The sequence below is a fragment of the Camelus dromedarius genome, chromosome 24, assembly GCF_036321535.1.
Source record: "Camelus dromedarius isolate mCamDro1 chromosome 24, mCamDro1.pat, whole genome shotgun sequence".
NCBI lineage: Eukaryota > Metazoa > Chordata > Mammalia > Artiodactyla > Camelidae > Camelus > Camelus dromedarius.
Window position 1 is genome coordinate 12,296,050 of NC_087459.1, and position 72,089 is coordinate 12,368,138.

General features: G+C 45.3%; 1 long non-coding RNA gene and 2 pseudogenes across 2 annotated transcripts; 2 read left to right on the top strand and 1 right to left on the bottom strand.

The window, feature by feature from the left end:
- The first annotated feature begins 11,025 nt into the window (after positions 1-11,025).
- On the top strand, positions 11,026-44,788 carry LOC135319205 (uncharacterized). 2 transcript variants are annotated; one of them, XR_010377662.1, is made up of 3 exons: positions 11,026-12,864; positions 15,250-15,395; positions 44,096-44,788. It is a non-coding gene; the product is annotated as an uncharacterized LOC135319205 (long non-coding RNA). The 2 variants fall into 2 exon arrangements; XR_010377661.1 differs by lacking the exon at positions 44,096-44,788 and adding an exon at positions 28,353-32,481.
- On the bottom strand, positions 13,810-14,662 carry LOC116158466 (protein phosphatase 1 regulatory subunit 3D-like; annotated as a pseudogene).
- A 12,738-nt stretch (positions 44,789-57,526) lies between the features above and the next one.
- Positions 57,527-59,040, top strand: LOC105091389 (dual specificity protein phosphatase 7-like; annotated as a pseudogene).
- The last annotated feature ends 13,049 nt before the right edge of the window (positions 59,041-72,089 follow it).

Below are 72,089 nucleotides of genomic sequence, written 5' to 3' on the forward strand. Positions count from 1 at the left end.
AACATTTCCATCACCCCCGCCCAGATTTCCTTGTTCCATTGTGTGGTCTGTCCCCTACTCCGTTCCACGTCCCGGTGACCACCAGTTCGCCTCCTGACATATGTATTAGTTTGCACTTCCCAGAATTTCACGTAAGTGGAATAATAATAAATGCCTTGCTTCTTTCACGCGGTATTCATTGTGACATTCATCCTGTTGCTGTGTGTATCAGTAGTTTGCCCTTGTTCATTATTCCTGAGTAGCGTTCCATTGTATGGGTCTGTCACAGCTGGTCCCTTCACCTGTTGATGAACAGGTGATAACGGATGGTTTCCAGTTTTGAGCTACTGTGGGCGAAGCTGCTGTGAACACGTGTGTACACGTCTGTGTGGGTTCCTGGGCTTTCACTGTTCCGCGTAAGGAGAATGGCTGCGGCATGGGATAGGCATATGCTTACCTCGTAAGACGCTGCCAAAGGGAGGATGTGGCTGTGCGTTCCCACTGGCAGTGAAGGAGATTTCTGGTTGCACCACATCTTCACCAACTTGAGTATTATCAGTTTTAAATTTGAGCTATTCTGAGGGGTACATCCTGGGGTCTCACTCTGATTTTAACTTGCATTTCCCTGGTGGCCAATAATGTTGAGCATCTTTCCATGTGTTTATTGGTCATTCATATATTTTGCTTTGAGAAGTGTCTGTTCAATCTTTTGCCTTTTTTTTTTTTTTGGTGGGGGGAGGTAATTAGGTTTATGTATTTATTTTAATGGAGGTACTGGGAATTGAACTCATGACCTCATGCATGCGCATGCTAGGTGTGCACTCTACCTCTGAGCTATATCCTCCCCACCTTTTTACCTGTTTTTAAGTAGGTGGTTTGTGTTCTTATTATTGAGTTACATGAGGACCATATACATTCTGGATACGAGTGATTTGTGAGATATGCAGACTGTGAATATTTTCTGTCATTCTGAGCCTTGCCTTTTTGTTTTTATAATGGTTTCTTTCAATGAGCAAAAGTTTTAAATTTTGATATAGGCCAATTTATCCATTTTTTCCTTTTGTTGTCCATGTGTTTTATGTCTTGTCTAGGAAATCAAAGTTGCAAAGGTTTTCTTCAGTATTTTCTTCTGGAAGCTTTTTTTAGTTTTAGCTTTTATATTTAGGTCTCATTTCAACATTTATATTTTGATGCATTTCAACATAATTTTATACATAGTATAAGGTCAGGGTAGATGTTCATTTTTTTCCCATGCATTTGTTTATTTATTGGAAAGACCATCTTACCCTCACTGAATTGTCTGAGTGCTTTTAACAGAAACCAACTGACTATGGATTTGGGGGTCTGTTTCTGGATTCTCTGTTTGTTCTACTGATCTATGTGTCTGTCTTTTTACCAATATCACACTGGCTTGATTGCCCCAGGTTTATGTAAGTCTTTAAATCAAGTTGGCTAAGTCCTCCAACTTTGTGGTTTTTTGTTGTTTTTATAAAATTGTTTTGGCTATTCTATGTCCTGTTCTAATCCCAACACATGTTCATTCATTTAATCCTTACAAACCTCTGAAGCAGATGTGAGTGTGCAACCCATTTTACAGATGAGGAAGCTGAGGTTCCAAGGGGAAGAGTGACTTTCCTAGGTAACTTAGAGGCAGAAGTGAGGTGTGAGCCTGGGGCGTCTGGCTGCAGTTTCCTGCCCTTAACCACTCGGCAGTACTGCCCTCTCTTTCGGGGTCTGCCCAGTCCCTGTGCAGACCTCCCCCCTGCACTTGTGAGGCTGCAAAGAGTTTATCAGTTTCCTTGTCCATCTTCCTCTAAGCCGTGGACTCCACTAAGACAGACTGTCTGGATACCCATCGCTGTGGCCCAGCCCCGGGGTCCTGGTGCAGAGACGACATCTGGTAAAAGTTGGGTGAGTGAATGGACGCGTGGGCAGATGAAGTCCATTCAGAAAGGGGTGCCAGTCAGCTCTGGCAGCTGGAGGGCCAGGCCCCCACCGGCCCAAAACCTCAGCTGGGAGCGCCTGTCCTCTTGAACAGGAGGAGGCAGAATCCTGCGGCCTGGGCTGGCAGAGGGGATGGAGAGGCTGCCGCTCTCCCAGGGACACAAGAATCGCCTGGTGGAGGGCTGAGCCCGCCTCCAGGCTGGCCCGCACCTGCTGTTGAGACAGAGATACTTAATATGCTTCTGCAGGGGAGAGGGGAGAGCAAAGGAGGGGATAGGAGCCAGGGCCTGCAGACGCCCCCTCCCGGCCAGCGCAAGACACGGGAGCAGGTGTCTCTCCAAGAGGGGCAGAATGAGGGCAGGGCGGCTGGAACTGGGTGCTGCTGTGCCCGTGATGCCCGATGCCCGTCTCCCCTGGCTCCTGTTCATCCTGCCTCTCTCCCTCCTCCGGCCCAAACCTAGGTCAGCGGATGGGGAGGAGGCCCACTGTCGCCTGGCCGTCCCTGAGGCCCCATTCCCTTACCCTGCACCCATGCCTCAGACTCATGTAGCACCGAGAACATCACCCAGGTTTTTTTCCCCAGGCAGTAAGTTGTGTTTTCTGAAGCCAGGCCCCCGCGTTCCCCGCTGGGGTGGTGGTGGCTCACAGCCGGGGACGAGCAGTGGGTCTGGTCCTGGTGTCTGCGAGGCTGGACCGGCCTGAGGTGGGGCTGCAAGGGAGGGTGAGGGTCCTGCTGATGAGTCTTGGGGTTCCCAGGGGCCACGCTGCCCTCGGCCGGCCAGCAGTCGGGTTGTGAGGAGAGTCTTACCCAGAGGCTGAAGGCTGGGACTTAGTCCTGATTCGGCGTTCCTGCCAGTGTGGACTTGGGGACTCCCCTTGCCCAGGGTGAGTTGGAGCTGTCTCATGTCAGGAATTGTGTGAGCTGGTTGATAAACCACGGGTGGCTTGAAGCCCCCAGACTCAGCGGATGCTACAACCGAGGGCATGTTCATCCCCACCCCACCTGGAAGAGCCAGGGCCCAGCCATTCACTAGCACACCACGACCCTCCCTCCTGAAGCCTCAGTTTCCTCATCTGGAAATGGGGGCAAAGAATGCAGCCCCTTAAGTCTGCCCCGGTCTGTAACTGAGGTCCTGGGTGTGTAGCACTGGAGGTGGGTGCAGCGTGATGCCACACGTAAGGGCGGTCACCTCTCTGACCGACACTTGTTATCTACTCAGCAGTTGCTGAATAACACGCTTGGGGTGAAAGTTTGTGTCTCCAGGAAAAACCTAGGAAAGGAGCCCGGAAGCCACAGCAGTCGGGGCAGAGGAGGCCTCCACACCTGCCTGGCCCCACAAGTCCCACCTGAGCGTGCCTCAGTTTGCTTATCTTTATAATGGCCACGAGGATCCTGGGGTGGGAAGGGGTGTTGGTGTGGTCGGGTGCAGGCAGGAGGCAGGAGGCTGCAGCACTGTCAGCATCCGTGGACGTGCATGGCCGTCCTGTGGGGGTGGGACCTGGGGCTGGACTGTCCCACTTCACCTTGTCAGGAGCACAGGCCTTGGGGTCCAGCCAGTGCAGAGAAGCTGCCAGCTCTGAGGCTGAGGACAAGTTCAACCCTTGGAGCCCCAGTTCCCCACGTGGAAATGGCAGAATGCCACAAACCCCTTGCACTGCTGCGGGCGGATACACACTGTGGGGGAGGCGCCTGGCTGGTGCCCAGCCCGTGGTGGGCTCCCAGCCAGTGTGACCCCCTCAGACCCCAGCATCCCCCACTGGGGACTCAGTGTGTCATCAGGATAGGAACATCTCCAAAGCCACACCTTGTCCGCTTCCTGGCATTCCGAGCAGAAGGGTCGTGCCGGTGGTCTTGAGGCTGGAAAGGGAAGTCTCGGGGGAACTGGGACTCAGTCCCACCAGGGAGCCAGGCAGCCATTCTGGTGGCCTGTGGAGCTCCCACCAGCAAATTGGGTCCCACAGAGACAGCAGCATCAAATCAAGCGGGCCTCTGTGCTGGGCCCCATGCTGAGCCTTTACCCACAGTGGCCTGTTTCACAGGCACCATCACGCCCATTTCACAGGTGAGGAAACTGAGCCTCCAAAGGTTGAATTGACAGTGGTTCACAGCCAGGGTGGAGGTGGAGTGAATCCCACCCGTCTGCCTGCCAAGCCCACCCCAGGGCGCCTCTGACATCGGAACTATACTGCTGTTCCAGCCCTTCTCGTGGGGGTGCCCTGGACACTGTCATCCCTTACCAGACTGTCACTCAGAGACTGAGACATGGGCCCTTGCAAGAGGAAGGCGGAGGGAGAGCAGGCTGGCTCTGTGTGCACAGCGAGCAGCGTTCGCTGTCCCCCAGGGGACACGGGACAGACCAGTGGGTGAAGGGGCTGCCAGGTGCCCATCTGGGCCCTTCTCAGTTCCTGTTGCCTGGCGTGGGGTCTCACACTTGGTCAGAGCTCAGTAAATACTTGTGGAGTAAATAACTGGCTCCACTGAGGTGCCTAAAGGGTGAGGGTCATGCTGGGAGTGGAGAGACAGGGCCGGCGAGGTCACTGGGAGCCACAGAAGGCTCTAGGGAGGGTTGCAGTGGATAAGCTTCCAGTTTCAACAGCGTCCCTCAGGCACAGGGGTGGCCCAGGCCAGGACAAAGACAGGTAACTCAAAGGGGAGGCAGCCACAGTCATCCAGGAGAGAAGGGAGGATGGCCTATGCTGGGGCAGAGGCAGGAGAGGCAGACAGAGGGCCCAGCCGGCTGTGCTAATCATGACCTCAGCACCCAGCTCAATGCCTGAGTCCCGTCCCCCGACCTGGAACAGAGACAGGCCTGCCTGGCGAGGGGTCACATGACACACTGATGGGATGGGGCCTGAAAGATGGGTTCTTGTCACAGGGCCATTTGGCCCCACTTGCCCCCTGCTGGTTGGGGCCTGAGGAACCAGTCCAGCCTGAGCGGACAGGACGGGGCCCGGGGCCCCAGATGCTGGGAGGCCAGAAGCCACCCCGGCCAGCTGGCCCGGCCCAGACACAAGTGGCCAGTCTGCATCAGCATGAGGCCTCCGCCCTCCTCGCGGCGGGTTCCTCTCCCCGACGCAGGACAGCTCATTACAGTTTGCAGAGCCCACCAGTGAGGGCAGCTCTTTCCATCGCCCTCGCACAGATGGGGAAACTGAGGGGGAAAATGGCAGCCCGAATGGTGGGATTCAAAGCCAGATCCGCTCCCCCGACACAAGGCTAACTCTCCAGATCTTAAACCACCCCTCCTCTCTCATTTATTAATGCTTCCTTTCCCCACTGTCTTTCAATATCCAGACAGTTCTCTGATTTGGATCATATGTGTAATAATAATATACTACTAATTACAGCTAACAATTTCTGAGCAGTTTCTTGTTGCCACATTAAATCCTCACAATCAACCCTGAGATGAGTTATTATATCCATTTTAGAAATCAGGAAACTGAGGCACAGAGAATGTCTGTAACTTGCTGAGAATCAAGCAGCCCCACTAAAGTGGGGCTGTCTCGCTCCCAAACCTCTTAGCACTCTACCAGGGGCTCTCAAACCCAGTGCATCCCTAAAGAACCCTCAAAATGCAGATTCCAGGTGCCAGGAATTCTGATCCGGTGGATCTGGGCAGAGCTGGCCCTGGGCATCTTCTTTAGGAGAGAATCCCAGGAAATTGTGTGGGGCTTTCAGGAGCTTGTGCCTCGAGCAAGCAGACAGAGTGAGCGGTGTTCTCTTGGTCTCCTTCACCTTGATCCTGTCCGGAGGCCGCCTGGCCGTTTGAGGGCCCACAGGGGTCTGATGAGGGCTGCTGCCTGAAGGGCTCTGCCACAGTCAGCCCTGGGGAGTCACCCCTGCTGTGGCCGAGCATGAGACCCAGCAGGCTGATCGGGTCCTGCTGACCGCAGACAACTCCACAGCTGCCCTGTCCCCCGCTCTCCAAGCCTATCTGCCTCTGCACCAGCCAGCTAGGCCGACAGCCACTCAGCAGGGGCCTGTCTGGGTCGGCAGGGAGGAGCTGACCACCACAGCCTGTGGCCCTGCTCACACCCGGACCCTCCCAGAGCGCCTGCTGTAGGGGCAGTGCTGTCCCACCCTCCCTCCAGCTCCTGCAGAAACCCCTCGGCAGAGCTGGGAGCAACCACGGGTCAGGGGACCAGGTACACAGGGCCATTCATAGGGGCTGCCCACTCCCCCACCACCCCACAAACCCTCTTCTGGGGCCTGGGTTTCTGCTTGAAGAGAATGAGACCTGTCTTTAAAACCATCATGACCACAGTGGAATATGATTCAGCCGGGAAAAGGACAGAAATCCTGATTCATGCTGCATGGACGGACCTTGAAAACATGATGCTGAGTGAAAGAAGCCAGACATGATTGGCCACACACTATACGATTCCATTTATGTGAAATGTCCAGAATTGGCAAATCTTTAGAGACAGAAGTCGTCCTCGTTGAACTGGGAGAACTGGGTGTATCTCCAGTGTAGGACCGCATGTGTGTGCTGTGCAGCAACGAGACGGTCAGGCCATTGTTCCAGATAATGACCTCTTCCCGCCACCCCCTCCTCCACAGGGGGACTTGGCTCCTGTGCTCTGGCAGGGCCCCCTGCTTCCTGTAACCTGCTCCTTTATCATTATTTATTTTAAGTATGTCTTTTCTCCTCTGTCTCACTCACTAAATCACACACTTCGTGAGTATAAAACCTATTTTTCTTTTTACCTCCAGAATGTGTCATGGTGCCTGGCTTATGTGGAGTCTCAAGAAATGTTTAAGTGGATGACTTAATTATCACATGCAGACATACTCCAAAGCATTAAGTGCTGAGGGTTGTGCTCTTGGTCACACCTCAAAGTGACACTTTGGTGAACTCAGCTGCTATCCCATAATCTAGGCTATGTCATTAGCGTGCTGAAAAATCTAATTTGGCTTTGGTCTCCTTTGCTTATTTTTGGTCCCAAAGCCACCTTTGCACCTGAGCTTTCACCACATCAGCTTCAGGGAAGTCCAGTCCAGAGCACACCTGCCAAGGAGACACTCGAGAAAAGCACCAGGGCAGACAGTCCCTGGACTTCTCATCCACGTTGACCAGGAAGACAAGGATGTGATGGTTCTTCTTTTCTAGTATTTCCTGCAGCTCTAGAGACTCAAGAGGAGTCTTGACACTTCCCAAGGGGTGGCTGACATCTGGAGACTGACTCAGGTTCCAGAAACCCTCTTGCAAATTGATACACTGGCTTTAATCAGAATACTCTTATTTTCAATTCAAACGTTTCAACTGTTTGTCATGTTGTCAGTCACTGCAAGCGACCAGGGCTGGGTGCAAAGCAGGTGTTTAATACTTACTCAATAACCCAGCAAGATGTGTGTCCATTCTTTCCCTTGTAGGTATGCACATTTAATTTACTAATAAACCCCACCTGGCATTTTATTTTCAGTTTCTCTTTATGTCTATTCACACATGAAAAATTCATTAAATTTACAATTTTTTCCGTCGGTATACTGGGTGATAGAGAATCTCACAATGACTGAGTGCCATCATAGCCCTCAAGGAGCAAATGGCTCTGGTGGGAAGGGCAGAAGGATGCACAGAATGAATATTGAAACAGGAAAAGTCAATGATGGGGCCACAGTTGTGGAACCACGGAGGGCTGAGCTAACCAGCCAACTTGGGTGGACAGCAGTGGTAGAGATATTAGGGAAGGCCTGCTGGAAAAGGAACTCTGACCTAAATCGTAACAGAGTGCACAGGAATTCGGAGGTAAGTATTTGGAAAGGGGGAGGGCATTTCAGGTAAACAGACGGGAGAAAATCTGCAGGAAAAGCACAATGTTGTGTTCAAAGGGCATGAGGAGCATCTGAGTGTTGCCAGAGCATCTTGTCCGGGTGGGGAATTGGAAGGGGTGAAGCTGGAGGAGCCGCGCAGTCAGATCACATGAAGAAATCATGCCTTTGCTCTCTCTTTGTTGAGGAGTTATTGAAGAGTCATTGAGTAGATTTGCAAAAATGGAGTACTGTACCTGAGAGGAAGGGGATGGATGTAAGGATGACAAATCCTCTGCATTTGCTTAGATGCAGAGATGAAGGGGAGAAATGATAAAGCCAGTCCCTGGGTGTACAACCTTGGTGATGGGGTAACCAGTGCGAGAATGAGGCAGCACAGTGGTTCAAAGCATTGCCTCTGGAGCCACAGGGCCTGAATTCAAATCTTCGCTTTGCCACTGCTAGCTGTGTGACCTTGAGGAGGTAACCTAATCTCTCTGTGCCTCAGGTTTCATCTGTAAAGTGGAGATGATATTGATAATATGTACTTCTAAAGATGCTGGTAAGGATTAAATGAGTAAATAGGTGTAATATTCTTAGAATCATGGCTGCCACAGGGAAAGTCCTGCAGAAGTAATTACCACCTTGATTATGGGAAAGGAACACGTTTTAAAGGGCAAAAGGCTAAGTTCAGTTTTAGACATTTTGGTATTGGGAGTCCATGTGAAGACAGTCAGAAGTTGGTTGGATGTGGTATGCTCATCTGGAGTTCCAGAGAATGGGCTTGGTGGGAGGTAAGCATATTTTAAATTTTTGGCATACAAATAAGTCCTGTTTAAACCATGAGGGTGAAGTCAGCAGAAGGAAGAGAATAATAAAGATTAGAGCAGTGATAAATGAAATAGAGAAAAAAAAATAGGAAAAAAATCAACAAAACCAAGAAAGGTTTCTGAGAAAGATCAACAAAACTGATAAATTCTTAGTTAAACTGAGAAAAAGGGAAGAGGGCTCAAAAACCTAAAATTAAGAATGAAAGAGGAGACATTATGACTGATGTCACAGAATAAAAAGGATTGTAAAAGATTGCTAAAAGCAATTATATGCCAGCAAATTGGATACACCAGAATACATGGATCATTTCCTAGAAATGTTCAATCTACCAAGACTGAGCCATGAAGAAATAAAAAAATCTGAACAGACCTGTAACTAATGAGGAGATTGAGCATAAAAACAACAACAACAACAAACCCCACGCCAAGCAAAAAACATCTTCCAACAAATAAAAGCTGAGGACCAGATGGCTTCCCTGGGGAATTCTACCAAAGATTTAAAGACAAATTAACACCAGTCCTTCTTAAGCTCTTCCAAAGAATCAAAGAGGAGGGAACACTCCCAAACTCCTCCTTTAAGGCCAGCATTGCCCTCACACCAAAACCAGATGAAGACAAGACAAGAAAACTACCAACCAACACTCCTGCTGAATATGCATGTGAAAATCTTAAACAAAATACTGGCAAATAAAATTCAATAGCACATCAAAAGGATCATACACCACGAGCAAGTGGGATTTCTACCTCGGATGCACGGATGGTTTAACGTGAAAACCAGGCAATGTAATACACCACGTTTACAAAATAAAGGAAGGGCAAAAACCGTATGACTGTCTCAATCAATGCAGAAAAAGTATTTGACAAAATGTAATACACTTTCATGATAAAAACAGCCAATAAAATAGGAATAGAAGGAAATTACCTCAACATAATGAAAGCCATGTATGAAAAGCCCACAAACATCACACCCAAAGGGGAATGACGGAAAGCCATGCCTGTGAGATCAGGAACAAGGTAAGCATGCCCCCGCTCACCGCTGCTGTTCAGCACAGTACTAGGAGTTCTAGACAGGAAAAAGCAATACAAGACATAAACATTGGGAAACAAGTAAAATTATCTCTGTTCACAGATGACATTATCTTGTAGGTAGAAAACCCTAAAGATTCCACCAAAATGCTGTTAGAAAAGAAAACCAAGAGCACAGTCAACAAAATAGTAAATGAATCCCACAAACTTGCAGTCTAAAAAAAATACTCAAAATAAATTGTTTCCATACACTAACAATAACCAATCTGAAGAGGACAATCCAATTGACTATAGCATCTGAAAGGATAAAATACTTAGGAATACACTTAACCAAGCAGGTGAAAGACTTGTGCCCTAAAAACTATAAAACATTCCCAGCTAAAAGAAATGAGACAAATAAATAGAAATATATTTTATTGTGGCTTGGAAGACTTAACATTGTTGAAATATTCATACTACTAAAAATGATCCAATATTTAATGCAATCCATATCAAAATCCTAATGGCATTATTTGCATAAATAGAAAAAATATCCAAGAAACGGAAATCAAAACCAAAACGAAGTGATGTGAGGTTCAGTCTTACATATAGCAGTGGTTCATTTATAACTTTATCCAACCTATTGCTGTTGTAAATTTATAGTTTCCAGTTTGGAAATATAACAAATAATGACAGTTTTAAAAGTGTTTAAAAAAAAAAAATCCCTCTCACTTCCCCCCAGCCAAGGCGGGAGTCGGGAAGGCGCGGGAGGAGCGCCTGCGGGGAAGGCGGCGAGCCCCGCAAGAGCGGAGAACGAAGGACGCTGCGGGCAGCAGGCGCGGGGCGCACAGACCGCGGGCGGCGCGCTGCCCGCGACGAGCCCGGGGTGGGCTGGGAGACAAGGCCCGGCCAAGGGGCGAGGGGCCGTCCCGGCCGCACGCCCCGCCCGCCGGATGCGGGCTGCCCCTCCCCAGCAGAAGGGCAGCGGCGGGAAGGCTCTGGGAGCGGTGGCCCGAAAGCCCGGGACTCCCGCCCACCTCCAGGTGCACCTAACCCGACGAGTCCCGGGGGCGCAGGTCCTACTCTTTCTCCAGGGTGCGGCGGCAGCCCGGGCCCGTGCCGGTGCAGTTGTCACCCTCCGTCTTGAGGTTGCTCAGGGTGCCGGGGCTGGGGTGGGCTGGGGGTGGCGAGGGGTAGGGAACGCGGAGGGCGAGCGCGGCGGCCGGCCCGGCGAGGAGGTGGGAAGGGGCGCGGGGCGGGGCCAGTGGGGGAGGGGAGAGGCGCGCGGGGCGGCGAGAGAGGCAGCCGCTGTGTCGGGCTGGGGTCACATCACGTTCGGCCGGTGCGGGAGGCGTGGAGGGGGTGCGGCAGGACGGGCGATGGGAACCGGAGCGGAGCCAGAGCGGCCGCCGCCTCCACGTTTTCACTGCGACCCGCGAGGGCGCCTGCGGCGGCGGCGGCGGCGGCGGCACCAGGCCGGCCCCCTCCCGACCCCCGCGGTCTCCGGGGGAAGGTGCAGCCAATCCCCGCAGCCCAGTGCGGGCTCGCCCGGCCGGCCGTGACGCGCCAGCCTCCGGCGCGGCTTTTCCCTTGTCTCCCTCCTTTCTCCCCCATCTTCTTTCCGTTTTCCCTTCTCCACCTGTTTTTAAACTTTGATGAACTCGCCCGGCGAACTTTCTTAAAGGGACCGCGAGCACTGCGCTGTCCCAGCCCGCAGGAGGTGGAACCAGGTGCCGGGCTCCCCGCGCCCCCTCGTCCCTCCTGGTTTCCCACCTGGTTTCCACCACTTTGTGCTGGCCCTGGTATGAGGGACACTGCCTCCTGCAGGAATCAGACGTTGCCGTAAGTGACTGTGCTTCACTTTCCCCAGGGGTTTCTAGGTACCTCCAGCCTCTGGCACCTCCAGATGGAGCCAGCTTTGTGAACCCCCAGATGTCCTGACCATCCTTTGCAGGCCTCAGTCCAGTCTGGCTCTTTCCCCCACCCGCACTCCTTTCCCTAGAATAGATCCTCCATTGGGCCCTGTCTCCAACACGTGGCCCAGCAATGTTCTGCCAGCTTTGCCTCCCCTCCCTTCCTCCCTGCCGCATCAATCCAGAGCCTCGCCCCCTTCAAGATTCTGTTTCAGCCCGACTGGTTCCAGGAGGAGGAACCTGGTCAATTTTCAAAATCCAGGTGTCCTCCAGAAGTTAGCCTGAATTTTTCAGAGAGGAAGGGATTCTCATTTTGTCCTTCAGGTCCACATTTTATAAATGAGGAAGCTGAGGCCGAAAGAGATGACCGGTAATGCGGGGTACACAACTGACTCCCACCATTGTTTCTTTCTGTGACATGAAGCTAATGATTATTTTTAAAGGAATATTTACTGCCACTCTGATGATTAGCGTTGAATAGTTGGAAGCTCGTAAAATAGTTTAGGAAAAAATCTGCCACAGAAAGAGTGAGATTATTAACATTTCCTTCTAGTCTTTTTGTCTGTGCATATTGTAAAACACAAAATTGCTAGGCATTTTATTATTTTTTCAGGGTGGGAGGAGATAACTAGGTTTGTTGGTTGGTTGGTTGGTTGGTTTTTAGATGAGGTACTGGAGAATGAACCCAGGACCTCGCGTGTGCTAAACATGCGCCGTAACCCCACTGGACACTTGAAATACTCCTTTTCCCCCAATATCATGAGCATTTCTTTTAAAGTTCTTGAGCCACAGATTTTAATGATGGCTTAACCCCATTCAATGTGCCATAATTTAACTTATTTCTTGTTGGACATTTGCATTATTTCCATTTTTTTCCTCTTTTGCCTTCATAAGAAAGCACTTTGAAGGCAGCAGCCGTCTCATTCCTCCCTGTACCCTTCACAGCCCCAGGGACAGGAGAGTCTCTGACCCCAAAGGGATGTGGAGATCATATAAATGTAGAGCTCTCACCCAGGCCGGCGTGAGTGCCCATCGTGCTGACTCGGGGTTGACGCAGATGAGGCTGGAGAGACAAGAGTTCCGGGTGTACAACTCTGGCAAGCTGCCTGGAGGGTAGAAAATTGCATCTGTCTCTCCCACTTGTGACCCAGTAGCCGAGCCTCTAGCAGCCTTTTTAAGTGTTCCCCACCCCCACACCAATTGCCAAGATCCATGTCACCTCTGAGCTGCTCACATTTCTGTTCCCTTTGCCTGGAACTGCCCTCTTCCCAGGCTGCCACTCCCCTTCCCGAATGCTCTCAGAATGCCTCCTCTGTTCTCTGGAGCCTGGGAGTAACTTGTCTTGCTGTCTCACCTGCCAGATGGGGTAACTGCTGACAAGCTGTTAGTGAAGGGAGCCTCAGCCCTGTCTCTGCAGCCTCCCCAGCCTCCAGCAAAGAGCTCGGTGAGTGGTGGGCATTTGTGTTTGTGCAGTGAGCCATTCCTGGGGCCTCTGGGTTATCTGGTGCCTGTGGCCCTTTCTCTTTGATTTTCTGTCCATACATTGTCCTTTGACCTTTCATTCTTAGGGTAAGGAAAAAAGCCAAGATGGCCTCACTCCCGAGGGGTGCTGCCCTGGGACCCGGCCTCCTGAGGGTGTGCCTGGCTGCTTTGGGGCAGCCCCCTCCATTCTAACCCCAGCTCCCCCACCATCAGGAAAGTCTGGGCAACAGGAAGGCAGGTAGGGAGGGTGACCCTGAGGCCCAAGGCTGGGGTGGATCTGAGGTGTACTTTCTTGGCTTCCTTAGGTTTAAAGCCTACAGACATTGGCAAGCAAATGTAATCTCGGGTCTTCCTTGACCTGGGGCAGGAACGCCTGGGGGGACCACGATGCAGGTCACACTCTATACTCTGTCTACAATAGGCAGACACAGCAAGACTGACTTTCTCTAGCTTATTAAAGCCAGAATGTCCCGAGAAGGCACCCACTGAGGGCAAAAGGTCCCACAATGATAATAAATAACAGCTCATTCATAGAGACCCAATCAGGATGTATGCAAAAGCCACAGGTGGGAGGATGCAGGCCTATCCAAAAACACCTGCCTGTGCCCTCTTCCGAGGGCCGGCGCCCATGTATCCACCCACCCAGCCCCCCACCCCAGCACCCGCCACAGCTCTGCCTCCTGGCACCTGAGGCCACGTTTTAGACCAAGTGACACAGATGATTCCAGTAGAAGACAGGATGGGTCACTGCCAGCACACCTTGCAGCGGGATGTGAGGTCAGACAATCTCGGTTTGCGGATGGGCTGTGAGGAAGGGCCAGTCCAATGTGAGAGCTGGACAGGGAAGCGAGGGCAGGTGCGGCTCGCGTGTGGAGGCGCAGGTCCCAGGCCTGGGGTATCAGATGAAGTGGATCCAGCTCTGTTCTCACTCCTCCCGCCTCACGTGAGGCTGCAATCACCGCCGAGGTGGTTGTCCCAGTACTCGGCGCTGGCCACCCTGCAGCGCAGTGCAAAGTGCAGGTGGAAGCTGAACTGCAGCAGGAAGGGCAGCACAGGGAAGCCGAAGGCGAAGACATCCTAGGTGTCCTCGGCGCCAGGGGCTGTGCCACCTTGCCATCGCCTCGTCCAGGCTGCACCAGTCCAAGAAGGTGTAGTGCACGGCCACCTGCTTCTCCAAGGCCATGTTGCACACGCGCACCGCCCCGCTGACGCCCAGGTCTGAGCAAATGACGCGCTCCGGGCACACAAGCTGGCGACTCAGGCGCTGGGGTCGCAGGAGGTCGGGCACCAGGCACTGCAGGATGAATGCCAGGTCCTGGCTGCTGCAGCACAGGTCAGAGTTGATGGCAAGCTGCGACAGTACGTGCAGCAGCAGGGACGGGTGGTCGCTGGCCTTGAATACGTCGACCTGCGCCAGCGCCTGGGGAGGCGCACGCGGTGCTGCCCGCTGCAGCCCGGCCGGCCCGCGGCTCCGCGGGCGCCCGCGCCCTTCCGGCGGCGCTCGGCGGAGTGGGGCAGCGAGTGCACCTGCCCCGGGATGACGGGCCACAAGACAGGGGGTGGTGTCGTAGCCGGCGGCGCGCGGCCGGGGGTCCCGGGGGGCCTGCAGGGCCGCGCAGGGCCGAGAGGCAGCGGAGGCTCCGCGGAGCGGGCTTCGGGGACCCCAGCCGGCGGGGACAGCCACTGACCCTGGGTCTCTGGACGTGGCCCGGCGGCCGTGGGCGATGGCGAGGCGGAACCCAGGGCAGCCCCCGGATCCCGCGCCCGCTCCCCCCGTGTCCCCGGCCCTGCTCAGCAGCCCCCGGGGGGTGTCCGCCGGAGCCGCAGCCCGCAGGGAAGCCTGTGGGCCGTCGCGCCGGGCCCTCGGCCGCCTCCTCGCCCCTCCAGCTCTCGTCCAGCTCTTCCGCTTCCAGCAGCGAAAAAACAGCTGGTTTGAAGAGGTGAGTGCTTTCTCCTGTGGACACGTTTCAGGGCCACCCCCGGAGCGCAGGGTGGCACCGGCTCTTCGCCTCCTCGGAGGGCCTGGGGTGGGGGGGGAGGCGGCCTCGGCCCAGCGCCCCTCCCGCCCCCGGGGCCGCCCGCGTTACTTACAGGCCTGCAACTTGTTGGGAGCAACTTCCCCACTTTTGTTATTTTTAAGAAAACTTTATGGCAAATTTAATCTGGTATTCCCCAGTCGAAGGAAAAAATGGCTTTTAAATTCTAAATTGAGATTTTAAAAATTAATATATAATGCATGTATATAGGGAACACGTAAAGAAACTAAAGGTATATACAATAATTTTAGAGTCCAAATGGAATGAGTATTTAAGGGAAATATTTTCTTCAACCTTTTCTCACACACCAGCTATAGACTCTCCTTAAGCTATTACCTGAAGAAGATGACTGACTCGGGTCAGTTCCTCAAGGGCCACCCAACTAGTATCAAGTTAGCGGACACTGAAGGCCAAACTGCTGCAAGAAGAATCAAGCAATTTTTAGGAAACAGTAAAAGTAAGTACAACCTGCAGCCAAATGAACAGAAAAATAGCAGAGGCGGATGGAGTAGCTATTTATAATGTAGCTGTAAGTTGTGATCAAATCAAAATACTCAGAGATATGAAATATTGTACAAAATTTACCAAAACCATCCATGAATAGTCTAAATTTCCATGTCATCTCCCCCTCACATTTTTATTCTGGTATTAATGCAATTACATGTACCATTAAAAACGCATTTGCAGAGTACACAGTGAACAATTGATTACCATTCTATTTGTGAAAAAGTCACTTAATTTTTACACTGATTTATTATATGTTTCAGAATAACATCGGACAAATTCATAACACAGAAAGGACAAAAGATTACTTAAACCACATACATTTTCTATATTTAGAGATACTATATAAGTGGTAAAACAAAAGTGATTTTTAAAAATTATGCTATTCTCTTAATACACTAGAAATGTTTCTATCTTACATACATTTTATTGAACATGTTTGACATAAAAGATTTTGTAAATTTAAGGTGTACAACATGTTACTTTGATACATATATATATTGTAATATTGTTTCTATTGTAGTGCTATTTATCCTGTTGCATAAATATAGTAAATACTGTTGTCAGCATTCACTATACTGTTCATTAGATCACATGGCTTATTTACTACTTGTTGCATGTTTCTACCCTAAAACAACATCAATTTTACCCCCATCCTGTGGTAGCCACCATTTTACTCTATTTTTTATGAGTTTGATTTTTTTATTTTCCACCTATAAGTGATATCAGTACTTGTCTTTCTCTGTCTGACTTACCTCACTTAGCATAATGTGCTCGAGGGTCATCCATGTCATTGCGAATGGCAGGATGTCCTCCTTTCTCATGGCTAAGTAACCATCCACTGTGTATACACGCCACATCTCTTTATCCACTCACCCACTGACGGGCATTTAGGCTGTTTGCATGTCTTGGCTATTGTGAGTTAATACTGCAATAGACAGGGAGTGCAAGTATCTCTTCAAAACACTGTTTTCATCTCCTTTCGGTATATATCCACAAGGGGGATCGCTTGCTTCTACGGCAGATCTATTTTTAATGTTTTGAGGAACTTCATGTTGTTCTTCATAGTGGTTGGACCAATTTACATTCCCACCAACAGTGTCTGAGTTTCCCTTTTCACCCCATCCTCACCAGCGCCTGTTGTCTCTTGTCTTCTTGATGACAGTCATTCTACAGGTGTGAGGTGACAGCTCATTGTGGTTTTGATTTGCATTTCCCTGCAGATGGATGGTGTAGAACATCTTTCTTTGTGGCTGCTGGCCACTCTGACGTCCTCATTGGAAAAAGGTCTACTTAGTTCTTCTGCCTTACGTTTCTAATTGCAAATGCCTCTGTGTATGTGTGTATATGTGTATTTAATCTCAAGCTCGTTTTTTGAGCTTAACACAAAAATTGGCACATAGTAAATAAGCATAGATTGAAAATAATTAATTTTGCTTCATTAATAGTGGCATTAATATTATGCCATGCAAGCTATTAATTTTGGTAATTTCTCAAAATTACTTCACCTCTAGAGTCAGTACGCATTACTCACAATGAGACCATGACTTGTTCAGTGTCACCCAGTGCAGCTGTGGAGCAGCAGGACAGCTAGAGGGGTGATGGGAAGAACATTGTGCCTGACGTCGGGGGGCTGAGGTCCTGGACTCGGCTATTTCACCTATGAGTCATGTGGCCTTGTTTAAGTTACAACTACTTTGAATCTTAGTGTCTTCATTCTCAAAATTGGAGTCATAATGGTGCCGGTAGTGTTTTCACGGCATATGATGTACCAGGAACTGTGCTGTAGCTTCACAGAAATCCTTTTTACGGCCTGCAGAGTTGTTGTCAAGATCAAACGCTGTGATGCCGAACGGAACACGTGCCAATCAGAAAACATCCTTTTCTAAAACTTCGTGGCAGAGTTCCCACCTGGAGGCTATTTGTATATAACAAGCCTATCAGGACTATTAGAACATTTTCCCGGCCACAGATCTGTCTTCTCTTTGCAGCCTGTCACGGTAATGCTGATGGCTCCTTCCCTGAGACTTGCCTGCTCCGACAGGGTGGTGTGAGTGCAGACCTAGCGTGCAGGGACGTGGTGTGATGAATGTCAGGTCAGAAGCAGGAGCTGGCCAATGGATGGCTTCTTCCTTCAAATGTTTTACTGGCTTTCAATGACACAAACCTGAGTATATTGAACGATGGGTTCAGGATTATCTGATTCTACATATAAAACCACTGTGATCATTGAAATGTTTTCTTCAAAATAGAACAAAATTTGCCATACACTAGCATGTGACCTTCAACCTGTATTTTCTTGGTAGTGAATTTGTGTAATATTTACTGTAATTCAGATATTTCTGAAATAACACACACATTTAATCCAGGCCTGTGGAGAGTCAGGTACTCTTTGCTTTTGTTTTTGGCAGAATAAAATATCTCACCCTTTGCTTTTATCACACACTTTGTTCTAGTTCCGTCGTTTAAAATTTCCAGTGAACCTTCTATTCAACAAAAGCTTTCAGTAGAGAAGCAAATCATAGTATTTTTTAGATATCATTTTTCTACAATGAAACAAAAATCAAAATATTTCACTCTGTTTCTGAACGCATTGCCCTGCCTTCAGGATGCTGAGCGCCTAGAGATTGTCCCATGAGACTGTGCAGACTTGCACACTCTCTCTCACATAAATATGTCATCTGGGTGACACACCCTGGTAAGCAGAAGCAAGCATTTGTCAGATGGCAAACTGGCCTTTCTGTAGGAAACTTGAAAATAGCATTTGCTTCTATTTCTTGAATAACATGACATGACTTTGTTTTTGTTTTTCTGTTGGCTTTACAGCCCACTATGTGGTGGGATCCCAAGAAGAGATTCTGTGTGTTACGAGGCTGCGGTCCCGTTGGCTCTGTGACACCACAGTGTGACATTACAGGAAGACGCGTCTGTAAATCAGGCTTCATAGGGAGATGATGCACCCTCGGCAGGCAGGAGCCCCGACATGGGGAGCAGCCTGAGAGCACAGCGGGGGGGCTGGGGGTCCCCTAGAGGCGGGCTTTCAGCAGCTCCAGTGGATGCCCTCGGGGAGCCTGGCAGCTTGTGGCGCCCGTGACCTCAGCGGCGCTGCAGGGCTCCTGCCTCAGCATGTTGTGGTCTGTGTGCTGCTGCTGGCCTGCCCTGACGGCGCTTCACCAAACGACGGCTGCCACGTGTGCAAATTGCAAATGTGCAAACTGGGCAATTCCTGACTGAGGTCTTGCCTTTTAAAGACAGCTGTCAACGTGGTTTTAAAAGGTTCAGAAAAGTTTTAATTGATCACAGATTCATAGAAAACAAAGAGAAATTTGTTTGTAGGAACCTGTAATCTGAGAAGTGGAAGGAACCACAGGCATTATTTGGAGCAAATGTAGGGAACAAATGAAGGGAAATCTAGCAAAGAAAGTGACTTGCCCAAGAAAGTCCAGCCCATCGATCTGACATTTGGCTGATATTTCATCATAATTATGATTTTGTTACATTTTTGCACCAAAATTTTCCTCATGTATACAACACACTGTAAATTTTCAACACTCTATAAATGCACAACATACACAAAGTAAGGCAGCATGTTTTCTACTACAAACCTTTGGTGCTCCTCCTCACAGGGCAGAACAAAACAAATGCTGGGAGGAAGGAAGTCAGGAAGAGGAAGGGAGGGAAAGGGAGGGAAAGGGAGGGAGGAGGGAGGAGGGAATAGACCCAAGGCCAAGTTGCAGAGCGCGCAGGACACAGGACTTGCTAGTGTAGACTCAGCTTGTGGGAGAAGTAAGAGTAGGGGATATATGGTAAGTCTACCCCTAGTCTTTTGAGGAATCTCCATACTGTTTTCCACAGTGGCTGCACCAACCTGCATTCCCACCAGCAGTGTAGGAGGGTTCCCTTTTCTCCACAGCCTCTCCAGCATTTGTCATTTGTGGACTTTTGAGTGATGGCCATTCTGACTGGTGTGAGGTGATACCTCATTGCAGTTTTGATTTGCGTTTCTCTGATAATTAGTGATATTGAGCATTTTTTCCATGTGCCTATTGATCATTTGTATGTCTTCCTTGGAGAATTGCTGTTCAGGTCTTCTGCCCATTTTTGGATTGGTTTGTTTGGTTTTTTTTCTTATTATGTCAGATGAGCTGCTTATATATTCTGGAGATCAAGCCTTTGTCAGTTTCATTGTTTGCAAAAATCTCCCATTCCGTAGGTTGTCATTTTGTTTTACTTATGGTTTCCTTTGCTCTGCAGAAGCTTGTAAGTTTAATTAGGTCCCATTTGTTTATTCTTGCTTTTATTTCTATTGCTTGGGTAGACTGGCCTAGGAGAATATTTTTGAGATGTATGTGAGATAATGTTTTTGGTTATGTTTTCTTCTAGGAGGTTTATTGTATCTTGTCTTATGTTTAAGTCTTTGATCCATTTTGAATTTTTTTTTGTATATGGTGTAAGGGAGTGTTCTAGACTTACCATATGACCCAGTAATCCCATTCCTGTACATATATCCAGAAGGAACCCTACTTCAGAAAGACATCTGCACCCCAATGTTCATAGCAGTACTATTTACAATAGCCAAGACATGGAAACAGCATAAATGTCCATCAACAGATGACTGGATAAAGAAGAGGTGGTATATTTGTACAGTGGAATACTATTCAGCCATAAAAACAACAATGTAATGCCATTTGCAGCAACATGGATGTCTCTGGACAATGTCATTCTAAGTGAAGTAAGCCAGAAAGAGAAAAATACCATATGAGATCGCTCATATGTGGAATCTAAAAAAAAAAAAGAACATAAATACAAAACAGAAACAGACTCATAGACATAGAATACAAACTTGTGGTTGCGAAGGGGGCAGGAGGTGGGAAGGGACTGACTGGGATTTCAAAATTTGTAGAATAGATAAACAAGATTCTACTGTATAGCACGGGGAAATATATACAAGATCTTGTGGTAGCTCACAGCGAAAATAAATGTGACAATGAATATACGCATTTTCATGTATAACTGAAAAATTGTACTCTCCACTGGAATTTGACACAACATTGTAAAATGACTATAACTCAATTAAAAAAATGTAAACAACAACAACAACCCCCCCCAAACAAACAAACAAAAAGAGTAGGGGATAAAAGAATGAGATGGAGGAGGAGAGTAAGAGGGAGAAGAAAAAGGAGGAGAAAGGCGGAAGAGGGAGGAGGAGGGGTGGAGAAAGGGGAGTAGGGGGGAGGAGGGGGAGGGGAGGAAGAGGGGAGGAGGAAAGGCAGCAGAAAACAGTGATGATTCTATCTCTCAGCTCTTTTGTTACATTTTGATGTCAATAAGAAAACTACTTTTGATATCAAATTGCCTCAGGTCAAACCCCAGCCCCACCGCTTCCTGTAAACTGTGAAATGGTTTCTTAAATCTTCCCGTAACTCAGCTGCTTTCTCTGTGATAGGACCTACTTCATAGGGTTTATGTTTTCTTGGATCCTCCAAGGAGCAAATGCCAAGAACCTTCCGAGGGGAAACACCAGTGAAGGGTGGTTGGGGAGAGAGCATAATGCGGGGCGCCGTCTGCTAAAACGCAGGTCTGAGCACATGAAAGGAGAGAGTGAAGGAAATGTTGGGGAGAAAAGCCTCATTGGGTGCCTTCTGCCCAAATCCGAAATTCGTGGCCAGGTCAGCAGGGAATGCCCAAGTGAAGTCTGCCCATTCCTGAACTGGGCAGGAAGACCCTAGGACTTCAGTGCAGCAGGCGTGGACTAGGAACAGCGTGACCTGGTGTGAGCTCCCCCAGTGGACCCGAAAGAGTGGAAGGAAGCCGGGCTTATCAGTCAGTGACACCCCCAGTGCAGGGAGCAGACCAGGCCCCTCCATGGCTGTTTCTGAGTTGTCATGGGAACAGTGCAGAAGACATCCGTCTGCAGAGCTCTTAGTAAATGTTATCACTGTTACTATTACTACTGCTATTAAATGAAGACATCTTTAAAAGAGATTACATTTTTCAGAAATAAATGCATACAAAGTAAAAGAAAGGGATGGTAACTGATCAATGTGTCTCCAAAATACAAACTTGGGACAATTTTAACCCTGATTCATGTCCTTTTCTTACATGCCCTAGCACTGAGACCAGTTCTCCTCTGAGGCAGTATGTGTGAGAGTCAAGAGCGCAGGCTCTGAAGGCAGCCTGGCTGGTCTGGAACCCTGACTCCACAATTGCCACAGCTGGTGACCAAAATACTTGACCTATCTGTGCCTCAGTTTGACCACTCTGTAAAAAGTTGATGGTAATAACTACCTTCCAGGATTGTCTTGAGAATTTAAATGAATTCATATTTGTAAAAGGCTTTAGAACAGTGCTGGGCACACGGCAAGCGCAACATGTACGTGCTAGTTTTTATTATTATCCCGAGTGAGGGTAACTTATGGGAGCTCATCAGACTTCCCAGAGACGAGACAGGCACTCCCTTCCGTGTTATGTTTTACCTCATTCATCTCAATTACTCAGAACATTTGTTCCTTAAATTTCTTTTCTACAGAATTTTGTCTGATCCATCAAATAAATTTTTGAATACTAATTTATTAACATTTTACCACTGGAATCTTGTAGAATTTGTTTTGGTATAACTTAGGCTAAAAAACTGCATTAAATATTTGAAAATTGTGGTAAAGACTACTTCTTACATATTTCTTTACATAATCAACTTTGGAATTTTTTAAATAACTAATGATTTGGAAGTTGATTTAATGTTTTATTGATTTCTCCATTAGAGAGGCATATAGGCATACAGATATGCTAAGTGAAGCAAGCTTAGGAGGAAATAAAGGTGAATGGAAAGTACTGTCTCTATGATTCAGATTCCAAGTCAAGAGAATTCAGGAAATAAGGACAAATGCAAAGTACTACTTTAAAAAAATGCTGTAGTGTATAGTGTCCTGGTCTTCTTCCTGTGTGTGCGTGTTTCTATTTGTGCGTGTCTGACAGGTGTGTGCATGTCTCTTTATGGGTATGTAATTAGAATTATAGTGTAAATATAATTTCATATTCTGCTTATTGAAATTTTACTTAATGCTATATGCTAAGCATATTCAAATCATGAAAACTGCTTCAAAACCGGATTTTAATGATTGCGTATCATTTCATAACATGAAAATATCATAATTTAATTTATTCAACTTTTTCTCTAACACATTTCTAGACTGTATTCTGTTTCACTAATTTATGCCTCTACAGTTACTCACTATAATAAATAATGTTTTAATGGTCACGCTTCTACTTTAACCATTTTCCCAATTTCTGATTAATTTTCTAGGCCAGGTATTTAGAATTGTATATTGAATTGCTTTTTAGGAATAAAAATATTAAGTTCTAATTTTTTCTTATAACTGAATTTAATTTCAAAATCAAGTGTTAGGTCATTTATTAGAAGTGATGCACACTTTTTTCTTTAATCATATAATGAAATCTGAATTAGAACTAGAAATTAAAATAAAGTCAGCAGTAAATATAAAGATTAAAATGATTATCAAACTTTATCAACCCATTTTGCATTTGAAAAACAAAGCTATTCTTAGCTACAGTCATTTTAAGACTAATTTTCAATGTGATTTTGTTTTCCAGGACTTATTTTTGACACTGTTAAGAATAATGGCAAAAACACATAATGAGGCTTATTCACTTCTCTTAGGGTGGCTCACATTAAATAGCAAGATTTATTTTTAATAAGAAGTAATTATTGAGTCTAATTTTCCAAAATAGGAATTAGTTTTGCAAAGAAGTAATTACTGGAACTAATTTTCCAAACTAAAATATCCTGTAATGTGACAAACTTCTATGTGAAAGAACCCTGACATACTTTAAGTAGAATATGTGTTTTTCACTTTCTAGCAGGAGTGATTTTTAATCCCTCAGCATTTTCTAACAACCACTCTGGGTCTGATAACATGTATTTCTGGCAAGTCCGCCAGAGCAGGCGATGCATGACCAGGGAAGGCCAGTTTTTACAAATAGGTAAGAGACATGGACGTGAATAACTCGTCAGAGAACAAAAGTTCCCCTCCATCTACCAAATCTGGGACTTGAGATGTGTTCTCACAAATCAGTTTCGGTTGTTAGGATGAACCCCAAGAAACTAAACGTTAGTCAAACCAATTACTTTGTTAGCATAATGTGAGCCCCCTAGTGATGATTAGAGGTGGTTACGGACGTGTGACAAAAAACAGATCAAATATTCGAGGGAAAATGATCTATTTTAACTTTAGGCTGCTGGCCATTAATACTGAAAACATTTTTACCAAGTAAAAGAACATAATGAGATCTGCAAATAATCGATTTGGATTATTAAGAATGAAGCAAGGAAAATTTTTAATTAAATAGAAAAGCCATCCTAGCTTATTTCCGCATTGCCACTTGCACAGTCGCATACACAGCTGCCATTTCTGCAGTCCACATGCACATTTCCTCCCAGTGCAGGCTTTTTACTTCCACACTGTCTTGATCTAATCGTATAAAGGCTAGTTTACTATCTTTTTCTTCCATGGGTCATGCTTTTTATGAAGACAGTCATACTCCATGCTGTTTTTCGGAGGGCTTTTTATTTGCTCAGGGGGATTACTTTCAGTCTGGCTTCCTCTACTTAGTATCGCCCACTTGTAATTCTTCCACACTGCTGCCTACATCAGGAGTTTGTTCCTTTTAAGTGTTTGATGCTTTTCCATTGTATGATATGCTATGACTTGCTTATTCATTTACCATTCGATGGGCATTTGGGTCACTTCCACTTTGGACCTATTATGAATACTTCTGCCATGATCATTAGCGTATAAGTAAGCTAAAAGCATATGTGTAGACAAGTTTTCGTTTGTCTTCACAAGAACACTCTGCATCCTTGCCAATACTCAGGATTCTAAGTCTTTGTAATTTTAAGCATTCAGTTGGGTGTGTGTTCATTTCCTTACTGTCCCGTGACATTGGGAACAATTTTGTTTATTTGTCATTTAGATACCTTTTTGGATGAAGTGTCTATTCAAATCCTTTGCCCGTTTTTATTTTGGGTTGTTTGTTCTTAGCACTAAGTTGTAAGAATTCTTTATACATTCTGGATACCAGTCCTTTAGTATATCTAGTCCTGCAATTGTTTCCTGCCAGTGTGAGGCTTACTTTTTACTTCCCCTACAATACCTTTACCTAATTTTTATAGATTAGTTTATTATCTTTTTCTTCCATGGTTCATGCTGTTTATGTTCTAAGAACTGTATGTGTACTTAAGTCTACAGATATCTCCCCTGTGTTTTCTTCAAGAAGTCTCATGGTTTTATGTCTAAACTTTAGGTCAATGTTCAACTTTCAATATTAATTTTTATATGTGGTGTGAAGTAATGGTCAAAATTCACTTTTTTCTGGATGTCCAATTTGTCCAACACCAATTGTTGAAAGGGTCATCTCCCCCTCACGGCCACTGAAATACTTTGATCCCTTTGTCAAGATAAACTGACCACGTATGTGTTCACACATTTCTAGACTGTATTCTGTTTCACTAATCTATGCACATCCTTATGCTAACACCACACTGTCTTGATCCCTGTAGTTTTCTAGCAAACTGTGAAATTAGGTGCCATAAGCTTTCCAACCTTGCTCTTCATTTCCAATACCATTTGGCTACATTTAATTTGTTGTATTTTAAACTGCAAATTTAAATCATTATATAAGTGGACTACTGAGCTTGACAATTTATCAAAAAGCCTGCTAAGAGCCCGGATGTAGTTGGTGGAGCGGTGGTGGTGGCACCAGGGGTGGGGGCGGCAGGAGGAGGAGGAGGAGGAGAAGGACCCTGAGCGGTGGTGGCGGTGGCGGGAGGAGGAGGGGAAGAGGCAGCCCAGGGAGGAGGAAGAGACCCAGGAGGCAGCTGCTGGCCTGGGAGGCAGTCGCTCTCCACCGGGCTGAGCCGAGCCGGCCCGTGTTGTCTTGCACCCGCCCCCCCCCCCCCCCCCCCCCGTTCGCTGCTGCCCGGGCTCCAGAGTGAGCGTAGTGTTGGGGGAGGGAGATGGCCCAGGGGCCCGGCGCCAGTAATGAGGAGGTGCTGATGCTCCCCCACCACCCACCTGCTCTGGGGGCCCCCTCCCCGCTCCCCGCCACACGCTCACAGGAGGGCATTGAGGCCATCACAGCCCAAGGCAGCACTTACTCATTGAAGAGTCACCCCAGAAGCGGTGACCATAGACGTGAAAAAATGCGAGACACCACAGATCCTTCACAACCAGATAAAATATTGCAGAGATCTGATAGTCCTGAAAACAAATACAGTGACAGCACAGGTCAGAGTAAGGCCAAAAATGTGCATATTCAAAGTTAGAGAGAGGGATGGTGGGACCAGTTTATTCTCTAGAAGAAAATTCATGACCACGGTGCTCTTCATAGTTCAAATCCACATTCTTCTAATCCAAGCAATGATCCAAGCAAAGCTTCCAATGCACCGTATGGTTCTGCAGGTGACTGGTCTGAGCATATTAGCTCTTCTGGGAAAAAAATACTACTACACTTGTCAAACAGAAGTTTCACAACGGGAAAAACCAAAAGAGTGGCTTGAAAGAGAACAGAGACAAGAAGAAGCAAACAAGATGGCAGTTAATAGCTTCCCAAAAGACGGGGATGACAGAAGAGCGGTGATGCCAGCAGCAGCCACCGGTGGGGTTGCCCATGGGAAATCTACATCAGGAGACAAACCTGTAGAAGATGGGTATCCTACTTGATGCTTAGAAGAACATATTAAGCTTCCCCCATTTGGTTTTAAATAGAAAGGAGGATTAAACATAAGGAAGCTGTCAGTCACTGATTAAACCCTGACCATTAGAGACTCTTACTGCAGAATTTGCGGTCTGTCTTTCCAGGTTGGTTGCTGCAGGTTGTTGGTCAGGGTAGAAGAGGTTCCTACCCTGCATGCTAAAACCTTCCTTCATCATCTGCAATCACATACACTTAAGTTGATAGAGAAATTGTGCACAGGGGTCACCCTGACACCTGACCTCATCCCAGCCCAAATCCTATTGTGTATCTCGTATCTCAGCCCCAGGGTGTCTACTTCAGAGCTCTGGGTTGGCACGGTGTGACCGAGGCAGAAGGGGAACTGGAGAGGTTTTCAAGAGGCCTGCTGCCCCGCTATGGATGGTAACAGGGAAGGTCTGACTCCCCACGGGATTCCCAGGCCAGTGCTGGCTGGTTCCCAGTCCTGAAAATGATGTGAAATTTCCCAGGGACACCAGCAGTTCAGAGCACCTGGCCTGGGTTTCCCAGAGTGGCAGGAGATGCTGTGGGGCACCCAGGTGGACTTGACTATTCTGCGTGGGCTTTGGCTGCATGGACTGTAAAAGTGAAACTGAAAGTACTGGAAGGAAACATGGATGTACAATTTCTAGTCTATAATTTCAGAGTGGAGATCTTTCTGAAGCATTTTTAAAGAGCCCAGAAGTGCTAGAGGAAATGATTGATAAACTTGACTACATACACTTGAAGCAAACTTGATCTTTACATATACCACAAGCAAAGACAAATGACAGCAAATGGGTGTGGGGAAAATTTGTGCAAATATATGTGTAATAAGAATATTGATATCAGTATTACTTACTATACTAACAGAACATTTTGAAAGTATAGCCATTAAGAGAAACCAAATAAGTAAATTCCAGTACGTCCACACAGTGTAATAGTATCAGTTTGTGTTTTGATTAATTTGTATATTTCAAATGAGGTACTGACATGGAAATGCTGATGATGAACTATTAAATGAAAACAGAAAATTATAGAACTTCCAGTGGTATTTTTAAAGAAAACATTTATTTAACTTTAAAGAAACTTACACGGAAAGACAAAGGAATTAGAATAGTCATGGCATTGTGGAAAACAAGACTACAGGCTTCTCTACATGCTTGTGTCAGGAGCCAGAAGAGACAGTGTCTTCAGAAACAAAGGGGGGCCACACCTCCCGCTCTTCTGCCCCCTCCGACTGCAGTCCCCAGGCAGGCAGTTGGCGTCTCAGCCCCTTAACCTCTCTGCTCCACCAGAGACAACTGGGGGCAAGCTGGACCTCAATTCTGCAGGCCTGGGTTCTCTACATCCTCAACCTCTTCCCTCATCCTGGGAGCCCCTGCCGATTCACTCAGCTGCCCCCAGTGCCCAAGCCGGGGGCTGGTGGCCGCAGCCTACACAAGTGCAGCCCTTCTCTCCATGCCCCTGAGGTGCTTTCCCCAGGAAGGACATTCCCCCCACACAGCAGGTACAAGCCAAGAGAGCAGCCATATCCGTGCACCTGGACCCATTGTACAAACCTTATGTGCACTCAACTCCCAAAGTCACAAGGCCAACAGAGGCCGCAGGCCCCTTGGCAGCCTCATGGCCACTGTTCTCATGAAGCGCGGAGACCCCCTCAGCAAGCCCCGGGGTGGCAGGAAGAAGGGAGAAATCACACACACACATACCTCTGCCCAGGGCTCACTGGTACTCCTGCCAGAGCAGCAGGGGTGGGAGCAGAAAAGAGACAATTGTTGCCATTTTTGGATCCTCTGGGCTGGTGGCCCCAGCTGGCTCAGACAGGTGCTGGTGGTTCTGTTGATGTTACTGGGCGGGGTGGGAGCTTGGAGCGTCCCAGTCTGTCACGTTGCTGAGCAGGACCCTACCTTTTATTGTCCACTACTACCCACAGTCAAAATTCAGAAAATAATCATCTGCAGACATTGCATCCAATTTTCAAATGTGAACAAAGATTAAGAACACAGAGGGAAACAGAGTTACTGTGAACAAGTCTGGGAATGGAATATTATTTATCTTTCATTGAAGCTATCAAAATGTTCAAGTAGAGTCTATAAAAACATTAATAAGTTTAAAATCAGGAAGAATAACTGAGTCCTCATTTCTCTCCCTTCCCTAGCCCCCACCCTACCCCACACCTGTGACTGGGCTCACCAGACGAAGCGCTTGCCTCTCCACTGGTCCAGAAACTTGTCTCACTCATCTCTGCTGTGTCACCACGTGCCCAAGGCCACTGCGGTCACTCACATGATGAACGGGGAGACTAGCTCTCCAGTGAGCCCAGGGAGTGGATTTAAAAACAGAAAGAAAAGCTGTCCCACCGCCTTGTGGGGGCCGGAACAACTGCGTATAAACGTCAGCGGGGGCACTATTTTCACATCGGCTCCTGAGCTGCCGCGGGACTGACAGGGTGGTGGCTGTAACTGGCACTCATACGTCCTGGGTGCCGTCAGAAGATTCAGGCCAAAAGGAAAATCTGACCATTTGGCAAAAGATGGACTAATTCCGGAGTAAGACAAGTCCCCTCTCACCTGTAGTGTCATCGCCAGGCACTCAGCACCAGGGGGCCTCCTCTGTATTCTCACGCAGGGGCGCTCTGAAAACAGAGCAGATGCAGCTGAGGAAAGAGAAAGAAGCCATGAGAATCTAGTCTTTTACAATATTGCTAGTTACACCAGGCGTGAGTCCCCAGCCATTCACCTGCAACCCCCTCCCACCCAACCCACAGTCGCGCACAGACAGAAGAGCCCGCTTCTCTCCAGGGCGACAGGACAGCAGTGGTGGCCACACTGCACATGAGCAATACAGTGGCGCCCCCACTTTAGAGAGAAAACTAATCAAGAAATACTCTCCGCAACACAGCTTCTCCTCGTGAGGGTAACTATTTAGAGACAGGTGCAGTTCCTTTAGCTGATGACTCCTTTCATCCTGCTACTGTCCTAAATGCCTCCCAAAGTAACCCTGATGCCTTTGGCCGGAGGCTTCACTGTTTACAGGACTGTCACCAGGTCTGCAGAGAATTTGCAGCAAGAGGATCCATATTTTAAATGGATTTTAGCTGCAGTCTCTCAGACTGTGGGCTTCAGAGCAACTCTGTGTAAGGAATGGTGTTTATGCTGATGCCTGATGTTCAAGGAAGATTTGAGGGGTCTAACGTGTTCATATTCTAACACCAAGTTAAAGAATACTTAGCTTGTATTCACTTCTATGAAGTTCCCAAGAATGCAGGAAAGAAAAGGATACAATTGGAGAAATAAGAATGCGCCAGGATAGATACGATTCTTCAATTTTCCTGTCAGATCAGGAGTAAATAGTGCAGGGTTTGAGGGAAAAAATATTTTCAGATCTTCTAACAGTGAGCTGAAGAATTTCCTCAACTTATCTGATTAACCTGTGTGTCAGGTGACTTCTCTTGTGAAAAGTGAGGGAAATACAGATTACTTAAAAATCAAAGGATATGGAGACGATCTGAAATACTTACGAGGTGTAGACTAATGACACAATTATAAGAGGGAGTGCGGAGCCAGAGACGTGTGCAAGCCATCAGGATGTCTGCCACCCTGACGGGGGTAAGGACCTGGCTACATTCAGCTATGGGATAAGCAGGTATTTGGGATAAGCAGGTATTTGGGGTAACCGGGGATTGGAGTCTTGATCAGCAGAGGCAATAAGAGGTCAGAAGGACGTGAAAAGCATTGGTCTTCATAACTATATGTTGAAATCACTTAGTTTGATTAAAGTTGGCGTAAAAATGAAGATAGGCTGGCACAGATGTTTAGGAAGGGGGTCAAAACACTGGAGGTTCTCCTAGCATTTGGCATCAGGGAAGAAACTGAGTGACTTTGAATGTCAAGGATTAATTACTTTTTAAAAATTCTATGATATTCATTTCCTTATAAGTAAACTTGTGATAATATTTCCCTCATGAGAATCAGTAGCCAAAGCTGTCTTAGTTTTGACTCTGGGGAAAAAGCATTCTCTCTTCTTATCTTAGACCACTGCGCATTTACAGGTGGGTGGCTGGTCAGCCCCAGGTTGACGTGTGGGGCTGCACGGCTGACAGGTCTGAGAATCGCGGGGAAGATTCAGGTCTCGTGGCTTTCTTCTCTGTCCTCAGATCTGCCTGCTTAGAGTGCAGACCATCTCTGTGAGAGAAAACAGAGGAGAACAGGGGGCCGCTGAGATGCTGACAGTGCCTCCCCGAGTGACCAGGGGTTTGCTCTTTCTCTTGAACTGCTAAGTGCCTGTGGTGGCCAGAAAGCTGTCTCCACCTGGGTGAGCCTTCTACGTGTACCCAGGAGGCATCCCAGGCTCGGAGCTCCAGTCCTGTCATCTCGTGTCTCTAGAGGACTGTCGATGGGTCAGGGACTGGTGCAGAAATCATATCCTTGCCCACACTTACACTAATGTGTTCCAGAAACCACGCGGACTGTGCTTGAAAAGAGGGAATACGGGAGGCTGTATTTCCCTCCCCTTGCCCACGGTCCTGATGGGAAAGCAAGTCACTTACTAATCACTCGTCTGTGATGCAGGGAGCTTGGTCATGTAATGGACATAGGTGTGAGGGATGAGTAACAGCAGAAGTTCAAGGTCTAGTAGGGGAGGCAGGTGTGCCAGCGGTGAGTGCGGTCAGTCCAGGGTTACAGGTGCTGGCGTGAGTGCCGTGCAGAACTGAGGGACCAGAAGGAAGAGGAGAAGCACTTCTATATGGCTGGGCAGGAAGGGGCAGGGAAGAGTCAGTTTGCTTTTATTTTTTTTTTCTAATTTTTTTCTTAGCTATATGATAGATACAGATATGTGTTACAGGCTGTATGTAAGAAATTTTTCAGTGAAGGAAAATCATACCCAGTGGTTGCTCTATGGAGTGAACTGTTTGACAGAGCAGTAACAATAGTGTTCCTAAGATTACCCAGAAGCTGTGCTAAGCCCAGTGTTCTGACAGTACATGGGTGTGAAACCATCTCTGTCTGCAAGTAAAATTCCAACAAATCAGACCCAGTTAAACTTAAAAGCTTTTGCACAGCAAAGGAAACCATAAACAAAAAGAAAAGACAACCTGGGAACTGGGAGAAAATTTTTGCAGACTATGCGATTGGTAAGGGATTATACAAATATACAAGCACCGCGTGCAGCTCAATATCAAAAACACAAACAACCCAATCAAAACTTGGGCAGGAGATCTAAATAGACATTTCTCCAAAGAAGACATACAGATGGCCAACAGGCATATGAAAAGATGCTCAACATCACTAATTATTCAAGAAATGCAAATCAAAACTATAATGAGGTATCACTTCACACCACATCATTAAAAAGTCTACAAATAATAAATGCTAGAGAGAGTGTGGAGAAAAAGAAATCTTCCTACTCTGTTGTTGGGAATGGAAATTGGTGCAGCCACTATGGATAATAGTATGAGGGTTCCTTAAAAAACTAAAAAGATTTACCATATGATCCAGCAATCCTACTCTTGGGCATATATCCAGAGGAAACTCTAATTCAAAGAGATACATGCACCCCGATGTTCATAGCAGCACTGTTTACGACAGCCAAGACATGGAAGCAGCCTAAATGTCCATCAACAGATGAATGGATAAAGAAAATGTGGTGTGTGTATACACACACACACACACACACACACACACACACACACACACACACAATGGAATATTACTTAGGCATAAAAAGGAATGAAATAATGCCATTTACAGCAACACAGGTGGATCTGGAGATTATCATACTAAGTAAAGTAAATCAGACAGAGAAAGACAAATATGATATCACTTATATGTGGAATCTAAAAGAATAACACAAATGAACTTATTTACAAAGCAAAAAGACTCATAGATGTAGAAAAGAAACATGGTTAAAGGGGGGAGAAGGGGGAGGGAGGGATAAATTGGGAGTTTGGGGTTGGCAGATACAAACCATTATGTACAGAATAGATAAAAAATAAGGTCCTGCTGTATACCACAGGGAATTATATTCAGTGATTTGTAGTAACCTGCAATGAAAAAGAATATATATGTCTAACTGAATCACTATGCTGTACATCAGAACTAATACAACACTGTACATCAGCTATACTTCAATAAAATGTTTTAAAACTCTTTTCTGATATTTGATATATATGCAGATGACTTCAAAAGCTGTATCAGGGGAGGGCATAGCTCAAGCGGTAGAGCGCATGCTTAGCATGCATGAGGTCCTGGATTCAACCCCCAGTACCTCCTCTAAAAATAAATCAATTGAATTACTCCCCCTGCCCCCAACAAAATAAAATAATTAAATAATACAATAACACGTAAATAAAATATTTTGTAAAAAGCTATGTTAAAGTGTCCTGGCACAGTGTTCTTTCAGTGAAAGAATTTTTATACACGGTGAGTGATGCATGTGGTGACTTGATCAGGAGCCCTGTGACACAGGTCTTTCTAAGGCTAGGTAGAAGCTTCACTAAGCTGGTGTTTCTAGCACTGAAATGGATGTGAAAGCCTTTCCATCTGCATATAAACTCTTGGTCCCATATTAGATATATATACGTAGATATTTTTTACAAGCTATTTTAAAGCCATTTTCAGCAAGGTGTTCTTTCAGAGCAAGGCATTAGACAAAGGTAGTGATGCGTGTCATCAGTCCACTAACAGGTGTGTAACACTAGTTTTCCAAAGGCCACTTATCTGCTGTGCTAAGGAAAGTTATCTAATAGCAAATGGGTGTGAAAAGATTTCAATCTGCCTGCAACATCTTTATGAGGTTCCTGTATTAAATATATAGTTGTTCATTACAAGATATATGTAAGAAAACGCTGGCTCAGTGTTCTTTCAACGAAAGGAGGGTACATCCAATAAACGAGCAACACCGTGAGCTGTTTACCAGGCCTGTAGAGCTGGTGTCTCTGCGCGACTGAGAAGCTGTGTCAGGCCCGGTGTTCTAACACTGAATGGTTGCTAAAGCATTTTATCTGCAATTAAAGTCCTGTTCCCATATTAAATCTACATATGGATGTTTTAAACAAACAATTTGTTAAAAAAAATTGGTACAGTGTCCTTTCAGAGAGAAAAATTATTAACCCAGTGTGTGATGAATGTAGTAAAAAAATTGTAAAAGCCTATTATTTTATAATCTAAGGATAGAGAGGAGCCCTGTTAAGCCCTGTGTCCTTACAGCCAATGAGTTTCAAAGCCCTTCCATTGCACGTGAAGACTTGTAAATAAAGTGGTTACATAGAGATGTCTGATATGAGCAACGTGAAAGCAATCTTTGGCACAGCGTCCATTCAGTGAAAGGGAGCTCTGTAGTGAGTGACGCATGCAGGGAACAGCTCAACAGACCAGTAACACTAGTGTTCAGGGAACAGCTCAACAGACAGACCAGTAACACTAGTGTTCTGCAGTTACATTAAAAGCTGCAAGAATCCCACGTTCCAAGAGCAAATATATGAAAGCCTTTTCATCTGCATATAAAGTCTTATTCACATATTAAATACCTAGAGAGGTTGTTACTATATATATGGAAGAAATTATTTGCACGTTGTTAATTTAGTGAAAAGAAATAAAAAGTGAGTCACGCATGCAGTGAATTGTTTAACAGAACAGTGAAACTGGAGATTTTAAGGCTATTAATAAGCTTAAATAAGCCCAGTGCTCCAACAGCAAATGAACTGGAAAGTCTTTCTTTCTGCATAAAACCTTATCCCCCTGTTCTAAGTATTATTTACACAATTGCCACAAACTATATTACACAAATTTTTGGCCCAGTTTCTTTCAGTAAAAAGGAAGTTATACACAGTGAGCGATACACGCTGTGAATATTTAACAGATCTATAACAAAGCGGGGTTTCACAAACTGCTTAGAAGCTACACAGTATTGTTTCTAGGGGAAAAAATGCATGTGAAAGACCTAGGTCTCCATGTTAAAAACTAGTTCCCATTCTAGAGATATACAAATTTGTTACAAGCTATATGAAAGAAGTATTTGGCACGGTGTTTTGCAGCGAAAGCAAATTATACAAATTAAGTGATGCATATAGTAAGCTAATGAAAGGAACCGTGAAACTCATGTTCTCAGGCTGCTCAGAAGCTTCTCTATACCCAGTGCTTTAATAGTTAGTGGATGTGGAAGTAACCCCACCTGCAAGTCAGTCCTGTCCATATATATTATACATACAGTTGTCACTAGCTACGTGAAAGAAATCCTAGACAGAGCTCGTTCAGTGAGGGGAACCTGGTGAGTGAGGCCCACAGTGACTAGTCTAACAGACCTGTGCAGTGCTCCTCAGACTGCCTGAAAGCTGAGTGCCGCCTAGTGCTGTAACAGTGAGTGGACGCAGAAGCCTTTCCCAGGGCACGTGAAGATTCGTTCCCATATTGCTTGTTCACAGATGATGTCACAGGTGCCAGGCGGGCATCATGCACACAGTGTTCTTTCAGATAAATGTTACACACACGGAGTCGTGAATGCAGAGAATAGTTTAAAAAGACTCACAGCAGGTATGATTCTCAGGCTTCTTCAAACACAGCTGTGCAAAGTGTTGTAATAGGCTCTAGACGAGAAGGTCTCTCACCCTGCATTTGAAGTCTAGACTCCACGGCAGACACACACAACTGTTGTCACCAGCTGGATGAAGGAAATTCAGAGCGCAGCGCTCCTTCAGTGCGAGGCAGCTGCGCCCGCTGAGCGCCGCGCGCAGACGGCCATGCGAGGACCCGGAGGGCTGGTGCTTCCCAGGTGGCTTAGGGAGCTGGCAGTGCTGATGCTCCAACGGCCAAAAGATGAGAAAGCCTTTGTGCCTGCAAGTCAAATCTCGTTCCCATGTTAGACACATTGCACTTGTTACTAGCTGTATGCATGCAAGATGTATCCGACACGGTGTTGTTTCAGGAAAAGGAAGTTATAAACAGCGAGCGGCACTAGTGGTGACTAGCTCACCAGGCCTGCGGGACTCGTGCTTGTCGGGCGGCTGGCAGCTGAGTCCTACCTAGTGTTTTAACGGTGAACGGATGTGAAAGCCTTTCCAGCTGACTGTAAAGATACAAGGTGGAAACTTCAGCCATGTGTTCTTTGACAGGAATGCTGTTACACGTAGTGAGTTACATGGGTGCTGAATCGTTTAACAGGACTACGGAAGGTTTCTTCCCAGGCTTCTTATAGCTTCGCTATACACAGCGCTGTAACAGGCAATGAGTGTGTTAATCTTTCCCTATGAACGTCAGTCTTGCTCCTAGGTTACGTGTAGACAGCAGTTGTTGCTAGCTATGGAAAACCAATTTTAGATAAGAGTGTTTTTATAGTGAAAGGAAGTTATGACCTTCAGTGAAGCATGTAGCCAAACGTGTAATTAACCTGTTGCAGTGGCATTTCTCAGGCTCCTTAGAAAATCTGCTGTAATTGATGTTCCAACAGCCAACAGATGAGTAAGCCTTTAAGTCTGAAGGCTAAATCTTGTTTCCATATTACATATATATATACATAGTTATATATGGAAGAAATTTAGGCAGAGTTCTTTCAGAGAAAGGAAGTTACAAGCAGTGAGTGAAATCAGTGGTGAACAGTTTAATAAACATGTAGAATTTGTGCTTCTCAGGCTGCTTAGACGCTTCCATGTTCTAATAGCCCACAGGGGAGAAAGTCTTTCCATCTACATGTAACAGCTTGTTTCCATAGTAGATAATTATAGCTGCTATTTTTAGCTCTATGAAAGAAATGTTAGCACAGCGAAAGGAAATCACAATGAGGAACCTCTGTAGTGAATAACGTAACATCCTTGTGAAACTAGTGTTTCTCCAGCTCCTTGCATCAGAGTCATAAGCAGCATTTTAGAAGGGGGTGATGCACAAGCCTTTCCAAGTGCACGTAAAGGCTTGTTCCCACATTACTTCAACATAGGTGCTGTCAGCATCGGTAGGGTAGGTGTCAGCCGTGGTGTTCCTTCAAAGAAATATTAGGGCATGAAGTTCATGTCTGACCAACACAAACAACCAAAGGGCAGGTCATTTATTAGAGAGAAAACCAGAGGAGGGGAAATGTCACGACACCGAGGATGAAGACGTCTTCCCTATGTAACAATATGAAACAGAAGGGCCCTTGCTACACCACAGAGGCTTTCGGGCATCTAAAATCTGTGACCATTTCTGATGGACTGAATTATTTAAATTCAGTAAAGTGTGAAAAATAAAACCTCATCTTTTCCTTCTCTAACTGTCCCTCTTTTTTAATTCTTTGAAGTTCCAGTATGCCTGCTTATGATTCACTCGGAACAGATAATGATCATCAAACCATCAAACCAACAAACACTTACACGACACTTACCATGAACTTGGCCACAGGATGGATCCTATGAGAGATAAAAAGATAAGCAAGGTAGAGTCCCTGGCCTTGGAGAGCTTAAGCTTACGTTCTAGTAAAGAGTTTGCCTAGAAAACAGAAATAATGATGGTGTAAGTTAGCACGTGGTCAGTGCCCAAGGAGAGAAGAGAAGTGTCATAAGAACACTCCGAATGAAAAGTTTCATTTAGGTTTTCCAGAGTCTTAGGAAATGGGTAAGAGTTCATTCAGCAGGTATAGGGGAAAAAAAAAATTCCAAATGTACATTTGTTCAAAAGCACGAAGGTCATAAATGGTGGAGCTTGGTCACATGACCGCTGGCTGCAGGATGGCTGAGAAAGGACAGGAGGAATAGTTTTGAGGACAGATTGTAAATAACAGAGAGGTCGCCCATGGGGATGGAATTTTCCTTTACGCTTTGATTTTGCTTTTGTTGTTGTTGCTGCTTAGCTGTTACCTGTTTCCCGTATCCATTTGCCTTATTCTGACAACAGCATCTGATTTTTCCTTTAGGAACCTCTCCTCCCCGCCAACAGTCAGTCACTGCTCCAGTGAGGCTAAGAGAGCAGAAAGTGGCAAAGGAGAGGTCAGGAGCGAGCCTCACTGTCCTCCAGCATCTAAGAGCTACTTGCAAGGAGGTGACCCATAAAGGGGACGGAGCAGATGTGGCGCAAGATGGGGGAGCAGTATCAGCAGAGTCTGTACCCTGGTGGCCAAAGCTGGGCAGCATTTCTAGAAGTGAATGGTCAACAGTCCCCGTGGGTGAGAGGCCAAGTTCGCAGTGACTGAAAAATGCTCATTGGATGTGCGGACAGGATAGTCACTGATGATGTAAGAGAAGAGAGCGAGGTGTTTCTACAGAGGATCGAAGTGGGCTGGCAAGTGAGCAGGAGGCGAGGACAGGGGGACTGCCAGGGTGGACAGTTCTCTGTAATCTTCCAGGTCATTTAGCTGTGAAAGAAAGAGAACCCATCAGGCAGGGACTCAGAGCGATGGGGGCGCTTGTTTGTTTTTCATTGGATGTACTCAGGAATGACTGAAGTCAGACAGGGAGAATCTGACCGAGGGAAAGGGTGAAGACACTTGACAAAGAAGGAATAATCGATGGTGTGAGGTTCCTGAAGGTGGGAGAGGGTGTGACCTTGAGCAGAGGTCAGCAAGCCCTCCAGCAGGAGGGGGACGACAAAGAGATGCAGGTGAAGACAGAGCAGCATATTGCGTACCAAGAAAAGGCGGGCATTCTCAGACAATGGCGTAGACTTGCTCTCTACAGCTGGAGGTGCGAGAGGGATGTGGGGTCGGGGGCCACGGTGCACTCACGGTAAAAGCGGGAAGTAAGGTTGGAGGAGAAGGATGAGCTGCTACAGTGCCTCCAAAGGCTGATTTTTTAAAATACAAGTTTTGATGTGCACATTGATGTGGCACACCCACCAAAGCAGGTAAAGGGAAGAAACATACCTGAAGACGCTTAAAAGAGTTTCTCCCACTCTTGAAGAGTATACATGCTGCCTGGGCCAGCACAACTCCCCTCTGGAACGCCCATTAAGTAAATTGCAAGTGAAATCACACTCTTAACCCTCCAGCTTTAGACGATGTTCAGAGATCTGGGTAAACACACGTTTTCAATGACAAACCTGAGAGTGAGTTTTGAAACCAACAACTAAAGTCAGTGTTGCCCATTGACTAATAGCCTCATCGAGTGAGAAACGTTACATAAACTGCAGCTTCCGATCACCGCACCAGACGTTCCAATTTAATCGGCAGAAGGATAGGTGGATTGCTTGAATAAAGAAAGAAATAAAATAATGGCTTTGTCTTTGGTGCTTGGTTATAAAAGCCTTACTCAATCTCAGACATTTTAAAGGTATCGTGAACAACAATCCGCTAACATAAATCAGAGCATATACCTCACAAAGCAGTCTCACGATGTCTATTATCTGGCTGTGACTGATTTATCAGCTTGCCCCAAATACATCAAAGTGCCAACCCAGATTGTACACTGAAAGCAGGCTGGGTTCTAAAAATGGGGGAAAAAAATTTTTTTTAAGCCAATGCATTCGTGTTTCAGAATTTTAAATTACTCATCGTAACCATATTTACCATCTGGAATAAAAGTGATCATTAGGTAACAGTATCGTAGTAGCCAGAGTCACAGGTGAGATGGCCAAGTTGTCTGCAGGAGTCCTGAGAAGGAAGCTCCTGGGATACGATTTTCAAGGCTGCTTTGTTCATCTGATGCTCAGTAAAGGCCAAGTAAGAGATCTATTGCGAGTGCCAAGCTCCTATTTATCTTGCCGCACGTCAGCTTCTCACCAAGTCAATCATTTTATCTCTGTTTAAAAAAAAAAAAACCTGTCAATGATTATGTGCTAGTTTTAAATGTGCTGACTTTTCTCTTTTTTTGAGATTCTTTAATCCATTTTCTCATTCATAATATCTCATCATCTGTCAAAACCCAGTTTAAAATGCCACCTCCTCAGTGAAGCCTTCTCTAATTCCAGTTAGTAAGTTAACCCATCCATGCCATTAGGTATAGTTAGGTACCTCCCTCTGCTTTAGACCTCCTTATGCACTGAAATTGGCATCTCAATAAACGGAGGATATCAAGTCACAAGAATACACGTAGGCACTAAGATGACTATAACGTGACATCACGAGCAGTTCTTTAACACTGTCCGTGTTACCATCATGTCCTTGTCAGACACACAAACTGCAAGCCGCTACACGCCACCCACCTTGTTGTGGACTCATCCTCACACAATTCTGTTTGTACAACCCCGTACTCTCATATCTGCACCCATGTTTGTCTCTGTCCCCAGAATTTACATCTCTGCATCAGAAGGGGAGAAGTCAGTATTCTCATAGGTGCTTCTTGCTACTCTCAGACTAGTCTCTTGCAGTTTTATCCACAAAATCCTCTTCCTCTGAAGTTCATGCTTCTCCCTGTGGTTGTCCATTCCAATTACCTGTTTCAAGACATGACCCCAAAGTCACCCAATTTACCCTCTTCCTTTCATCTCTTACATGATTGCAGGCAACTTCAACAATGGTGTGGAAGCACTAAGTAACAGTGACAATCCTAGCTAGTATTCCTGAGCCCCTTCTAGGTGCTGAGCACTGTGTGCATGTGTCCATGAGGGCCTGTTAACCCCTCACGGGAGGTATGTGCTACCAGGTGGCCACATTACTGGTGAGAGAATGGAGGCTTCCACCCCCGTCGGGTGCTTGGCCGAGATCACACAGCTGGTACGTAGCAGAGCTGCGAGCGATGCTCGGGAGCCTGACCACCAAACCACACTTTAAACCAGCCCCTACTCTGTCTCAGCCTGGCCCCACAGCTCCTTGGCCTCCCCCCATGGCAGCCTCCACCTGCAAGACCGCAAGGTCCCACTGCAAACCCAGGAGTCTGTGGACACCGGGAACAGCTCCACATCAGAACCCTTCATGTTCCAAACTGCAGGATAAGTGATCCTTCCCCACCTCCCACCATCACTTCCTCTACCCTCCGCCCCGGGAGCTCTAGTCCTTCTAACCACTCCCTACTTATCTCCCTTACTTACACCTTCTGGACCATTAATAACCATCTAGCCAGCGCCTTTAATTAGCTAACTCCCTGTCCACCAGCCTTCCTGCTCCCCAAACTTCTAATGTCATTCTAACCACTTGCCTTTCCCGTCATCCTGTATCTAGTCCTCAGACCACCTCACCTCTCAGCAGCATCTGATTGGGATGCTGTCCTGTTTCCTTACGTGTTTGGGATTGGGTTCCCCTCAGTTTTCTATATTTCCCCTTCTCTCTTTCTAAGAGTCCTTATTCAGCTCTGCCGCCTGATCCTTTTTGCTTTTTTTTTTTTTTTTGGTATATTTATTTATTTTATTGCAGTATCGTCAGTTTACACTGCTGTGTCAATTTTTCATTCCAAGTGAAGTAAGACAGAAAGAGAGAAAATACCACGTATCACTTATATGTGGAATCTTAAAAGAAAGACCAATGAGCTTATTTATAAAGAAACAGATTCACAGACATAGAAAACAAACTTCTGGTTACCATGGCGGGGAAGGGAGTGGGAAGGGATAAATTGGGAGTCTGAGATTTACAGATACTAATATATATGAAATAGATAAATAACAAGTTCATGCTGTACAGCACAGAGAACTATGTTCAATACCTTGTAGTCACCTATGGTGAAAAAGAATATGAAAATGAATATATGTATTTCATGTATGACTGAAGCGTTATGCAACACACCAGACATTGATACAACATTGTAAACTGACCATACTTCAATAAAAAAAATTTATATACCATGTCAAGTAAGCCAGAAAGAGAAAAGAAAAATACCATATGATATCACTTATACGTGGCATCTTAAAAAAAAATGAACTTATTTACCAAACAGAAACAGACTCAAGACATAGGAAATAAACCTGTGGTTACTGGGGGCGGGAGGCAGTCAGCAGGGATAAACTGGGAGCTCAAGGTTTGCTTCTCCTCCCTGTTATGACTGCTGCTACTCTGAGTCTTTTGCCCATCTCTTCGTCCACACACACAAGGGTTAGCTACTCTGCGATGGAGACTGAGGAGACCTGCCAGGCCGTGTGCTCTGCACACGTTCCGTTTTGCTAGGTCACAGCGAAGAGTGAAGCTCGGATGATGTGCACCTTCCCGGCTGCAACACTGTTGTGAGGGGGCAAGAGTGGAGCAGAGGTCAAGACTGTGGACTCTGTAACCAGTGCACCTTCAAACCCTGGCTCTGCGCCTTCTCTGCTGGGTCACCTTGCAAAACTTAACCACTCTGTGGCACCGTTTCCTCATCTGTTAAATGGAGATCATTAGAGAACATACCTTATAGGGCTGTTGAAAGAATTAAATACACTACTGCTTACAAAGCGTGTAAAACATGGCCTTCCTACCCAAATGTTAGATGGTTTTTATCACTTTAATTTAGTGGGAATAAAGGAGTATCTTCCTTGTGGTTTTCATTTCTCAAAATGACTCCTCACATCTTTTGCCACTTTTCTACTCCAATCGTTCATCTTTCTCCTACTGATTCACTGAAATTCTCCATGTAGCTTTCTGGACTCATCAGTTATACATGTGGCAAGTATCTTTTCCCAGTTTATGGCTTGTCTTGTTCACTCTCTTTATGACATATACCATACAGATGTTTTCTCGGGGAGACGTGAATTTTCAAAAAAGATCCCCCCAACACGGAAAAGTCAAGGCCCAACCTCCAGGGAACAATTGGCAAGCCCTCCCGTTGGCTTTTTACTAAATCAAGCTGGCCTAAATATCCCATGACGTTCTTAAGTCAAAGTAAATCTATAACTGATACTCATCCATAATAAGACGCTCAGGGATGCATGGAAAAATCAAGCACAATTCCTGCCTTCATCAGGCTTCATGACCCAGCTGTGATGAAATCGTAAACACATGGGAAGACACCTAAAATCACAAGGGAGTAATATCCTTTCAGATAGGATGCACCACTGAACATTTCATCATAATTCATTCCTAGATTCAGGGAACCCATTTCATAAGTCACGTCTACAAAGAAAGCAAAAGGGTGAAAACTTATTTCCTGCCCTGGAATGGCTCAGGCTAGCGTCCAAACAATGAAAGAACAGACTTCTGCGGTTGAATTAGTGGTCCACGGACGGGAACGCTGTCGTCGGGTCAGTGTCTGCGAGGATGCTCAGGCTGTAGCCAGACCCCTGTGCCCCTCCAGTCTTGACCATTCATCTATGGTTTCAAACACATCCTGCATGTTGGGCAACTCCTGGCCTTTAAAAAAATCCCATTAACTCAGTTCTTGTGAATATTATGGTTTCTTCATGAGAGTTACTTGAGTTGTTCAAGGACTTTCCCATATATATCGTCAGTGATCGATGCCAGTTGGTTTTCATTATTTTTATTCTTAATCATTCTATGGTCCAAATATGGCCTCTATGGGCCTGAAATATTTAAAGTCTATGGTGTCTGCTTCAATCCACCCAACTTCGGTCCTTAGTTCAATGTCACTTTTCAGAGAACAAGATATATTTTAAAACAGTTTTTCTCTGGACGTGAAAAACATCACAATTTGAATAAGCAAAACTTGTTCAGGAGGTCTTACCATGACTGTTAGAAGCCAAAAGACCAGTTGGCAGAGCAAGTATTTAAATTCTTTTTTTAAATTTAATTTTATATTTTTAAGCTTTTTTTGGGGGGGGGGTAGTAATTAGGTTTATTTCTTTACTTATTCATTTTGATGGGGATTGAACCCAGGACCTCACGCATGCTATGTATGCACTCTACCACTGAGCTATTTCCGTCCCTCTAAATTCTGATTTACTATTTCAATTCAATAAATGTTCTCATTCATAATAATAACAGGTAACACTAAATCAGTGTCTTTGTGTGGGGCGCTGAGAAAACCACTTCATACGAATTATTTTACTTTAGCAGTAGCCCTGCCTGGTAGGGATTGTTAGCACTCCCACAGCTCAGAATCTCTCTGAACTAGGGCTTATCTATTCAAGTCAATAAACATTTCTCGTGCACCTGTTACGTGTGAAGTAGGTCAAGGCATTTGGGAGGCTCTAAAGATGACAACACAAGAGATTATGCTACGAGATAGTAGAGGACCTGAGGAATCGGAGGAGAAACACAATTGCTTTGGGAGCTCATGGACAGGAGGGACCATATCTCAGAAGGGATCTGGAAAGACTTCACTGAGCAGATGTTAGCACATTATGGCTTCCAAACCAGGGAAACCCCACATTATAGCTATACATATATATATGTATTTATATATATACATAAATATATATAAATTATATATGTGTATTTCAGATATATTCAATTATAGAGAATTGAAGTATAGTCGGTTCACAATGCTGTGCCACATTATGGCTTTAAAAGCAAGGAGCCCCTCTCCCTCCTTCCCTCCCCACAGGCAGGCGACACAGCAGGGACCACAGCACTCCATCCGGGTTCCTGCACGGGACTTCTAATCTCTATCACTCAGCCTCGATGCTCTTGTGGACTCTGATCTTGAGTCTCAATCCTGCTTGGTGGTGGTGTCACCCGCTCATGAATTGGTTCCTGGTCCTGACCCATTCTGACCTCAGCCTGCCCCACATACCCCAGAAAGATCTGTTAGGACCCAGCAGATCACATCTGTGTAACTCTTTATATAAGGAAATACATGGAGATTTAAAGGTGTATCATTATATCCCTGAAAGTAGGTAGGAAAAAATATAGATAGAAAAATACATTGGATTGTAGTGGGAACATGCAAGGCATTTGGGGGCAGTAGCTTGGGCACTGAATGACACCCTTGACTCCAACCCACTCATATTTTTTCCATTTTGATTTTGTAGATATTCTGTAATAACATGCCATCAAAAAAAAAAAACCCCAAAACTTCCACAGGAATCAGCAGAATTTTCCAAGGTCTCATCCAAATCACTCTGTACACATTCATAATCTGAGTAACAGAATTCCTTTTCTTCTCTCAATCACCATGCTTTGTTTTCTTTTTGTGGCCAGCAGAAGCTACCAGTGAGAGGACCCAGAAAACATCATGCACAGAGAGCTAACTGGAATGGACTTTGCTACTCCTTGGCTTGTTTCAAGCAGCCTGCCTCCGGCAAGACATTTCAGAGGTTGGGCAATGACTCAACCAGCCGTCTGTATGTCCTACGTAATTCCTTCAGCCCCCTTCACAGCTCGCCTCCTCTGGGCGTGATCTGCCCACAGGGAAGTGAAACCACCGCAGACCCTTCATGGCGGTCTTAAGGGTCTGTACTGAAAACATTCTGTCCTTGTCATCACTTAGGGAGACATGTGGGCCAACGCAGACATGGGTGAACTCAAAGCAGAAAGGGCTTGAGATCTAGTCTGCCGATAAATTGTCAGTCCTCGCCTAAGTCAATCCTTTGGTTTCTTCTACAGCAAGGGCATGGGGAGTGCACTAAATAATCTCTGAAATGCCCCACAGTCTCAACATTTTCTGACCAGACTACTTTCCATTCCTGACATGGTGCTCTTCATCAGAGGGCGGCAGCCTCAGAAGTGGCAGGAGTTAGATTTCAGGTCCAAATCATCATTAAGAATTAGAGTTTCTTTCTGTGAATCAAGATAAAGCCCACACCACCTCTCAACCTATCAGGGACAAATTGACTCTCTCTATGACTCCAACCCACTCATATTTTTGGCATGTTATTACAGATTATGAGTCAAACTCATAAAAATTTTATATGTATATGTGTGTGTGTGTGTGTATGTATGTATGTATTTTGTGTGTGTGTGTGTGCATACTTTTTTAATGGAAGTACTGGGGATTGAACCCAGGACCTTGTACATGCTAACTAAGCACATACTCTACTACTGAGCTACACCCAACTCCTCCCCAAACACATAAAATTTTTAAAGTTACATTTAAAAGCTTCTTATACTTAAAACCCTGTCACTGCATCATTTAGCCATTCAAATACTTAGGAAGAAAACGTGCTTACAAGGGACCAGATAAAGACGCCTGCAACAAGCCAGCCTCCACCCCTCCTTCCCGTGGACCTCAGGTGGGGCCTTCCCTGGCCCCCTCCCTGGGGCCCCAGCCTCACTCTGACTGTGTTTTCTGCTGTAGTCCTTACCAACATCTAACATAGGATATATTTTAATCATTTAACGTATTCTCTGTCTCCTCTCTATGAAAGCAGAGTTTTGCCTGTTTTATTCACTGCTGAGTTTGTAGCACACAGAAAAATACCTGGCATGTATGTTGAGTGTACAAATGAATATTATTTACCATTGTGATCTAATAATTGCCCTTTTTAAATTGAAGTATAGTCTACTTACAATGTTGTGTTAGCTTCTGGTGTACAGCATAGTGATTCAGTTATACATATATATATTCTTTTTCAGATTCTTTTTCATTATAGGTTATTACAAGATATTGAATGTAGTTCCCTGTGCTGTACAGTAGGACCATGTTATGTATCTATTTTATATGTAGCAGTATCTAACAATTGCCACTTTTAAAGGAGGGGCATATAGTAGGCCAAAAAAAAAAAGTGGCCCCTTTCTTCCAGATGTTTCCAGCTCCAGATTATAAGAATGGCCCCATTCACCCCCTCTCCCCCCAAAAAACTAGAGAAATGAACACTGATCATGGGCGATTATGACACAGTCTGAAGTCTCTGACATAAATCAGGGGATATGGCCTCAAGATGATAAGAGAATCAGATAAACACATCATTCCAGAGTGTGTTCAGTCGGGGCTTAAGTGACACACAGAGTGAGCACAGGTATCTTAAAGGCTTTTCTGCTGGAGAAGCATCAGTCTGCATGCAGCTTCAGCTTTGTTTCTTAAACCCAAATTATAATGAATAATTATAATTATTATCCACAACAAAATATTACTCTGGTTCTGACCTACATTCTGGAGGAGAAGAAAACCAGAATCTCTTCTCCTAAGTGATCCCCCAACTCCAGCGCCTTATACAACCTGCAGGGGGGTGGGCAGTGAGACCCTCACTCCAGAACAGGGTGGCCGTTCTCACATCATGTCCACCAGTCTCACGCTCAGCCCTGGAGCCTCCCGCCAGCTCAAGGGCACTGTGGTGAGACACGCTCTGTAGTCCAGACTTCGCGCATCAAAGTCACTGCCCTATTTTCCCTCCCAAAGATCAGAACTATCTTTTCAACTACTGATACAGAGTTTTGTTTTGTTTTGTTTTTCCCTCTCCCCTTGCTCAGAAAACTTTGGTTGTTTCTAGGGAGCTCAGACCTGGAAACTCAAAGAAACCCTTGACCATCCAGCAACCCACCTCCTCTCCCCACCGCCTCCCTCTATCCCACCCCACCCACACTCATTTATTTAACAATGTCTCCTTTATCCTTCTTTGCAAAACCCCAGTACCTTTTGCTTCCTTGGCAATAGCAGGAGGTTGGTTCTCAAGCAGCCCCACTTTCCTGTTTACTCTCTGGAAGTCATGCTTTTTCTTTTTTTTTTTTTCCAGCTGTATCTACCTCCCCCAAAAGTCCTGCTTTCTTGTCTCACTGTGAGTTTACCACCTCCAGGCTCTGTGGGCAGAATTCAGTGGCTTGCAGTTATGGGACTGGGGACCCTGTTTCCATGCTGGGCACCAGCCAGGGGCCACTCTCAGCAGCTGGAGGCTGCCCATGTGCCTGCAGTGTGGCCCTCTCCACCCCCAGGTCAATGAGAGACAATTCTGTCCTTCTCGGGTTTCCTAGATTTGGTAAATGGCAACCCACTACAGTTGCTGGAGCCAAAAACTTGGCCATCTTTCTGTCTTTTTTTTTGTTTGTGGGGGGAGGTAACTAGGTTTACTTTTCTTTTAATGGAGGTGCTGGGGATTTACCCCAGGACCTTATGCATGCTAAGCACGTGCTCTACCACTGAGCTACACTCTATCTCAGCCCTTTTATTTTTTTGGTCATCTTTCTTAACTCCTCCTTCCCCTCACTCCCCAGGTCTGTTCACTTCCATCTCCATATGTGTATCAAATGTATCCACCTAGAGCCCCCCATCCCAACTGCCACTATTCTAGTCCTGACTGCCATTATCTGTCATTTGATATTCTGCAACAGCTTCTTAGCTGCTCCCCTCACCTCCCTGCATTCCCCAAACCCCGTCTCCTTAGCGTGTCCAGAAGGCTTCTTTCTACCACAGATCTGATCTGACTTTTTAAATTGCTTTCCTAATTCCCTGTTTCCTCAGGGTAAGGATCAAATTCCTTAACCTCGTTTACAAGCGATGCTCCCACTCTAAGCCCTGTTTCTCTCCCTGATTTCATCTCTTGCTCCTCCTCCCACTCCTTACCCCCACCCTACACTCAACGCAGAGTAGAAAAAAATCCAGAGTCTCCCTCCTAAGGCATCTTCCAATTTTTCACAAGCTTTCTCCCTGCCTCTCTGCTCCAGCCATTCACAACGACTTTTTTCTCGCGGATATAGAAAACAAACTATGGTTACCAAAGGGGAAAGTGGATGGAGGGATAAATTAGGAATTTGGGATTCACAGATACATACTACTACAAATAAAACAAACAACAAGGACCTACTGTGTAGTACAGGGAACTATATTCAATTTCTTTTAATAACACAGAAAGGAAAAGAACCTGAAAATGTATGTGTATATATGTATGTATGTATATGTCTAACTGAATTGCTTTGCGGTACACCTGAAACTGACACTGTAAATCAACTACATGCCAATAAAAAAGAAAACTAAAAAATAAACTAAAAAAAATTTTAATTAAAAAAAAACAACTATCTTTTGTTCACCCAACATGTGGTATATGCTGCCACCACCACCAAGCCTTTGGACCTCCAGTTTCATTTTCCTAGAACATTCTGTCCTGCCCATCAACTTTCTTAAATGCCAACTTAGAAATCACATCTTTAAGAAACCTTCCCCTACTTCCCCAAACCTTCAGTCCTGCCAGGATGCTGTACTTGCTTCTCACATTACCCAGCATGCCCTGTTATCATTGCCTGTCTGTCTGTCCCCCTCATCAGATGATAATAAGCCATTTCAGGTGGGAACCATATTTTGTCCTTTACTGTATCTCTTGTAATTAGAAGGTGACTAGCAAATACAGACCACTAATTTTTTTTTAAGTTAATGCATAATAAAAAGTTAGGCGCACAAGAGCTGTGCTGGGGAGTAACATCTATGCAGCAGAGGAGGAGAAGCCAGGTGGGCAGAGGGAGATACCAGGCTGAGAGGTACACCTGGCTGTGTCTGCTTCCTCAGCAAGGCGTGTGGAGCACAGACTGACCATCAAAGGGGATTCAACATTGGGCAGAGCGACTGGACTTCATACACCTCCCTTAGACATGGGGGGTGCACTCAAGAAGAGGATGGCCTCAGCTTGAAAGCTGAGGCCAACTCTGACAAGCCAACAAGTAGAGCTGTCAACTAACCACAGCGCTGGCAGCTAGGTAACAAGCAAGTCCTTTCCTGAAATCAGATCCCGGCTACCACACCAATGGAAGTATCCAAAGGTTGTGCCTTAGGTTTTGAAAACAATATCAAAAGATGGGTTCCAAAGATAGCTTGGAAATTGATGACATCATTGTACTAAGTATATTTCTCCCAACATAACTCTTTTTTAGTGGAGGTACTGGAGATTGAACTGCGGACCTCGTGCATGCTAAGCATGCACTCTCCCACTAAGCTGTATCTACCCCACCCCCAACATAACTATTTTTGAAGAAAGAGCATCCATTATTTGAACAAGCCAGTCCCTGCATATTTGGTTTTCAAAAATGTAGTCCTATTGCTTTAGCCTCGTTACTCCTACACATGCAGGATGTTGGTTTCTTTTTTCATTTTATTAACAAATTGTTAGAATTTTTTGAATGGAACTTTCTGACCCAATATTTGTTTCTTTTTTTTTTTTTTTAAACAACTTGTATAGGATGGTAAAAGGGAAATTACTGTCAGAGTGTCACAGCATATTCTCATGCTAATGTCATCTAATTTGAATTCATGCAGTCCAGACCCTGCAAAACATTGATAATTTAATGGTAGTTTGATAAGCTGAGTAGAATGTAAATCCCACTAGATAGAATGAGAAGAAAATGGTTTTTGCTTTTAGCATGTCACGGGTATAGCTAACTCTAAGTTTTAAAATAAGGTTGAATAGTTTCTAAAAATCAAGTTTGGCTAAGTTTTCAGAAACCACAGGTAATAGAAGCAACTACAGAGTTTTCAGGAAAATATGCTACAGGAGGCAAGCTGTTTCCTGAGACCTAGATGAGAACATGCCATTTTACATAGCTTCTGTCAAAATACTATGACCACACACGTGTGGTTTCACTAAACTTAATAATACATGGAGCAAAATAGTTCAGAGTCCCAGAACTTTTTTCCCCAAACATTAAACATTTTGTGTTCCCCTTCCTAAATTATCCTTGTAATTGGATCAACCTTTTCTTGAAATTTTAAATTCTTGGCTTTTCTCCATACTGTGTACACGCAAACCTTCCTTCTAAAAGGATCAAGTCCACATCTTCCCTCATAAGGAAAGGGTTCTGTGGGCCACCTGTAATGTCTGGAAGACAAAAATGATCCATGGGGGATGGGAAGAATTGATTCTATCCCACGAGCATGGAGCGAATGGTGAGTGACACCAGGATGTAAAACTAGAATCCGGACTCCAGTTTCTGCAATGTAGTGAAGAAGAGACACTTCACTAGTAAAGGGTGAGAATGTTGCGCCCACGAGCCTACCAGAAACAAGAAGAGGAGATGTTCATGAAATGGCGAGGTGTGTGCTGAGGACATTTAACATGAGATCGATCCTGTTCGTAGATGTTTAAGTGTCCAGTACAGCATGTTGTCTACAAGCACAGAACCATTGTGGCCTTAAAACACAAAGGATGTAAAAAAAAAAAAAAAAATCTGCCTTTTGAACCTGTGGTTGAAAACTGGGTCTTCTTATTATCATCAAAAAATGTTTCCCCCAAAAAAGTCTGCTGTGTTGCTCCCAGCCCATGGTGATCCGGTGAGGCTCTCTGCACTGTTCACACCTTTAGAAGTCAGAGCACATCCCCCAGACCGCTCAGCTCTCACTCTAGATTAGCACGCCACAGGTAGTTCTTTGCTTAGCGGTTAACTGCCTCCCGGAGCAGTGGTTCCTGGGTCAAGAGGGTGTTATTCACCCAGTTACCCTTTATTGACAGCCTACTAGGTGTCAAGCTCTCAAGAAAAAAATTACAGCCCTCCACCCCCCGCCGCCTTAGGAGTTTGCGATTAACATAGACACACTACTATGTATAAAACAGACAAATAGCAAGGCCCTACTGTAGAGCACAGGGAACCATATTCAGTAGCTTGTAATAACCTGTAACAGAAAAGAATCTGAAACAGAAAATATGTATGTATAACTAAATCACTATGCTGTACACCAGAAACTAACACAACATTGTAAATCCACTATACTTCAATTAAAAAAAATCGTATCAACTCTCTAGGAGTTAACTTATTTCCTCCAGGTGGCAGTTAAATATGTTTCTGTGTGATTGCTTGTCTGAAGTCTGGCTCCCACCTTATAGGGTAACTTTTTTGAGGCAACGTGATCCAGCGGCTAACTCACAGGACTATGGAATCCTGCCTGCATCCAAATCCGGGCTCTGCTGCTTACTTGCTGTGTGATCTTGAGCAAGTCACTCAACCTCTCTGAACCCCAGTTTCATCATCTGAAACATACTCTAAATTGCTGTGTAAATGAAACAAAATAAGATCTATAAGCCCTGAGTATTTCTCTGTTTCTGCCCCACAGAAATGCTCAATAAATGGGAGATATTTAGGGGGCATATCTCCTTTGCTTACCAGCTTTCCCTTGTGCCTGACACCCGTAGGTGCTCAACGAGACACATGAGTTAATTTTGGTCACACAACTGGACATACAGCAGGTATTGAAAGCATAGTTGAATTCCTTAATTCACTGAAAGAAAATTTGAACTATTTATTCTGTTCCAGGCATGGGAAGTACAGAAATCAAGAAAACAGGCAGAAATTCCTGTTCTTGTGGAGCTTAGAACAGAACGGAAGAAAGACAAAGCCAAAACACAATGCACATGGAAATGCAACACTATGTTTAAAGGTGACAAGTGCTGAAGGACAGCACAGGAGAGGCTAAGAGGGACTTGGGAGTGCAGAGAAGGGGTCAGCAAGTCTAAACTCTCCTTGAAAAGGTTCCATCTGAGCAGACTTAAAAGAGGTGAAAGAGTGAGCCATACAATTATTAGGTGGGTGGGGCAAAGCCCATTCAAAGGGCCTGGGGCAGCAGCACACCCAGCCAAGGAACAGCAGAGGACCTGTGGGACTGGAGCAGAGTAAGCAAGAGGGGACAAGCAGCAGATGGGGGGACAGGGGGAAGAGGCAGAAACCTCATAGGGCCCTAGAGACCATCGTGAGGCTCTGGTTCTTCCTGAGTGAAGCAGAAGCCTCATCCAACAGAATGGCATCAGACAGAAACAGACATAGATACGTACTGAGATATTCAAGTCAATCTGGTTGTTTTCTTGAGAAGTAAGACAAGGAGAGGAGACTAATTAGGCAACTGTCATAGTAAACCACGTGAGATGAAAATAGTATGAAGATTTCTTTAAAAAAAACTGAAAATCGACCTGTCCTATGATCCAGCAATCCCACTCCAGGGCATGTATCTGGAGGGAACTCTAGTTCAAAAAGACACCCGCACCCCAATGTTCATAGCAGCACTATTAACAATAGCCAAGATACAGGAGCATCTTCAGTGCCCATCGACAGATGACTGCTTTTCCACAATGGAATATTACTCAGCCACAGAAAACTGAAACAGTCACGGGCTGGCGCCAGCCCGCGGCACACCGCGCGCGGCCCGCCCCTCGCCCCCGCCCCTCGCTGCCGGCTGGCGGCCTCGCTCCCTGGCGGCGGCGGAAGGCCGGCGGGTCCTCGCAGGCCCATGGCAGCTGCCGCGTTGCTGCCGGGCGCAGGCGGGCCTCCCGCGGGCGGCGGGGCCCCGGGCGGCTAGGCCAAGGCGCACCTCCAGGGCCGCTGGTTCCGGTACCTGATGAAGCGCTCGGTGACCAACGTGGGCAGCTTGCCCCAGGGCGCGGTGGACGTGAGCACGGGCCCCTCGACTTCATGCCGCGGCGCCACCCGGAGATCTTCACGCCCCCGGGAGGCAGCGGCCAGGGCGCGGCGGCCCCAGAGCCCGCAGGCGCAGCCCGCCCGCCGCAGCGACTTCTCCCTGCTCTGCCTCCGCAAGAACGGCGTGTTCGCGGACGGCGTGTTCCAGAGGCGCCCGGCGCCGCCGCTGCAGCTGCCGCAGGTGTGAGTGGGGCTGGCGGTGGATGGGGGCTGCGACCTGGCCGGCAGGCCTGGAACCGGGACCTCCACCCCGACCTGGACCCTGACCCCGCCCCCGCCCCCAATGCGCGACCTGGCCAGAGACCCACCCGGTCCCTGATCCCCACCCAGGACCAGGAGAACCCAGATCCAAGCAGGCCCTGACCACCACCCAGACCCGCTGCCCCTGACCTACGTCTTATGGCCAGGACGCAGCCCCAGGTCCTCCCCACATGTAGGACATAGGACCGAAACTCGGAACTGCAGCCTGACCCTAAACCCAGGCCTTCTTCATCCAGGACCTACATCAGGACCTCTGGCCTCAGCCTTCCTCCTAGGAGACCCCGACCCCAGCCCTGTCACCCTGGCCAGATCCCACTCCAGACCCCCGCCTCCCGGCCTCACCCACCGGACCCATGACCAGAACGCAGACCACAAGCCCTGCCATGGATCCTCAGCCTTACTTTCCCGAAGCTGGAGGCTCAGGCAACTGTGCACGTGGGCTGAGAGTTTCTGTGCTTCTCTGTGCATTCTGGGAGTTTGCATTTGTTTTTCATAATTAGCATGTATGTGGTACAGTGCCGAAGTGTTCAACTCTGGTTGGTGGAATGGCCCAAACCTAAAATCTGTATCTTCACTGATGATGGGTTATGTGTTACTTCCTTTTTGTTCGGGGTATTTTCAGTAGCACATTGTTTCAACAGTTGTTTAAGCTGCAGGAACTTTTCATATTTTTTGTTGCCTAAAAATGGAAAACTCTTGAAGGTGATAAATTTTCAAATCTAAAAATTTGGGGAAAACTGGACACTTTCAACATAATTTTTGAAAGTCACTTGATTATTTAGGAGTTCTTATAAGGTCATACAGAGTTAATTAAGACAGCCTCACGAGGAACTGTCAGTCCTGTGACAAGGCGATTTGGCTGGTTCTCTGGTTTTGTGAGGTTGTCATTTACTCTGCTTGAAAAACAAACTTGCTCGCTAGGAAATGCTAATTATTCCCCAGGGACTCTCCAGATTGTTCCAAATAGAACCTCTCTCCACACACTGGAATGAATTTCCGTCTGCTCCCAGCTGTCGGCGTGCGGACGGCAGCTGCTGCCTGTCGTCACCGCCGCATGTTCGTGCGCGTGTGCTGCGTTGCTGCACGCCTGCGGCGCGCGCTGGCTGGGCCCCTAGGCCTTGATGAGAGCGTCCAAGGGACGTTGCTTTTCAAACCCAAATGCAGCTTTGTGTGTATTTATGCTGAAAAGTGCGTTAAATCGGTGGTAGGGACCTAACGGCTGCCTTTTAATTTGATTAGTTGTTTACAAATAACTTGACATTGCAACAAAGGGTATTATATTTTTGCTCTGGGACTTTTGAGGTTTTTAAAGAAAATTCTCTCATGATCATTCAACCAAAACTATTTGCGTTGACATGCCAAACATGGAAATAAGTGGAGCTTTCTGCGAGGGAGCAGAATTGAGACTTTTCTGAGGGGTGGAGTGAGCCTTGTAGAAGTGATGAGCAAGAGAGGCAGTGGGGCAGGGGCAGGGCCTCTGGCCTTCAGCTCCAGCTGGCTCACAGGGCAGAGCCCAGGCTTCTCACGGGCCTGGAGACCTCTGCCCGCACTGACAGTTGGGAGTGGTTTTTTTCCATGGAAGGGGTTTTGGCATTTTTACAGTGTGAAATGAGTGAATAACTGTTAGGATTTTTAAGGCAAATGCGTTTTTATAAGGCATTATTTCTAAGTTGTTGGTGTAGGATGGTAATAGGTACATAATGGGAAAAAACTATGGACAGTTGGTGCTACCTAAATGTGGATAAATTGTTTTAAAAATCTTTTTCTTGAAATTAAACTCAGTTTTATGTTACAAGTTCTTTTTAAGATTAAAAAATCAAATTGTATCAATTTAAAAAAATAGGATGAAATGCCATTTGCAGCAACATGGATGGACCTGGAGATCATTGTACTAAGTGAATTAAGCCAGAAATAGAAAGAAAAATACCATATGGTATCATCTACATGTGTGATCAAAAAAAAAAAAAAAAAGGACACAAATTAACGTATGTACAAAACAGAGACAGGCTCACAGACATAGAAAATGAACTTATGGTTACCAGAGGGGAAAGGGGGTGGGGAGGGATTAAATTGGGAGTTTGGGATTAGCAGATACTAACTACTATGTATAAAGCAGATGAACAACAAGGTCCTACTGTACAGCACAGGGAACTATACTCAATACCTTATGATGGCCTATAATGAAAAAGAATATGAAAATGAATACATGTATGTATATACACATGTAACTGAATCATGATGCTGTACACCAGAAACTAGCACAACATTGTAAATTGACTACCCTTCAATTAAACAACAACACAGAAGAGAGATGGTGGCGAGGTGGCCATTGTCAGTGATCAGGTTCTGGATGTATTTTCAAGACAGAGTTATCAGGATGCCCTGACAGACTGATGTGGGTTATGGAAGAAAGTGGGAGTCAATCAAGGCTGTCTCCAAAGTTTCTGGCCAGAGCAACTGAAAAGATGAGGTTGTCACCCACCAGCGGAGGCTGGGAGCAGACACAGTGGGGGTCAGGGACCCAGAGAGCAGTGTTGGACCCAGTGAGTTGGAGCACTTACACCTGCAAGTAGAGAAGCTGCGTCGGCATTTTGGAGTACAAGGGAGCATTCATGTGGGACTTATAAATGGGGAGGGAAGGATGCATGATAAAAAAATAAAATCATGTAAATGTTACAGGATCTGAGCAAAATGCTCCCAGAGCTCAGCATAAGCAGCTCAGTCCAGGATGGGAGGGTCAAACGGGGTGAGGACAGGAGAAGGGGGATTCCCAGAGGAAGGCGGAGCGCGGGGTCACGGAGGGCCAGAGAACAGCGAGGGCTTCAGGGGCGGAAAGGCCAGACAAGGAGCAGCGGGCAGGGGAGGGGACAGAAAGGAAGGTAGTAGCCAGACGATAAGGGATGTGGAGACACCAACATTAATTTAAGACTCACGTTTCTGGGGGGTCTCCTCTTTGCTTTATCCGTCCTTGAAACTTTTGCTTGTTTGATGATCATTTAAAATGATGCTGAGGGCTTCTGGTTTCTGATTCCACGTGTATGGAGCCTGGAAGTCACCTGGATGGGAAAAAAAAATAGTAAAAAGCTGAATGGACTGAAAAATCAGCAACTCCTCTTGGGTCTGTAAGAGCAAGGAGGACAAAAACAAACTCCAGACCTTAAGATCAGAGAGCCAGGCAGGTGCACACAGGGAGTCTCGGCTTATGGGAGCAGAGAGGCTCATGGGGGATGAGAGGGACTCACAGGCAGCTGGGCATGGGAACCCAAGCTGCAGGAAGCCCTGAACTGTGGTTGGCAAATTGCTGGCAGCTGAGTGCAGGCCACTCTGAGTTAAAAAGTCCAAGGGGATCCAGTCATGGCAGTGGGAGTTGGGGGAAGCCATGAAATTGTGAGACTTACCTCCAGGGCCCAACCAGGTTCACCGGTAAATATGGGAGAAAAATCCCCTCTGGTCTCTGTTCTTCTTAACAAGGCCCACCCTCAGCAGAAACCACAGCCTAGCCTTGTGGGCGGTCAGCAGAGCCTAACTGATCTGAGGAAGGAAGTAGCAAAACCCAGCCCACCCTAGCCATCTTGTTTCCCCTAAGAGCAGAGAATAAAATTTGGAAACACCTGAGAGGCTCACAGCCCAGAGGCACAGGCTCACTAATAGACTGACCCCTGATCGTAGGACTGTTCGACCTACTCATAGTATTAGCCCGACTATAAGCTTCCCCTCCCCCACACCTCACCGCCACATTTCTCAAAGCCAATTTACAGCAATCTCTTTAACTTGGTATTTCACAACCAGCTGTCAAGAAAAAATTCCAAGGCATACCGAAAGGCTAAGAACACAATTTGAAAATACACAGCAAGCATCATATTTCTTTTTTCCTAGGATTTCCACGTGTCTGCTTACACTGACTATCTGTCCTTGCATGCTGGCTACTTGATCCACTAGCACCCTTTGAATATCAATCATGTTTTAAATTCCCAATCTGACAATCCAACATCCCTGCCATATCTGGTTCTGATGCTTGCTGTGTATCTTTTTTCAATAAGGCTTATTTATTTATTATGGAGGTACTAGGGATTGAACCCAGGACCTTGTGCACACTAAGCATGCACTCTACAACTGAGCTGTACCCTCTCCCCCTGCTGTGTATCCTCAAATAGTGTCTTTTGCCTTTCGGTATGTCTTGGAATTTTTTCTTCATAGCATATTAAGTGAAGTAAGTCAGACAGAGAAAGACAAATATTATAGGATATCACTTACATGTGGAATCTTAAAAAAATGGATATGAATTTTATTTACAACAGAAATAGACTCATGGACATAGAAAACAAACTGGTTACCAAAGGGGAAAGGGAGGGAGAGATAAATTAGGAGTTTGGGATTAACAGATACACACTACTAGATATAAAATAGATTAACAACAGGGACCTACTATATAGCACAAGGAACTATATTCAATTCAGTTTCTTGTAATAAACTATAGTGGAAAAGAATGTGAAAAAAATATATCTAAATATGTATGTATACGTATAACTGAATCACTTTGCTGTGATTATCAAAGGCCCATGGGACAACTACAGAAAGTGTAACATATGTGTGTTGGAACTACCAGAAGAGGAAAGAGGGAACGAAACAGAAGAAATATTTGAGACCCAGTAACTGAGAATCTCCCTCAAATCAGACACCAATGTTAGACATCAAACCACAGATGCAGGACGCTCAGAACACAACATGCAAGGTAAATGCCAAAAACCAAAAACCAAAACAAAATGAAAAAACTCACTATACCTTAATGTATCATTTTCAAATCACAGAAAATCCAAGTTTTTTTAAAATCCTGAAAGAAGCCAAAAAGAAAAAAAACCTTAACTACAGAGGAATTAAAGTAAGAATTACACCCAACTTCTCCTTAGAAACCTTGCAAGCAAGAAAAGCAGAGTGAAATATTTATAGTTAAGGGAAAAACCCACCAACCTAGAATTCTGTTCCCTGTGAAACTGTCCTTCAAAATTGAAGAAAAAAGTCTTTCTCAAACAAAAATTAAAGGAATTTGTTGCCAGTTGACTTGCCTTGCAAGGAATGTTTAAACCTTCTTAAGAAAAAAGGAGACTGGAGCAGAGGGCCAGGCAGGATGGAGGCTGGCACCCAGAGACTGGGCTAGGGCCCACATGGCTGGGGTGCCAGCCTAGGGCAGGACTGCCCGGCCCTGACCCCAGGCCACCTGCGCTGCCCATGAAAAAACAGCTCCATGGCCCCCCAGCACGGGCACAGATGTCATTCTTGGGGGAGTCAGCGGCTGGGGACACTGGGGAAGGATCCTGAGCCCAGTGCTGGGTCCAGGTCCTGCAAGAGCACCGAGTGGCTGCAGGAGGAGCTGGAGGCACTTGGAAGTGTGCTCCTGCTGCTGCTCAACTGCCAGGAGCACGAGCTCTTCGTACAGCTAGATGGCCATCAACCTGGCCATCACGGGCCTCATGCAGCGCCACCTGCACAAGGGCAGCCGCCCATCCGCTCCATCATCCCCAACCACGCGGACAAGGAGCGCATCGCTACCGGCTACCCCACTGCAAGGTGGCCACCGTGCTGCTCTACGCCGAGGCTGCGGCTGAGTGACAGCCAGAGCCCAGCACTCTGGCCTCAGTGCTTGGCCTTCTCCTGCAAAAGCTGTGTGAGGTCAGCTGCCAGGCCTGCTACCTCCAAGGTGGAGGTTCAACAAGTTCCAGGCAGAGTTCTCAGAGCACTGAGACCTACGTGGACAGCTCATCCCCACCGAGCTGCTCACTGCCCGCCTCGGTGCTGGGCCTGGGGGGCCTCTGCATCAGCTCTCTGCTCCGACGGTGAGTCTGACCGACAGCTGCCCAGCAGTGCCACCGAGTCGGACAGCAGCCCTGTGCCATCCAGCCCACTGGCCTTCCCCATCCAGATCCTGTCCTACCTCTACCTCAGCTGCGCCAAGGACTCCATCAGCCTGGATGTGCTCGGCGAGTACAGCATCGGGTGCATCGTCGACGTCACACCCAACCTGCCCAACGCCTTCGAGCACCGACAAGCACAGCCCCATCTCTGACCACTGGAGCCAGAACCTCTCCCGGTTCTCCCCCGAGGCCATCAGCTTCATTGATGAGGCCTGCTCTGCGGAGCACGGGGTCCTGGAGCAGTGACTGGCCGGCATCAGCCTCTCGGTGACGGTCACCGTCGCCTACCTGATGCAGAAGATGAACCTATCACTCAGCGACACCTACGACTTTGTAAGGGGTACAAGTCCAACATCTCACCCAACTTCAACTTCATGGGGCAGCTGCTGGGCTTCGGGCGGACGCTGGGGCTGAGCAGCCGTGTGACAACCACACCCCCAGCGAGCAGCTCTGCTTCTCCACGCCCGCCAGCCGCACCCTGTCCCTGCTCCACACGCTCGAGTCCACGTGAGGCCGGGGGCACGGGGGCCGGGTCTTCCCCACCCTCCCCAGGGCCAGCTGGCAGGGCCCACACCCGCTGCCTCTGGCCTGAGGAACCCGGACATCACATGTGCCCAGAGGCCCGGGCTGATGGGCGGCGGAGCTTCCCTCGCCATCTGGAGTGAGCACGGCCCCCAGCAAGGCCTCCCCCCGCAGGACTCCCCCTCCCTCCCCACCCAGCTCTCAGACCCGTGGCGTGGTGAGTCCAGCGGAGCCCCCTCCTTGCCCCAGGACACTCTTTTCTGCTGATGGCCCAGCCAGTCTGGCTATTTTTATTTAAGACACATCCATGGATTTGAGTTTACTTTTTACTTTTGGTAGGTAAATCCAAGCTTCTTGGAGCACAGTGTTCATGCTCTTCTTGATTTTTGTTTTTTTAATGAAAAATGTTATTTTCAGGCTACAGGCAACAGTGGATTGTATAAACCAGTATTTTATCTTTTTCTTGATCCTGCGAGAGAGAAATGTTCTCAATTTTGTTTTTCTATTTCAAAAAGCAGTTCTTGGGTTTTTGTTTTTAATGAAGACAAACCCTGCCTTGATCTCGACCAAATGCATTTGGCACATGTGTGAAGCCTCCACCTCTGCAGCAGCGCTTCTGAAAGGGGCAGCTAGCTGCTCCCCCGGCATTGGAGCCCGAGCCCTGCCCACACCTCCCCTCTCTGCCCAGCCCGACTCGGCACTGCAGCTCCCTGTGAGGACTGCCGCGGGCTGTGAGTGACGGGCTGGACAGGCAGCCTTTGTATTCTCTGCCCTCCCAACTGCCCTTCTGGTGGTCCCTGCAGGCTGCCTGAGGCAGGAGATAGGGGCCCTGTGCTGTCCTGCTGGACGCGGGGCCTCGGGGGACTGCCAAGCAGTAGCATTAGCGCTCTGGGCTCAGCTCTGAGGGGGGCCTGGGCCCCAAGCCCTTTTCTATATGTGCCCACTGCTTCCCTCTCTCTCTGTGGCTGAGAGTAGAGGTCCAGAAGCTGGGGAAGCTTCTTAGGTGGTGGGGCCCAGCCCCACCTCCCATTTCTTCCCACACTGTGGCTTTCGCTCTGGTTCAGCTGCCACCCCCAGCCCCTTTGTCCCATGGAAGCCTGCCCTGCACTCATCTCACCCATGTCTTCTATTAAGAAACTCGCACCCATTTCAGTCCCAGTGCAGTAAGGCAGCGAGGGTGGACTAGGAAAGAAAGGGGTGTGAGGCTCTGTCCATCCCCCACCCTGCTCCTGTATCCACAGAACAAAGCCACAGATTCCATTATCCTCCTCCAGGCCTGTTCCTTCTCCAAGCTCAGTTCTCCCAGGTGTCAGGACTGCATGGGGGCCCTGGGAAGGGTGAGCGGTCAGGCCGGGGTCCCTGAGCGAGCCCACCCTCAGCATGTGAGCAAGGCCATGGAAACTGCCTGCACTGCATTTTACCTCACAGGGGTGGTTTTCAGGGATCCTTTAAGGGAGCAGATTAAAATCTTGCCACAGTTGAGAAATGACAAAAAGGTTCCATGCTGTACATGGTTCTCTTCCTCTTTTTTACCTTTAAAACTAAAAACCCAGAAAGATGCATCAGATTTATGTAAATGAGGGCATGCCAAGAGGAGAGCTATTTTTGATTTATGGTTTTATGAAGGAAAATTTGTGACTATATATATATATATATATATATATATATATATATATATATATATATACACTATACACATACACACACACACACACACAAACACACATATATGTATCCCAAACCAGCAACAGGACTTCGTTTATAGCACAAATAATTTTTTTTTAAAGGAGATTAATACAAACTCAGATCTACATGAAAAAAGGAAGAACTTGGAGAAGAAATCAGTGAAAGTAAAATAAAAACTTTTATTTTTCTTATTTTTAATTGATCTACCAGGTAACAGTTTGTTCAAAATAATACCAACAATGTGATTATGTATGTATATATTAATATATATATATATTTCTGTGTATGTGTGTGTATATATGTGGATGAATGACAGCAAAGATGCAAGGTATGGGGGGGAGGAATTAGGATTACTTTGTTATTGTAAAGTACTTGCACTACCTATAAAGAGTTATTACCCTGCTATTTGAGGCTGGACTTGGATTAGGTAGAAATGTCTATCGCAAACTCTAGGGCAACAGCTAAACAAAGTAAAAAAGTACAACAGATCTGTTAAGAAAGGAGAGAGAATGGAATCATATAAAATGCTCAATTAAAACCACACACAGAAAAAGGCAAGGGGTGGGAAGCGGGCAAAATAGGTAAAGGGGATTAAAGATACAAAGTTACAGAAATACAATAAATAAGTCACCAGGACGTAATGTACAGCCTGAGGACCATGGCTAACAATATGGTATTGCATATTTGAAAGTTACTAGGGAGTAAATCATAAAAGTGATCACAAGAAAAAAAATGTGTAACTATCTGTAGTGACAGATGTTAACTAGACTTGTGGTGATCATTTCTAATATATACAAATATGGAATTATTATGTTGTATACTTGAAACTAATATGTCAATTATACCTTAATTTTAAAAATAAATAATAAAATAAGAATACACAAAAGGAAGACAGAGTAGGAAACAAAAACAGGAATAAAGAACACCAACAGATAAAAGACAATAAGGAATATGGTTGATATTTATCCAACTGGATTAATAATCATTTTGAATATCAATTAAAAGAGATCAGAGTGGGTTAAAAAGCATGCATGACCCAACTATATATTGTCTACAAGAAACCCATTTTTATAAATATAAAGACACATATTGGGGGTAGAGTATATACAGCTCAGTGGTAGAGCGAGTGCTTAGCATGCATGAGGTCCTGATTTCAATCCCCAGTACCTCCTTTAAAATAAAATAAAAATTTTAAAAAGACACATATAGATTAAAATAATGTTAGAGACTGAGATTTCTAATGAAATCTCATATCCATGAGGTCAATTTTAACCGCTCCTGATTTGCTGAATGTTCACCCATGATTTGAATATGAAGAATGAACACATTCTTGTCTATCTGGTTCACTTGTCCTTTAATAGTAAAAGTAGAACAAAGGGGCCACAGCGGCCCTCCTCTAGGTGAGTGGATCAGAACTCTCTCAGGTTCAGCCACCCTGAAGGAGAAAATGATATGGAGGAGTTGGAAAAAGATATCTTTTAGAGCTTTCTAGCTTTAATTGACTTAGCCAACATTTGTTTTATTGAGGGCCTGTGATGTGTCAGGCCCTTTGGAAGGTGCTGATACAAATATAAAGAAGAAAGCAACACAAAACAAATCTCCACCCTCATGGGAGGTGTTTCATCTTCTCCAAGTCCGTGATTCTGCAGAACAGAACCACCCATTCAAAGGCAGAGCTGAAAAATGAGTGTTTCTGAGGATTAGTCCTTGAGTTAAAAATAAGTGAGTTGCTGGGCATGTATCCAGGGGGAACTCTAATTCAAAAAGACACACACACACCCCAATGTTCATAGCAGCACTATTTACAATAGCCATAACACGGAAACAACCTAAATGTCCACCGACAGATGACTGGGTATACAATAGAATAATACTCAGCCATAAAAAAGAATAAAATAATACCATCTACAGCAATATGGATGGACCCAGAGATTATCATACTAAGTGAAGTCAGACAAAGAAAAATATCTTATCACTTGTATGTGGAATCTTAAAAAAAAAAAAAAAAAAAAAAGACACAAATGAACTCTTTATAAAACAGAAACAGACTCACAGACATAGAAAACAAACTTAAGGTTACCAGAGGGGGAAGGAGGTGGGAAGGGATAAATTGGGAGTTTGAGATTTGCAGATACTAACTACTGTATATAAAATAAAATAACAAGGTCCTGTGGTATAGCACAGGAAACTATACTCAGTATCTTGCAGTCACCTATAATGAAAAATATGAAAACAAATATATGTATGTATATGTATGACAAACATGACCCTGTACACCAGAAATTGACACAACAATGTAAACCGACTATACTCTGACTGAAAAATAAGAAATAAATTAAAAAATAATAAATGAGCTGTTCAAAAGTTATCTCTGGCTTTTTCTTTCTCTCTTTCTTTTTTCCCTCATTCAATGGAGAATGTGAACGAGGTAGTCACCGCAACTGCTTTCCAGAGCATCAACACATGAGAAATCAAGGTGGGACATAATTCTCACAAAACTTCCCTCCCACTGAAGAAACAGCCAGAATGCGAGTCTTCTAGTTTCGATCGAAATAAATGTACAACCTAAAAGTTGAGAGTTTGTTTTATTTGGTGGACAATTCTGAGGACTCAGCCCAGGATAACAGCCTCTCAGATGGCTCTGAGGGACTGCTCTGAAGAGGTAGGGGAGGAGCTAGGACATACAGGAGTTTTACAACAAAGACCAGGTAGTTGGGACATTAAAAGATTACTTGTTAACTAAAGAAAACCAGGCAAATCAAGTTAAAGAATTTAGTGCTTTTCTATGTATGGGAGGGAGAAAACATTTGAGTTCAATGAATTCATTCCTTTAACAAGCACCTGGCTCTCTAGGGCCAGTATCCTGTCCTTTCTTATTCTGAGTCCCCTCAGAGTGCACCATTGTGAGTGGCTGCAGAGGCTGCGCTGCAGGCTTGTCTTCATTATGGGGTGGCGGCAGCCGCTGATGACTTGATGGCTTTAGCACTGTTTACTGATATGGCTTGCAGTATTTTTCATGCACACTAGTTAAAAGGAAAAAATATTGCAACTACTAGAATCAATAAATGCCCACCTCCATCATCTGCAGCCACCTATATGGAAACCTCCCTGAGCACAGTGTATGTACGTGCTGATATTTGTGTTAACATTAGCACTTGCTCCAGGAAAATAAAAATGTGCTTCTTAAGGCCAGTGGGACTCTTAAAAGCTTTCCCCCCTCACACTGGCTCCTGGATGAGACTGACATGTCTGCAGGGGAATAGGGAGGACAGAGTCCCTTCTACATACAAGGACGAGGGCTAACCTGTCTAGAGCATCTCCTCCCCAGAATACTGTCTGTATCTGCCTAGATTCACCAACAGAAGATGGAGTAATGGGAGGAAACCCAGGAGGTCACACAGCCAACCTTTCTGGATCTCAGGCCCTGGCCACCCTGTGTTCCCGCCGCCTGAAAACCCATTCCCCAAGATGTTTACTTAGCTGGCTGCTTCTCCTGGAAGCTTCCAGAGCTTGTACTTCACATCAGAAAGGCAATCCTCAACCACCCCTTCTAAGGTAGGACCTGTCCTTCCAGCCTCCTGGCCCTCTGCAGTATACAGTTGCCCTTCTGAGGCAGGTGCAAGTCACTCTGAAATGATCTCGATTGCTCATTTTCCCAATCTTCCTGGAATATAGGCTCCATGTGGGTAAGTGGCTGGTGGGTCTGGTCCTCCTCTGTGGAGCCAGCACAGTTCCCAATAAAGACTCATCATCCAATGAGCAAACACTTGCCCTGCATCACCTGAGTGGAGGTCTATGGCCAAGCTCACAAAAAAGAGAAGAGAGAGAGCACAAAGAAAATAAGAAAGGAAAATGGAGAAATTACAACCAATACCACAGAAATACAAAACATCATACGAGAATACTATGAACAACTATATGGAACAAAATGGATAACCTAGAAGAAATGGACAAGTTTCTGGAAACATACAGTCCACCGAGACTGAACCAAAAAGAAATTGACCACTTGAACAAATTGATCACTAGAAATGAAATTGAATTAGTAATAAAAAAAAACCTCCCTACAAACTAAAGTCCAGGACCAGATGGCTTCACTGAGGAATTCTACCAAACATATAAAGAGCTCATATCGATCATTCTCAAACTCTTCTAACAAGATCTTATGGTAGCTCACAGTGACAACAGTGTGACAATGAATATGTTCATGTATAACTGAAAAATTTTGCCCTGCACTGGAATTTGACACAACATTGTAAAATGACTATAACTCAAAAAAAAAAAAAAAAAAAAAAAAACCCAACAAACAAAACAAAAACAAAAAACTCCCAGAAGATTGAAAAGGGAGTACTCCCAAACCCAACCTATGAAGCCACCATCACCCTGATACCAAAACCAGACAAAGATACTACCAAAAAAGGAATTACAGACCAATATCATTGATGAACATACATGCAAAAATCCTAGGGAAAAAAAAAATAGCAAACAGAATCCAACAGCACATAAAAAAGATCATACACTATGATCAAGATGGGTTCATCCCAGGAACATAAGGATGGTTCAACATACACAAATCAATCAATGCAATACACCACATCAACAACAGAAAGGACAAAACCCACGTGATCATCTCAATAGATGCAGAAAAAGCATTTGATAAAATTCAACACTCATTTATGATAAAACTCTCACCAAAGTGGGTATAGAGGGAACATATCTCAACATAATAAAAGCTATTTATGACAAACCTACAGCCAGCACAGTACTCAATGGTGAAAAACTGAAAATCTTCCCATGAAAATCTGGGACAAGGTTGTCTACACTCACCACTCCTATTCAACATAGTCTTGGAAGTCCTAGCCACAGCAATCAGGCAAGAAAAACAAATAAAAGTGATCTAAATTGGAAAAGAAGAAGTAAAATTTTCACTATATGCAGATGACATGATACTATATATAGAAAACTCTAAATGTTCCACACAAAAACTACTAGAACTCATCAAAGAATTCAACAAGGTAGTAGGATATGAGATTAATGTACAAAAATCACTTGCATTCCTTTACACTAATGATGGATCAACAGGAAAAGAAAGTAAAGAAACAATCCCTTTTAAAATACAACCCAAAGTAATAAAATACCTAGGAATAAATCTAACCAAGGAGGTGAAAGACTTACACATGGAGAACTATAAAACATTGATTAAGGAAATTAAAGAAGACTTAAAAAAAGGAAAGATATCCCATGCTCCTGGATTGGAAGAATCAATATTGTTAAAATGGTCATAATGATGCAGGAAAAACAGATGTGGGACGTGAGGAGGGCTGTGTCAGGCTTCAGTTGAGCCCGAGACATGCCCCGCCAAGTGTGGGTCCTTAGTTTCACACAGGAAAGAATTCAAGAACAAGCCACAGTTGAGTAAAGGTAGATTTATTCAGAGAGATACATTGAAAGGCAAGAGAAAGGCCATGAGGTGTAGGGGTTGGGTGCTCAGATTAAAAGTAGATACACACTCCACAGACAGAGTGCAGGCTGTCTCTGAATGGAGAGAGAGGCCGTGAGGCGCAGAGTTGCCCAGTTCTATGCGCTTTGGTAGCTTCATATGCAAGTAAGTGGAAGGACGGCTAACTAGCCTGGCGAAGGGGCTGGGATTCCCAGGTAGTTGGCCATTTCCGACTCTGATCTTTTCTGGCTAGCCTTGGGATTGTTACGGTGCGTGTAGGCCTGTTATTTCACCATGCTAATGTATTACAATAAGCAAATAATGAAGCTCAAGAGCGATTAGAAGTTAAATCTCCCACCATCTTGAGCCTCAAGGCCTACTGGGGGTTGAATCTTCCACCATTTTGATGTTAATTGCTGTGGCATTCCTTGAATGGCTGTGCCTTGCCCTCTTCCTATCTCACTCCCCCCTCAGAGGTTTTACTCCCATAATCTTATGGGGTTGCAGAGGGGCGAAGGTCTGTTTTCTGAAACTGCTTCCAGGCTGAGTAGGGGCGTTGACCCTGCCTATCAGGGAGTAAAAACCTCTGAATGTCTATTCTAGGGGCCCCAGGGGCAGGACAGCCATTTGTTTTGGGGTCCAGAGGTTTGAGGGTATGGGCTGGAATCCTCACACAGCCATCGTCTGATGTGGGGCTGCTGTAACCCACTGTTTCCATTGACTTCTGATGAATTTTCTTAAAGATGAAGCACCTTTGTAACAGCAGTCTATAACAACAAAAAGACTTAAAAGGCATGGTTAAACATCTGTAATCAATAAAGAGACTTGTTTGTAATTACTAGAATTATGACTGATTATATTTAACTTAACATTAAAATAAATTCAAGTTAACTTAACATCTAAAATGACTCAAGTTTCCTTTAAAGCATCTCAAAGGTAGCTGGAGCTATAAAGAACTTTTAGAATTTGTAAAATATTTAAAATCTTGATTATGCATGAAATTTTTTTTTGTATTTTATGAAACTCTTACTGAAAACATACATACTTTTCCACTGTATATTAAAATACTTATTTTAGGAGCTTTAATTACATATTATAATTTTAACCCTTAAAAACCTTAAATCTCAGGCAAAAACCAAGAAGCAAGCAACTGTGAATTGGTTGTCGTATCATCATTTTCTGACTGGAAACTTATGTTTTAGTTTTTTTTTGTTTGTTTTCCTAAGGCAAAGGTAGATAAACCTAGACTTGCCCAGCAATTAATGTTTTAATATTTTATAAATGACAGATAGTGAAAATTTTAACTTAGTTTCAAGTTTTAAGTACCAAAATTTGAGGAGACAATTTTAGATAGATTATTTCTGAAACAAAAATCCTAGTTTATCCAAAATCTCTTATTTTGTTACTTTTTTGAAAGCATTTTTTACATTGAGTTACTCTTCTTGTTGACAGATTTGTAACAGATATAATAGTCTTATTTGACCTCTAGTAAGCCTTACACAACAGAAGTATTATACTTAACACTGATGTCTCTAAAGACATGTTTCTATTACTTAAACCAGTAGGCTTAAGCTAGCTTTAATACCAATACCAGTACTGAATATTTTTTAGATAACGTGAACCTGAACTTTATTTTGGCCAGTTTTCTCTATGTTTGAATATTTATGTAAGTATTTAATTTTCTTAAGCCAATTAAAGAGCTCTTTTACCATTTAATTTTGCCAATACCATACATCTATGACATACAAACCAGGATACATTATAGTATTCATTTTAAAACTTTAGTCATGAATCAGATGTAACAAAGTAAAATCCATTAGCTACAAAAGAGGTTGGATTTAAACTGGGTTTTTGGCAGATAGAACAAATCAAAGTTGCCCGTCTAGATGGCTAAGCCTTTTTACTAATATTTATGAAAAAGAGACAAAATTTTTACTTGTTCTTAGCAAATTAAGTTCCGAATTATTTATTTCTCCTTTTTTTGAGATTTGCATTTTAAAAAGATGGTGAGATCAGAGTTCCCAGAGGAAACAATGCAGAATATTTGTATCTCAAAGGCATAGGAAAGCAAGTTTCTCCTAGAAAGACTTTGTTTCTTTAAGGCTAGAAAAAAAAAACCTTTTTAAAATACTTGTCTCTTAAGATAAATACATAGGGGAGGTTTTGGGAGTGGTAGAAGGATCGGTGGGCTTTCTAACATTTTTGGAGCCACACCTCTAGTCTTCTAAAGACTAGATTTGTAAAACAGTTTTGTTTCTCCTCATTTAGCTTAAGTGAGGCTTTCCCCAAAATTTTTTATCAGACTCTGAATATCAGCTATGGTCAGCTTAGTCCAAACTATGGCCTCCCATTTGGCCACCCATTTACAAATACTTTTGAAGAGCCTTCCTAGGTTTGAGAAGTTTTATAAATTAAGGCTCTTGGTTCAGCCTTTGATTTGAAGAGGCTTGCCTATAGCCTCATGTGGTCCCATTTCTAATGAGAACCTGACAACAGTAGCTCTGTTGGGGATCTCAGTTTCCCAGACAGCAGGGTTCACTTGAGAAACAATATGGGGTGGAAGGGAGACCTCTTCTGGTTTAGTACTGAGGTGGGTTCCCAAGGCCAAGAGCAGTCATTTTTCTTGGTGAGTGCCTTCTTCATGAGGATCTCCAAATTGTATTACTGCCTGGATGGGGCACTCACGCATGAGCAAAAACTGATGTGTAAAGGTAAAATTTTCTAGCAGACAGCTAAGGGGGGCTGTAAATCGCCTGGTTTGGGGCTTTCCATCGATCCCCGTTACTTCGCAGGATTGGGAGGACAAGGGTCCAGGGAAATCAGTCAGCACAGAGTAGGTGGCTCCCGCACCTAGTAAGAAGACAACTTTTCTACCTGCCACATCAAGGGTTACCTGAGGATCCTCTGGAGAAAAGACCAGGTGTCCCGTGGGAGCCAGGGAGGGTCCATCAGTCTTTAGTCATCTCAGCCATCATTGGTTTGGGAGCCCCAAGCCCTCTTCAGGACTGGGGGCAGTCCTGCTTCCAGTGGCCTTTTTGTCTGCACATGGGGCAGGGTTCCAATGGACTTTCCCCATACATGGGGCATTTGTTTTTCCAGTGGCCGTCCTGGCTGCACTTAAAACGGGTCCCTTTTTGGCGAGACAGTGGCTCTGATTCAGGCATCCTAGATCCTGTCCTCGCCATGGGTCTTTGTGGAGGGTAACCCTGAGGTGAGGCAGGGATTAAGGCTGCTGCTAGGAATTCTGCCTTTCACTGTTGTCCCTGAATCCTTTTTGTCTCTTTAGCCCTGTCTCTATTGTTAAATACTTCAAACACCAGATCTATGGGGACCTGGGGTCCCCAGCTGCCCAGAAGTGGCCTTAGGGGTAGATGATTGGGAAGACTATCCCCCCTCAGAGTCAAGGGAGGTCAAAGCTCCTGGCTGTGGGCCTCGGGGAGCTGGGCCCATAGTCACCCAAAACACTGAGCTCCTGTTGGGGGAGATGCTTTGAAGGGCAAGCGAGCCAGGCACACCCAGGAGTTCCCTAGACCTCGGTCTTGGGATAGGGTCAGAAACATTTGGGCATATGGGACTTCCCCCCCCCCCACCCCGTTTACCTCTTCTTTTACAAAACAGGTCTAGTTGTAAGACGGTGTTGTAATTTAATGACCCATTCTTTGGCCAGACCTCTTCGTCCCCTAGTTTGTATGGGGGTCACGCAGTATTACAAAGGAAAGTTAACTCCTTTTTCCTCAAACTACCCATGATACTGCTTGCTATTTTTGAATATAAAGTCTCACTGTCTCCTAAAAGCATAACTAACATTAATTGAAGGCTTGCTGTTAGGTACCATAGTAAGTTTTCTGAAGTATTACCTCATTCAATTCTCATAACAACCCTATGAGATAGGTACTTTTATCACAACCTCTATTTTATAAAGAAAGTACTGAGGCTTTAAAAGTGTAACCGATTTTCCTAGTCTTCTCAGGTAGGTAGTAAATAAGGAGGAGGGATTCCGAATTAGGTAACTGGATTCCAGAACTTACGCTCCTGACACTACACACCCTGTTTTCCAATACAGATATTTAATCAAAGATTTTAAAATTTAAGGGGAAAAACAGAACTAAGAAAATTGACTTTGCAAAGTGCTTAAGTGTTGGTACTAGTGACACAGGATCACCTCTTCTATTGGGTATTTAGGGTGAAAATTCAGTATTCAATGAAATACGTGAAAACAGACCCTGTCACTGTTTTTCCTTTTATAGCACTTTGATAAAAGGAAAAGACAATGGTATTTTGGAAGAAAGTAAGCTTTAGCTGTTACATTTAAAAGTAACTATTTCAGGACTAAGGAAACCTCCTTTGGTCTTTCTGGGAAAAAAAATGTCTCCCCTTTGCTTCACACTAAAGGAGAAAATGGTGTAAGAACATCACTTCTTTCTCAGTGGATGCCTAAAACACAACCACAGTCCTGGTTACATGTAAGAATCAGGCCAAAGGCTTGTTATATGTACTGGTTCTCTGGCTCTGCTGCCTCAGAACCTCTGGGGGAGGACAGCCTGAATAGCTCCCCAAAGCCATTCTGATACATCAACCTTGATGACCAGTGACTGGATTCCAGAAGAGGAGATGGTTCCCTGGCCTCTAACCTCCCTCTCCAAAAAGGATAGGAAGATAGTGGAGATGATCTGGGAACTGGGGAAGGTGCAGAGACATGTCTGCCTACATTTCTTGCCTTAGGCAGATACTGGCAGGTGCTTGATGAGAGGCCAGAAAGTGCTGCCCCGTGAGCCGCCACGGTTGGAGACAGTGAAGCAGGTCCAGAGCAGCACTTCCCTTTACAAGTGGGGAGAAGTCTCTGGAGGCCACTATCTAGATGCCACTTGGGCCAGATTAGTTTTTAAATGAGAGGCCTGAACAAGGTCCAAAGGACTAAAAAGACCTGTGCTTCTGGCCTCCACCTATCTTTTCAAACTTATTTCACTTTCATGTACCTTCTTTTAGTGCCTCCAATCTAGGAAACTCTTTCATGACTCTGAAATTTCATATGCTCAATTCTATCCCTTCAGCATGAAAATATGAAACATTCCCTCCCAGCACACATTCTTCTCTTTTCTTCTTTTTCTCTCTCCTCCTGACTTTCCCATCCCCTCCAAATAATTCAAAATCACCTTTTAAAGTTCATTTCAAATGAGCCCTTCAAAGAAGCCTTCCTTGCCTGTCCCCTCCACAATCAAAGTCAGGTGTCCCTGTTTTAATTGTTCATCTCACTCCTTAATTTTGCTTTGTACCTACCAGAGCCTGGTGTTAACTCGGTTTAACTTCTGTCTCCACCGTTCAAATCTAGGTTTTCTGAGAATTGAGTCTGAGTCCCTTTGCTCCCTGCTGTCCAGACATAACCAGGTGCCTTTCTTTTAACACATGCTCAAAACCTCTCTGCTGAATGAATGAAATTAAAGAAAGACTATTTCAGAGTATCCTTTTTTTCTTCATCCATGGTAGAAAGCTATTTCATTCATTTATTCAATAAAATGTTTTCAATTCCTCCAATGTGCCAATGCCTGCGAGAATTAAATGATAAATCAGATAGAGACTCTTTCCTCAAGGTCCTTAGAAGTTACTGAAGAATAAAAGATATATATTCAGATAACTATTACAGGAGCCTATAAAAGAAACCACACACTTTTTTGTTAGTATGCTTGGATTACAGTCCTCTGCAGTTGTCAAAGAAAGTGCCTGCTCCTGTGAGAAGAGGCTAGGGGCCCTCCTGAGTCAGCTGAATTTGAATCCTTTGCATCATGGCGGCCTGGCTTGATAGCATCTAAACCATCTGGGCAGCAGCCTCCCCATCTGCACACTGGTCAGTTTTCTAGTGGAGAGAGGATGCTGTCTCTACATGCAATGTTTCTAGCAGGTTACTACAGATCCCACAACACTGAAGACACACAGATGGCAAATAAGCACAAAAGGATACTGAGCATGACTAACCACGAGGGAAATGCAAATTAAACCCACAGTGAGATGGCACTACACAGCTATCACATGCCTAAAATAAAAAAGGACACCATCTACTGTGTGTGTG